The 69148-nt window shown below is 54.9% G+C and overlaps 2 protein-coding genes and 1 long non-coding RNA gene across 8 annotated transcripts in view; 2 read left to right on the top strand and 1 right to left on the bottom strand.

The window, feature by feature from the left end:
- Positions 1-9035: 9035 nt before the first annotated feature.
- Positions 9036-24885, top strand: MDFI (MyoD family inhibitor). 3 transcript variants are annotated; one of them, XM_040473459.1, is made up of 5 exons: positions 9036-9300; positions 10910-10996; positions 18343-18525; positions 21463-21687; positions 24081-24885. In XM_040473459.1, the coding sequence occupies exons 2-5, from the start codon at positions 10921-10923 to the stop codon at positions 24335-24337; spliced, it is 741 nt and encodes a 246-aa protein (XP_040329393.1). In that variant the 5' UTR covers positions 9036-9300; positions 10910-10920; the 3' UTR covers positions 24338-24885. The 3 variants fall into 3 exon arrangements, with proteins under 3 accessions (XP_040329393.1, XP_040329394.1, XP_040329392.1); XM_040473460.1 differs by lacking the exon at positions 9036-9300 and adding an exon at positions 9939-10024; XM_040473458.1 differs by lacking the exon at positions 9036-9300 and adding an exon at positions 10592-10769.
- A 29564-nt stretch (positions 24886-54449) lies between these two features.
- LOC121029438 (uncharacterized) lies at positions 54450-55171 on the top strand. Its single transcript, XR_005789731.1, has 2 exons — positions 54450-54598; positions 55006-55171. It is a non-coding gene; the product is annotated as an uncharacterized LOC121029438 (long non-coding RNA).
- A 1886-nt stretch (positions 55172-57057) lies between these two features.
- The window catches only part of TFEB (transcription factor EB), a 55764-nt gene continuing 43673 nt past the window's right edge, over positions 57058-69148 (bottom strand). For 2 of the 4 annotated variants that reach the window (XM_040473462.1, XM_040473461.1), the window contains exons 2-9: positions 64024-64261; positions 63684-63938; positions 62943-63020; positions 60951-61071; positions 60800-60856; positions 60105-60180; positions 59371-59518; positions 57058-58208 (exon numbers count right to left, since the gene is read on the bottom strand). In XM_040473462.1, the coding sequence (XP_040329396.1) occupies positions 57720-58208; positions 59371-59518; positions 60105-60180; positions 60800-60856; positions 60951-61071; positions 62943-63020; positions 63684-63938; positions 64024-64239 (1440 nt within the window). In that variant the 5' untranslated portion in view covers positions 64240-64261 and the 3' untranslated portion in view covers positions 57058-57719. Of the gene's footprint in view, positions 58209-59370; positions 59519-60104; positions 60181-60799; positions 60857-60950; positions 61072-62942; positions 63021-63683; positions 63939-64023; positions 64262-69148 lie in introns of those variants that run through there. The other 2 variants (XM_040473465.1, XM_040473463.1) reach the window with 2 other exon arrangements.

Below are 69148 nucleotides of genomic sequence, written 5' to 3' on the forward strand. Positions count from 1 at the left end.
AGATATTTTGGGGTTGTCACACCCCGGGGGAGTGCTACTTGGCTTTTAGTGGGTAGAGACCAGGGCCGCTGCTAAGAATCGCGCAATGCCCAGGACAGCCTCCCGAAACATTGTCTGGCCCCACAATGTCAAGTGCCAAGTTTGAGAAACCCTGCGATAGACCCCACTTCTAATACTCACGTCCATTGCCCTCAGCCAGTCATATGTGTCTCCCCACATGTGCCGATTTCTGATTTGCGAAATCCCGCCCACCATGAACTTACCGGTGACTCTGGTGGAGAGCTCCACTCTGGGGAAAGAGGAGGGAGGGCCCAGCGCAGGGCCACCTGCTCCTCTCCTCCAGCCGCTGCCTAGATGACCTACCCTCCATCATGGCCCTTTGGGCAGAGCCGCCAGGATGCCCCTATTTCCTGGGGCAGAAGTAACCGGCCAAGGTCATGCTGAGTCAGCCCTTCTCGGCCTCCGCTCCAGGAACACATGGGGACTGGAAGGAGGCATCCACACGGTGGCTCAGAGCTTGCTTGGGGCAGCCGCACCGGGAGGCGTGGCGGCTGCCGAGTCAGCCCGGTCTTCACCCCACAGCCTTCCAGAGGTTTGCCAGACGGGCATGTCATGGCAGCCGGGGCCCTTTGGGCAAGTTACGACTTTCTGGACCTTGGTTTCTTTGTACGTTAAGAGCGGAGAACATTCACGCTATTTGCGAGAGGACGCAGTAGTCAGGGAGGACATTTGTACTGAGCGCTGACACCGGTTCTGGTTCCAGGCGCAGCAGCAAGTGTGGGGAACAAACAGCACCCTGTCCTCATAGAGGTCAGACTGTGGCAAGGGGAGACAGAAAATACGCAGGGAAACAGGGCATCTATTCCTGGTGGGGACCCGCAGGGGCTACATGGCACGCCAGTTCTCTTCTTGTTGGCCCTCAGCCTCCTCTCCCCTTCCCCCTGCCCCCTCTACCCCCCTCCCCCCCCCTTCTGTGCTCAGCAAGTACTGGTGGCCTGAAAACGTTTCCCAAACTCCAGTTAGGTTCTGCCAGTGGGAAGAGCTGGTGAGAGAGGGGAAGGGAGAAGCGGCTTTATCTGCTTCTTCAGGGGACTCCCGCACTGGCAATAGCGGTGGCCACAATGGGAGTCGCTGCCTCAGCGTGGCGGTGGGCGGGGGGGGGGGGGGGCTGCCGCTCCTTGGATGCTGTTCAGGGGCGGTGGTAGCACTTCGAGCTGCTCAACATGAAATGCAGGCTGTGGGCTCCAGCCCAGGGACGTTAGCAGCTTCCTCGCCTCTGAGCACCGCCTCCTCCTTTCCAAGACGTCTGTGACCCGTTCCCTGTACTCAGCCCCCTTCTGCTTGCAGCCCCTAGAATGGTTTCTGCTTTCCTGACTGGACGCCAATTGCTACCGAGGGCAATAAGTGAGATGATACGGTGAAAATGTTTTTGTTTTTTTTTTTTTTAATTTTTGAGTTTGTTTATTTAGAGAGAGAGACAGAGGCAGGGAGGAGCAGAAAGAGAGAATCCCAAGCAGGGGCTCGAACCCATGAGCTGTGAGATCACGACCTGAGCTGAAACCAAGAGCCAGGCGCTCAACCGACGGAGCCACCCAGGCGCCGCGCGCGGGGGGGGGGGGGGGGGGGGGGAAATGCTTTGTTTCTTATTACTGCAAGGCCCAGAGCAGAAGGGAAACCCCAAACCCAAACCAAAACTCTCAGTGACTTACTTGCCCCTTAGAGGGACTCTGACATGTTCCCACCCATCAGCTAGACTGCTTTAGGCCAGACCACCTGCCACCCCAGTGGTAGGCCATGGGCATCTTCAGGGACCAGGATACACAAATACCCCCTCTAAACTCTACACCCCCTTCACTCCTACTACCTCCTTCACCCCCCACAGTCCCGTTATATTCTCATGGCTATGTAGAAGTTCGCTCTTTCTTTCTTCTCTTTCTTTCAAACATATATGTGTTTAATTATGAATAATTAATATATTAATATAAACATATTAATATACTATTTTAGAGACAGAGAGAGAGCACGAGCATGAGCAGGGGAGGGGCAGAGGGAGAGAGAGAGAATCCCAAGCAGACTCCCTGCTCAGCGCCGAGCCCAACACGGGGCTCGATCTCACAAATCGTGAAATCATGACCTGAGCCAAAATCAAGAGTCTGACAACCGACTGAGCCACCCAGGCACCCCTAGAAGTGCTTTCTGATTACCTGCCTCAATCCCACTCTCTATGCCTTCCTTCTATTTTGCTTTCTCTGTTCTCTTCAATAATATCAAGATTGCCCTCAAAGGCCTACAGACGCGGAACACGGCCACACAGGTGGATACGATCTTTGCTCCCTTACCTCCAAATACCACTGCCTGCAGGTGCCTGAACCACCACCCCAGAGTCGTCCTTCCGATTAAGTCAGATAATCTTTTAATGAGGTTCTCTGGGAGTCCATGAATCTCCCAAACAAGGCTGTCTGTCAATCACATATATTCCTTCAGGAAGAGGAGTACATCATTGCCTCCAAAGTGGGATTCGGGAAGGAACGCCTAATTATATTTACTTCTATTTGTCTCAGATTCATTCATATTTACTTTTTGTCTCACATTTTTTACTTTTGTTTTTTTAATTTTTATCTATGTATTTATTTATTAATTTATTTAAAGAGAGAGAGAGAAAGAGAGAGAACAAGCATGAGCGTTAGAGGGGGAGAGTGAGAGAGAGAGAGAGAGAGAGAGAGAGAGAGAATCTTAAACAGACTCTACACCCAGCAAGGAGCCCAATGTGGGGCTCGACCTCATGACCCTGCCATCATGACCTGAATGGCACGAAACCAAGAGTCGGATGCTTAACCGACTGAGTTACCCAGGTGTCCCTATTTATTTTTTTAAGACTTTATTTTTAAGGAATCTCTATACCCAACATGGAGCTTGAACTTACAGCCCTGAGATCAAGAGTCACGTGTTCTACTGACTGAGCCAGCCACGCAGCCCCCTTTCTACTTTTCTACTTGGATGATGATTCTTACATACATGTTATATTAAGTCTGTAGCACAGGCATATAATTTGTAAGTAAAGAGACACACATCGGGATTGATGCTCAAGTTTTTAGGGGCACCTGGGTGGCTCAGTCGGTTAAGCGGCCGACTTGGGCTCAGGTCATGATCTCGCGGTCCGTGGGTTCGAGCCCCGCGTCGGGCTCTGTGCTGACAGCTCAGAGCCTGGAGCCTGTTTCAGATTCTGTGTCTCCCTCTCTCTGACCCTCCCCCGTTCATGCTCTGTCTCTCTCTGTCTCAAAAATAAATAAACATTAAAAAAAATTTTTTTTTAATTTGCCCTGTCAAAACAGTTTGGAAGAAGAAGGGCTGAGACAGACGCTTGTACACCAATGTTCACCGCAGCGTTGTTTAAAGCAGCCACAAGACAGAAACAACCTGAATGTCCCTCAGTACATGAATGGGTAACCAAAATGTGGTCTATCCATACGGTGGAATATTATTCAGCCATTAAAGGGAGTGAGGTTCTGATATATGCTACAATATGAATGAACCTTGATGGGGCGCCCAGGTGGCTCAGTCAGTTAGGCGTCTGACTTTGTCTCAGGTCATGATCTCACGGTTCGTGAGTTCGACCCCGCGTCGGGCTCTGTGCTGACAGCTCAGAGCCTGGAGCCTGCTTCCCATTCTGTGTCTCCTTCTCTTTCTGTCCCTCCCCCACTCACACTCTGTCTCTCTCTCAAAAATACAGATTAAAAAAAAAAAGTTATGCTAAGTAACATAAGCCAGACTCAAAAAGACAAATCTTGTATTCATTTCACTTACATGAAATATCTAGAATAAGCCAATTCATAGAGACAGAAAGTATATCAGAGGTTATCAGGGGTAGGGGGGAAGAAAGAACAGGGAATATTATGGGTTAAATTGCATCTCCCCAACCCAAAATGATGTGCTGAAGTCCTAATCCCTGATACCTGAGAATGTGACATTATTTATTTGGAAATAGGGTCCGTGCAGATTGAACGAGGTGGAGGTCATGGGGGGGCCCTAACCCAATATGACTGGTGTTCTTATAAAGGGGGGCAATTGGACTCAGAGACACACATACACAGAGGGGAGACGATGTGAATTCAGGAAGAAGAAGGCCATGTGACCGGATCCATGTGTGTCCAAGCCAAGGAATGCCAAAGACCACAAGTAAACACCAGAGGCTAGAAGACGCAAGGAAGGAGCCTTGCCCAGAGCTGTCAGAGAGAGCGTGGCTTTGTGGACACCTTGATTTCAGACTCCTAGCCTCCAGAACTGTGGGGACGATAAACCGCTATTGTGTTAAGCCGCCTAGTTTTTGGTACTTTGTCATGACCACCCTAGGAAGCGAACCCAGGGAGTTATAGCTTAGGAGTTACAGAATTTCTGTTCAGAGTGATGAAAAAGCTCTGGAAATAGATAGTGGTGATGCTGGCACAACATTTCGAATGTAATGAATGCCAGCGAATTGCACGATTAAAAATAATGTGGCAATTTTTTTGTGTTATATATATTTTACCACAACTTAAAGCAACTAATAACGTAATATACACCAAATCATTGAATTGTACGTTTTTTCAAATGTTTATATATTTTTGAGAGACAGAGCATGAGCGGGGGAGGGGCAGAGAGAGAAACACACACAGAATCCGAAGCAGGCTCCAGGCTCTGGGCTGTCAACACAGAGCCCGACGCGGGGCTCGAACCCACGACTGCGAGATCACGACCTGAGCCGAAGTCGGCCGCTTAACCAACTGAGCCACCCAGGCACCCCAATCAATACAGCCACTTTGGAAGAAGTTTGGCAGTTTCTTACAGAACTAAAATACTCTTACCATACAATGTAGCAATCACAGTCCTTGGTATTTACCCAAATGAGTTGAAAATTTATGTCCACACAAAAACCTGTACATGAACATTCATGACATTCTTGAAGAGGCAAAACTTGAAGAGGATAGTGGTGCTCAGGGTTTTAGGGCAGTGAAACAACTCTGTCTGATGCCACAGTGGTGGATATATGCTCATTATACATCTGTCCAAACCCATGGAACATGCACCACCAAGAGTGAACCCCGATGTGAACTCTGGACTTGGGGTGATATACGGGTGTATGGTAGATGGGGCCTCCCTGCACTTTGTGCTCAGTTTCGCTGTGAATTTGAAACTGCTCTAAAAAATCCTGGGGCGCCTGGGTGGCTCAGTCGGTTGAGCCTCCGACTTCAGCTCAGGTCGTGATCTCGCAGTTTGTGGGTTCAAGCCCCGCGTCGGGTCCTGGGCTGACAGCTCAGAGCCTGGAGCCTGCTTCGGATTCTGTGTGTGTGTCTTTCTCTCTCTGCCCTTCCCCCACTCACGCTCTGTCTTCCTCTCTCTCTCAAAAATAAGTAAACATTAAAAAAAAATTTTTTTAATCCAAAACCTGGCACTGTCCAGAAAAATTTTAACAGGTCAATTTATCATTGTTATAAAGTTAAATTACTAAAAAAAAAGTTTGGAGGTCACGGCAAGAGGACATTTATATGTGGATAATAGCTCAGAGTTAACTCACCATAGGGATGACGGAGAAGGGATGGAGGGGAAGAAGTTCTATGTGAGAGTGAAGCAGTGGTGATGACCCAAGCCACCTCCTTTCTCCCGGGGAAGATGGCACCTGCGGAGGGCCGCGGGGCTAGGGCAAGTTGCGTAACCTCTCTGTGCTTTGGTTTCCCCATGTGTGAAATGGGGGCAATACTGGTATTAGCATTAATCGATATTTACTATTTGGAACATTAAACCGGGGAACTAACGCACAGTGCTGTTCATTGTGCCTGTCGCACGGGAAGCACTTGTGTATCACCCGGAACAGCAACCCCGGGGCCCTCTGAAGCGCCCCCCCCCCCCCCCCCCCGCCCCACACCTGCTGCAGAGTGAGCGTTGGGGAGGGAAGTGTCGGCAAGAGAGTTAACTTTTACTGAGAGACACCCACGTTGTGCTGGGCGATAACTCCACCCCCCCCCGCCCCCCCCCCCCGATTGTGAGGTGGGAACTCTCCTCCCAGAACTGGACACTCAGAAAGTTGCAGAAGCAACTTAGAAGCTCAGTAGAAGCGACCGAACCAAGATGCACATCGGGTCTCCATGACACCCAACCAACTCATTTCCACTCTGCCAAGTGCCCGGGTACCCCGATTACCAATGAGACAGAGGAGAGGTGCAGAGGGTCGTGTCTCCCTATTCGGCAAGCCGCTTGGAGGTGACAGACACATCATGAAGAATATCACAGTTCCCTCCACGTGCTAAAGGCCGTGCCTGGAATGGAATGAGCACTGCATGTGGCCTCAGAAAATGTGGCACAAGTCCCAGCTACATCCACTACTAGTTGTGTGGCCATGAGCAGGTCACTTTACCTGGGCCTCAGTTTCCTCGTCCGTAAAATGGGCATAATAACTAGGCAGACGGCGCGGATTTTGAAGGAAGCAACAAACCTAGAAATGTCTAGCAAGGGGATGGCATACAGGACATACCCAGTGCGCGTTTACTGAATGTGACCTACCACCAAGAACAGAAGAGAGGCCTGGGGGACAGAATCAGGCCTGGGGTCCAAGCTCACATGGCATCTCTTTCAGGAAGGCGTGGATCAGAGCTCCATTCCCCACACGGTGCCCATCAGGGAGGGAGCCAGGGAGGGGAGCTGGAGGTTCTCAGTTCCAATCCGGCAGCCCCCACTGCACACAAACACACCCTCTTCTACACAGCCCTCTGCCGGGAGGTTGCGCCACAGTGTCCCGTCCCCCATTCCCCCGGGCACAGCAGAGACCACAGCTGCGATCCAGCTGCGGAACCGGGCCCAGCCGCTCCCGACTGGCCTTGAGCCAGAGACAGGAAGCCGGGAAGAATTGTGCATGCCTGCCGGACACTGGAAAAGGGTGGACACCAGGGGCTGAGCCCGGGCCAGACTTGTGAGCGCATTGTGTAGAAAGGACTAGATGGGAGAGCTCCATGGGGTCACGGTCACCCTTCATTGCCCGGAGGGCTCTGGGTGGGGGGAGGGGATTTGATAAGCCCCAGGAGGCTGGAAGGAGCACTGGTTTGGGAGTCTAGACACCCGGGATTTAGTAAGATTTTTCAACCCATTCACTGTGTGACATGCAATCAACCCCTTCCCCCTCCGGCCTCTTGGGAAACTGATCTATTGAGCTCTCTGTGGCAGACGCCCTCCAGGGAATACACTGGCAGATGAGACAGAGTCCCCTCTCTCTCGGAGCTTTCCTCCTGCCGATAAACAAACACGTGGAAGAGAAAACATGGCGAAAAGGTCGTGAAGAAAAAGAAAGTGGTGTGAGGGGACACGGCCTCTGAGAAGGTGACACAAGCAGAGGAGACGTGGAAGTGAGGAAGGGGGCCGTGTGGAGATCTAGGGGAAGCACATTCTGAGCAGAGAGTAGAGTAAGAGCAGAAGCCCTGAGGCCAGCACGGGAGGCAAGGAGAAAACACGAACTCAGGAAGCAGCCAGGCTGGAAGAGAATGAGCTAGGGAGACGAGGGTGGTGGTAGGAAGAACCCGTCTCACGGAGCCCGGAGGCCGCTGTTTTAAGCACTCGGCATTTTACTCAGAACCGATCAGTGGGCCCCAGGAGAGCCAGGCCCGGACAAGGGGAGCAGAGCCCGCCTGGTGTGTGTGAGTGGGTGGGAGTGGCATCTTAAACCTCCACTCATTTGCCCCGGGGTCCTACCCAGGTCCTTCGGGGAGAGTGGTGTGTAAGGCCTAGAGTGATCAGGGCACTTGGCTCAGATGAAAAACGTCAAGGGGCATCAGAAAAAACTCCATAATGAAGGGGGGCCTGGGTGGCTCAGTCTGTCGGGCGTCTGACTCTCAATATTGGCTCAGGTTGTGATCTCACACGGTTGTGGGATGGAGCCCCGCGTTGTCAGGGCGGAGCCTGCTTAGGATTCTCTTTCTCTGCCTCTCCCCTACTTGTTCTTGGTCTCAAAATAAAAGAACTTAAAAAAAAGAAGAAGAAAACACCGTAATGACAATAAACAGTATCTTCCTGCAATATATCTAAAAATCAAAATTAATGCAAAAAATCCACGGTGCACAAAATGCCAACATTTTGTAAATCAATGCAGGGTCTAACCCTGAACTTGCACGATCCTGTCTCCCTGGCTTCACTCTAACCCCAGCCCTGGTTCCAATAAAACTTTATTTATGGAAACAGGCAGCTAGCTGGCAGGGCTGGAATTTGCTGATTTGGGTGTTTTAAATACTAAAATAATTGGATTAAAACGTTATGTATCTTGGCATCCTTCTAAATTTTGCACCCCAGCCAAGTGCCCCGTATACCTTACCCTAGTCCTGCTCCTGGACAACGGTGAAAGGATTGAGTTCGACACCGAGGGCCCCAATATTCATCCCTCTTGAAGCTCAGACAGATGCAAAGATTTCACCAGGGAAACGTATGGATGGTGGGGCTGGGATGTGAACTATAGTCCCATGACAAGGCCCACCACCTGGCCATCACATCCTACTGTGCTCTGTCCTGGAATGTTGATTTCGATGAGTGTTGATTTTTTTAAACCTTTATTCATGTATAATAAACACACAACGAAGCACATGTACCTGAAACGCTCACCTTGCTGAATCTTCACAAACTGAGCACACCTGTAAAACCAGCATGTGGGGATTCGATTCAAAGCCTATTTTACATTTCCAACAAAACAAACATACTAGTCCTGGGCCAGATTCCTAGGACTTGGGCGCAAGCAGGCGACTTGGGACCCTAAGGTCGGGGGACTGGACTGATCCAGAGTTTAGGGGCCCTGGATAGAGACTGAGAAGGGAGAAACGGTGCCCATCTAGGGGGTGTGGTTGAAGAGGGGGTCCTGTGGTGCAGGAGAGGGCAGACAGAGACGGTCCCTGGAGACAACGTCCCCCCACCCCCTTGGAGGAGGGCGAGGCCCACGCCGCTGGCCCAGGTAAGCCGGTAAGAATGCAGCAGTCGCCGAGCCGGGCGCGGGTGCGTCCCGGTGACTCAGCCCTTGCCAGGAAGGGGGAGTTCACCCTGCTCTCCAGAGCTCCCAGACCGCAGCCTGGTCCGGGCTGGCTCCCGGGGCGCCAGGCCAGGGCCCCGCAGCAGGCAGCCCGGCCCCGGGAGCGGGACCTTTCCTCCAGGCCCTCCCCCTCCCCCCTTTCCGGTCGCAGCCACCTGGGGTCATCACAGGGACGCGGCCGCGGGTGGCGAGAGCGTGGCGAGCGAGCGCCGTGGGGCCACGGCAGTCCTGCCCCTGCCGCGACGGCGCCGCAGGGGCCTTCGAGCGGCGTAAGTAGCGACTGCGGGGGCTGGAGGAGGCCGAGGAGAGGCCCCGAGTCACTCACTCGGCTCCCGGTGTCCCAGCCCCCTGCTTCAAGCCCGGGCTGGAAGGCGGGATTAGGCGAACTGGCCTGGCGCCGCCGCCTCCCTAATTGCTCACTGGCCGGCGTGGTGGGGCGCCCAGACTCGGCTCCGAGGCGGCCCGGGTCAAGTGTGGCCCAGACGCTGTCACCCCAGCGGCGGCCCCACCTGAGGATCACCCCACGGGCACGCCCAGCGGGCCGCAGGCTCCAAGCCCTCCCCCATTCTCAGGGACCTGGTCCCGGGGTCACGCTGAAGGTCCTCGCCCCCCACCCCCCACCTCGGGCTGTCTGATGGCGGGTCCTTCCTGTCCCCACGGCCCCGAGGAGGGACTCAGCTCGCGATTCCAGATATGCTGTAGGGCTGTCCCTGCCTGGAGGGGCCCCTTCTCTCTTTCCCGAACACCCGCAGTTTGGAAGGCCTCAGACTCCGGTCTGGAGCCAAAAGAAGGGCTCAACTCGGAGAACCTCTCTTTGCCTCCAAAGTTGGTTTTCTGACACAAATTCCCACGCACAGCTGGCAGGGCCGGGGCAGGGGGCGGGGGTGGGGGGGTGCGGATTAGGGATGCTCGGGGCTGCTACCGGACGCGGGAGGCTAGATGGTCACTAACCGGATTTCCCGGAGGGACAGCTTCTGGCGGAGTGGGCACGAGGTCTGTGAGCCCCAGGCCCCAGGCGGAGGGGGTGGGCGAAGGGTGCCCGAGGGCCTTGATCACTCCCATCTTTGGGACAACGAGATTTGGGGCCACAATTATTCAGACCATTGGCTCGAGGTGGTTGTGGTCACAGCGGTTTCTCTCTCTCTCTCTGTCTCTCTCTCTGTCTCTCTCTCTGTCTCTCGTTCTCCTGATTTCCCGAAAACTTTTGCAGAGTTTAGGGCAGGAGAAGGCGAGGGCGCGGCCCCTGGTGCGGCCCCTCGGGGCGCTGGGCCTGGGGGCGGGCGGAGATTTGGGGAGACTGGGGCCCAGCCCCGAAGTCGCGGAGGAAACGCGCGGAATCGGCTTCCTGTGGGGGCTCCGGCCGCGGCGCCCCGCGGACAGACGTGTCCGGCCCTGGCAGCTCCCGGCCCGGCGCGGGGAAGGGACGTGGGGGTGGGGGGGAAGGGGCGACGGGGAAGCCGGGGAGGGGGCGGGGAGAGGGTGGGCCTGGGAAGAAGGGAGGGGAGAGGCGAGCGGGGGAGGAGCGAGGGGGCTGGAGAGGGAGAAGGAAGAAGGAAGGGGGCGAGCTGCGCGAGCTGGCGCCGAAATGGGAGAAAGGAGCGAGTGAGAGGGGAGGGGGCGCGGGGCGAGCGGCGGGGAGCCGAGCGGCCCCTCGGCTGGGGCGCCCTCCGCAGGCGCGCATGGCAGCCTCCGCGCCGTGATCCCCGCCGGCTGAACGAGTAGCGCGCAGCTTGCACGAGTAAGTTGGTCGGGGGGCCGCGATGGAAAGGGGGGAGGCGCGCGTCTGCGGCCGATCACCCCCCCCCCCTGCGCGTTCCCCCCTCCCCTGCTGGCGCTAGGGGAAGGTCGGCCTCGCCCGCTGAGCCCTGTTTTCTGCAGGTCCCGGGCCGATGTCCCAGGTGAGTGGCCAGCGCCCCCCTCACTGCGACGCGCCCCATGGAGCCCCCAGCGCAGCCCCGGGCCCAGGTAGGACCGCGGCTGAAGAGCGAGACTGGAAGGGAGCGGGGTGGGCGGCCAAGCCGGGGGAAGGAGGGGTGGGGGGGGGTGGGGGAGTTGGTTGGGGGGATTTGTTAATTCTCATTCCTCCTCCGGGAGACGCTGGGAGACGGTTCCGGGGAGCTTGGGTGGAGGTGGGGGTGAGGAGACTGGGTATGGGGACTGGGTCCAAGGAGAGTAGAGGGCTGGGGTGATGGGGGCAGGGCCGAATAGAGACCGCGGCTGCGCCAAACTGGCTCCAATTACCCCCACTCCCAACACCAGGCGCGCGCGCGCGCGCGCGCGCGCGCACACACACACACACACACACACACACACACCCCGCGGTGTCTGTCCGTCTGGGACTTGTGTCCCAACCGTTTCTGCCCAGTGTGTAAATATTTATGGGGGCCTCAGGCTGGGGTTGGGGTGTCTGAGTCTCTCTCTCCTTCCCTTCCCCCAATCGAACGAGAGCCTAGCGCTTCCAGAAAACTTTTGTCCGCCGAAAGCTGCTGCAGGACCCGGCCCCTCCCCTCCTTGCCATCTTGTCTCCCTCGTCTTCCTCCCCACCCGGGCCTCGCCGCTCCCACCCTGCAGGCGCGCGCGTACACACACACACACACACACACACACACACACACACACTCCAACCAAGTGCCCATAGCTGGAGTGAAATGCCCCTTCCCCCACCTCGCAGGGTCTGTAACCTCTCTGGGATTCTTGTGGGAGCCTCCCACCCCAGGAAGGCTTTGCGACTCCCAGAGAGATACGGGGTGGGAGCCCTGAGGCTGTGGCTCTCAGTCCATTCTCCTCATTGTGCGGATGTAAACTGAGGCTCACAGTGGCACGCGGGGCCCGGGAGAAGTGGGGATTTGTTGGGGGGCAGTGTGGCGGAGAACAAGAATCTAGGCCCAGATTTCAGGACTTCAGCTCTAGGTTAGTCTCATAGTCTCTTTTGCCTTCCTCTCACCCACCCCCACTCTCCCTTTCTCCCCTCTTTGAGACTCTGAATAAAGAAGGTCTGGTCCTGGGTCTCTGACACCAACTCCCTGCATAGCCTTGGACAATTTCCTTCCCTTCTCTGGCCTCAGTCTCCACCTCTGCCCATAGGGGCCTGTGTGCCTGTTGGAGAGGCTGTCACCTCCCCAGGTCTATCTGGTGCACACCCAGGGCCACTTCAGTGGGGCAAGGGCAAGTGGGAGATGTCTGGCCAAGGGCCAGCGCGAAGATGGGACTTAGGTGCCTGCTGAGTATCCCCACTAGACCTCAGATTCGCTCTCCTCTTTGTGGGGCCCTTGGAGCAGAGACTTCTGGAGAATAAGCTCCTCCAAGAAGTGGACTCCTTCTTCAGCCTGGAGAGAGAGGTTGGGGCGAGGGCCAGGAAGGATCTTTCTCTGTGTCTGGGAACCTCTCTCCCTCTCGGCTTCTCTCACCCCTCCTCACTTTCTGGGCCTCTCCTCTTTCTCTCGCACCCTCTCTCTCCCGCCCTGCCTTCTTTCTCTGCTCATCTGTTTTCTCCGCTCTCTCTCCCCCACTACCTCCTTGCAAGCTCGACTCTCCTGTGTGACCCATTCCGAGTGCTAGCAGGGAGCCGAGGGGGGTGGATGTGCTCAGGGAGGGTGGGCCACCTGGAGGGGTAAACTCCAGGCTGTAACTTAAGGCTCCCCCGACCCAGAGCCCCAGCGAGCCCCCTCCCCAGCCTGAGCTGGGCCAGACAATGTGGCTTTCATAACTCGAGGAGGCCTGGCTCTGCCGCCTTGGGAGAAAGAACCCTGCTGCCCAGGAAGCCCAAACCGCAGGAGACCCAGCCAAAACCCCACAGACGCCGAGACCAGAATCCCCCCCACTCCCTGCTGAGGGCTGACAGAACAGCAAGGCCAGAGCGCTGCCTCTGGGGGGCCTGCTGGCAGGACAGCCTCGGAGCAAGTTCCCCCCCCTCCCTCAGCCACCCAAGATGCAGACGGGGTGCAAGGGGACTCAGGGTAGCTCTGGCTGGGGCAAGTGGCCAAGCCCCCACACCCTTGGCTCCCCCAGTACCTCCTCCCCACCCACCCCTGTGAGCCCCGGAGAGCCTGGCTCCCTTACCCACGGCAGATTTCTGTCCAGCACTGGGGCGTCACATTCCTGCTTTTGGTTCTAAATTGAATTTCCTGGGGAATTGGAGCCTTCAGACCTAAAATAAAACCAACCCGACCCAGCCTAACTGGCCAGCTCAGGCTGTCTTCAGTCCTCAGCCTGGTGGCTGGGATTGGGACTGATGTGTCACAAGTGTGCATCCAGTGAGCTCACATTCTCACCTTCTTGGAGTCTGGAGCCAAGTGCTACCCCTGATCCTCACCCCCTCATTCTCCCTCCTGCCCCTGACCTGGGGCATTCCAAATTCCAGGACTCAGTCCTCACCAATGGAATATTTGTCGAGTGCCCACTGGGGGTGCAGAGATGAACCGTGACACCACGGGAGCAAGCTGGGGAGGGCTGCGGTCTGTCTGGTCAAGGAGCTGTGACCTCACTGTGAGATATAAGTACCAACAGGTGTTAAATGGGTCCTAAGTTCTCAGGAGAGGGGCCACTCCAAGGAGGGACTATTGGCTTGAAGATCAAGGGAAGGCTTTCTAGAGAAAAGGGTGAAGCTGGAGCTGGGCCATGAAGGATAGGTTGGATTGGAGGAGTGGGAGAAGGGAGGGGTAGGGCCTTCCGGTCAAGAGGAGTGCGTAAGCAAGGGTGGATTGGTCAGAAGGCTTGGTGGTGACCTGAGACCATGGAGAGGTCCGGCTGCCTGGAAACAGAATCCCTGTCCATTCATCAGGCTGAAGATGTAGACTGAGGGGCCTTGAATGCCAGGCCAAGTAGAGACTGGGGTCCGAGGTTCCAGTCCCTACCCTCTGAGCAGAGAGATCCTGTCCCTCTCCAGAGACGGGCAGAAGTCCAAGGGGGAGCAGCCTGAATCCACTGCTCACAAGATAATGGAGAGGGCTGGGTTTGAGAGACCAGGCATTGGAGCTCCGGAACAAGGGCCCCAGAGTGAACCCATCCCTCCGAAAGAAATTCCCCGTACTCTGCGGTCCAGGAGCACCCCTCACCTTGGAGGACAGCAGGAGAAAGGAGCCCCCAGGGCTCCTGCTGAAGTTGTGGGTCTCCCTACCTTCCCTCTTGGGCTTGCAGATTTAAAGGGGACTTTTCCGCTCCCTTCTGGGAGGCCTTTCCAGAACTCAGGGCATTGGCTTGAACCCTATCCTGTGTCAGGGAAGAAAGTGTGTCAAGGCAGAGGGACTGCTGCCTTCCTATAGTTCCCTCTTGTGGATGGAGACCCTAGAGAGAGATGCAGGGCTGGGGCTTGGTCTCTTGGTTGAGCACTTGAGCTCCACCTCTCCTCTGACTTTTCTGCTCCATGGGCTTCTAGGGAAAGCTGTTTCCTGGTCCAGCACCTGGGCACTGGGCCATCTGGGTAGTATCTCGGTCATAGCTCAGGTCTCCCCGCCACTTCTTAATGCCTCCTCATTTTGCTTCCGTGTCTCTGGGCACTCAGCACGAGTTCCTTGTGCCCTCGGGGTCGCGTCTGTTGGGTCCCCTCCTCACTCCAGGAGGCCTGTCCTCTATGTTTCCAGGTCATGATGACTGGAGTGGATGGTCTTTCCTCCCTAATAACCTTCCAAGTCTGAGCCTTGCCCCAGAATGGCCCGTTTCCTCCAGGAGGGCCTCCTCGGAACTTGGGCTGGGCTGTCTAACTTCCTGTCTGCACTGGCCTCGAGGTCACCAGCCCCATAGGTGACCTACAAGGAGAGACCGCCAGAGAGTGGCGACACTAGGGGTGGAGGGCAGAAATGGGGACCAGTCTCCCTAACCCCGCTTTCTCACCTTTATCCCTTTCCAACCCTGGAGGGGGGCCAAGGGAGCTGTAGTCCTGGCTTCCTCTGTGGCAGAACGGATGGTGTCATCCCGGTGCACCCCAGTGACCTCAGGAGAAAGCCTGGGAAGCGACCACAAGGCCCCAGTTCTCTAGGCTCACCAGCCTCAACGCCACCCAATGACTGTGGCTTCCCTTGTTCACGATGTAACCGTTCACCCTGGGATGTTGGCTTCCCGCTGCTATTCTTGAAATGTCTTTTTCCCCTTCTTTGCTGATTATCCAAGACCCAGTGTGGTCGTTGTCTTCTCCGGGAAATGTCCTAGAGACACAGCAAGCACACTCACCCCTGGATGAGTGCCCATCTTCTGTGCTTCCACAGCCTAGCGTACCTCCTGCCCCTCAGTGTGTGTGACCGCCCCCCACCCCCCACCCCCCACAGAGAACTCCTGGGCAGTGACCTGGTCTGTCTCATTTTGGTCTACCCAGCACTTGACGTATTGTAAGTTGCATTATAGCTGCTTAATAAATGTTAAACCAATGGCGGATGGAGGGAGGGCAGAAGGAAGGAAGGAAGGAAAGGGAGGGAGAAAAGAAGGAAGGAAGGAAAGGGACAGAGGGAGGGAGGGAAGAAGGAAGGAAGGAAGGAAGGGAGGAAAGGAAAGGAAGGGAGAGGAGAGGTTCATGAATGGCCCCCTACATGCCAGGGCACTGCTGAACATTTCATCTACTCTTTGAAACCCTGAGGGATAAGCACTAGGACCTGTCTTTACACACAAGGGAACACAAGTTCTGGTCACTTGCCCAAGCTGGTTACTGATAAAAGCCAGGGCGTGGGTCTTCCAGCTCCATGCTCAGGCCTTTTTCATGACACCACATGGGAGGGACAGTGCTGGCTGTCAGGGCCATGGCACGGTGTCTCTAGGGCCAAAGGCTGGAACGGGTCCGGCTCCTCCCTTCCTGGGAGTTAAGACTCAAACCCTGAACCTCCATGTTCATGCCAGCTTGGTCTTAGCCCCCAGGAGCCGTGTCTGAGCTGTTGTCTAGACCAGGCTCAGGGCTAGGAGAGGTGCCATCTGGTAGGCATTGCTCCTCCCCGGGTGTCTCTGTGCTCACCTGCTCCTCTTGTCCCACCCGTATGATCTTCCAGAAGGTGTTTGACTCTGCTCTCGCTACCCCAGGTAGTGAGGGGGCTTTCACCGGGCCCAAAGAGTGGGTGGGGCTGGAGGGAACCCTCCCCCTGCCTCCCTGGAGCAGCCATGGTCACCGTGAGGGGCGCCCAACACATAACTCTGCTGCCCTCCAAAGATTCGGGAGCCCTGCGCCCCCCTCCTGCCCCGGCTCCTGTCTCTTCGAAGGGCCTGTGGTTTTCCCAGGCAGGTGTGAGCACGTCCCTCGGTCTAGTGCTGTCTGTCCCGTTTACTTGGGTTCCCGGGGCCTCGTCCCCTTGGCCATGGGGACCAGGATCTTTGGAACAAGGATTGCTCGGGGCGCAGGGAGGCAGCGGAGCCCCTGGATGGATCCCTCCCCTCCGGCTGCTCCCACCCCCCCAGACCTGCATGCCCAGCCCTCATCGACTCCTCTAATGATCACCCTCCTCTCCCTACCCCCTTCTTTTGGAGAAGGACAGAGAAGGACAGCGTATGCATGCCCCTGTGTTCTCTGTGACTGAGTCTGTCTCTGTTTCCAAGACTAGTCTTTGTCTATCTCTCGGTCGCTCTGGGCGTGTCTCTCTCGGTCACTTTGTGTGGTGGGCACAGGCGGGTGTTGATCATTTACTCTCTGGGTTTCTGCCCGTTCTTTTCCTTCTCTGACTGTGGCTCTCCTCTCCCTGTGCCCTTGTGGTCTCTGTGTCTCTCGGTGTCTCTTGTTTCTACGTCTCCCCTGCTTCCAACATGGCATGCAGTGGCGGGGGGGGGGGGGGGCGGGGAACACCCTCTCTGAGCCCCTGTTACCCTGAATACACAACCGGTGGTCTGATGACAGGATCAGGCTGCACCCTGTACCCTGTAATTGCCCGCCTGGCTCCGGGGCCCCATGACCCCCAACTTCACCCTCCCGGCTCCCAGCGTACCCTCAGTCAGGCCTTCCTGCACCCCAGGGGTGGCACCTGGATTGGGAGTCCAGGCCCCTTTCTGCCGCCCTCCCCTACCTCCCATCCCCCTAACCCTCTTGCCCTGGGCCCAGGGGGCCCTAGTCTTGCCACCTCAGGAGCTGTGGGTTTGAAGGTTGCTCCATTTCTGCCTTCCGCCCACCCTGCACTGAGGGGCTGAGCTCCTCACTGTAATTACATGTGGCTGCGGTCCGCCTCTTCCCAGCCTCCTGGGCCGGCTCCCTGCCTCTCTTCCTGCCCGGCCCCTCCGCCTCAGGCCCGTCCTTCTCCTCACCCCCAGGTCTCTGATTCCTTCTCCTGCTCTCATCCTCTCTATTTGACCCGGCTTCGCCCGATCTGTCACTCTCGCCCTTCCGGTAACCATGTTCCCTTCTCTGTCGCCTCTGCCTCTGTCCCCATCCTTACCTGCCTCCCCCTCACTTGCTCTCTACTGAACCTCCCTCCTGTCCCAGGCTGTCTGTCATGGGGCTTCTGGGGGCTCCCTCTTTCGGTGCCCAAACCTGCCTTCTGATGCTGTCTCTCTCTCTCTCTACCTTTCATTGTCCCTTTGGTTCTTCCCCTGTCACTCTTTTTTTTTTTTTTTTTTTTTAATTTATTTTGAGAAAGAGAGAGAGAGTGAGTGTGGGGGAGGGGCAGAGAGACTCCCAAGCAGGCTCTGAACTGATGCAGGGCTCGAACCCCCAAACCACGAGATCATGACCTGAGCTGAAGTCATGAGCCCCCCCACCCCCATCACTCTCGATGCCTGTCCCTACTCTCCATCACTGACCATCTGTCTGTTCTCTCCTGCTCCGCGGTTCTGCCTCCTCTCCCCACTTCCCTTCATACTGCACATCGCTGGGGCGCCTGGGTGGCTCAGTCAGCTGAGCGTCCGCCTCCTGATTTCGGCTCAGGTCATGATCTTGCAGTCTGTGGGACTGAGCCCCGCACCGGGCTCCGCACTGACAGAAAGGAGCCTGCTTGGGATTCGGGCTCCCTCTCTCTCTGCCCCTCCCCCACTCGTGCTCTCTGTCTCTCTCTCTCTGTCTCTCTCTCTCTCAAAATAAACAAATACACATTAAGAAAAAAAACCACTGCACATCTCTGGCCCCTTTCCCTGACAACCACACGGACACATGTAAACACATGCACTCACGTGCATGCATACACACACACACACACACACACACACACACACCCTTGATCACTCGTGGGTTTTGTTTTGGGAACTTTCTATTTTGGAGCCTGGCACTGTTGCCAGATAGGGTAAGGGCTGGGTAGCTGGTACAAAGAGACAGAGAATGAGGGCTCATGGCATTCTGGGCTGTGGGAAGGGGACCAGGGCTGGGCAGACAGGAGGGCACCAGGAAAATATACCTTCGTCGTCTGATCTTTCTCTAGCCCAGACCCAACCCCTCCTGCCTGAGCTGGAGGTAGTAACAGGATCCACGCACCCTGTGGAGGCAGCGCTGGAGGAGGACTCCCTGGAAGAGGCGGCACCCCCCATGCCCCAAGGCGATGGCCCTGGGGCCCCTCAGGCCCTGGACAGCACTGACCTCGACGGCCCCACAGAAGCTGTGACACGTGAGTCCTAGGGAGCCAGGGGATGCGGGTGGCAACATGGAGGGCTCGCGCCAGGGAATCCGATTCATACGGGCTGGCGGAAACGCAGCCGTCGCCCGCGGGAGCCTAGCACAGGGCCAGGACCTTGAGGGGTGGGCGACGGAAAGGCCTGTGACGTGGTCACTGTCCTTTCTGTCTAGGAAAGAGACCGCCACAGACAAAATGACTGGTATAAGATCAGTTCACAAGGAGTGTGGACAGGCTCCAGGCGATATGGTTCAGGACAAGAGGGCGTGTGGCCGTATGAAAGGAAGAAGGGGGCTGGGGGTGCTGGGGGCAGGGAGCCAGAGCAGAGCCCCGCTGGATCCCACCCTTCCGGGCGCCAAGGGCGAAGAGGCAGGAGAGGAGCCCCCAGCTGCCCTGGGCAGAAGGGAGCCCACCCCCAGGCTTGGCCCGAGGAGGCCTCCGAGGAGGTCCTGGAGGGAGGGAATTCTTCCCCTTCGCTCTCGAGAGAGGCGGAGGGGCAGCCAGAGCCATTTGTAGTTAATAATAAGATCCACAAAATCTGTAGACACATTTGTACTTTCCAGCCTTCTCTCGCTAAAGGATCTCACGAGCTCTTCCAAACAGCCTGTAGCGAGGCAGCAGGATAGCTCTTGCCAAGTCCATTTTACAGATGAGGAGACTGAGGCACACAGAACCACTCAGCCTGGACACAGCTGGGGAACTCAGGTCTCCCGGCCCAGTGCTCTCCCTGTGCCTTCCTGCCCAGCTGGCAGGGCTCAGCAGGGAGCTGCCTTCAGCCAGGGCATCTGGGGCTAAGTTGGACTCCCTGGAAGTCGGGGTTACTAAATCCTGCTAGCGAACTGCCCTCAGCCTCCTCTAGACACACCCACCCGCAGAATCGAGAGAAAGAGGTCAGCGCCGTGGCCACAGAGGAGGGGGCCTGGATGGGAGTCGGACAGACACCTCTGTGTCTATGGGCCCGAGTGTTTGCTCTGTGACTCAGTCCCCACGGCCACCCCCATGGCTATGGCCACAGGCAAGCTCTGTGTCTGCCCGAACCTCCCAGGGCCCTCAGCTCACCACACACTCCCGCCCTCTGGTCACTGTGCCCATGTTTAGGCATCAGGGCAGGGGGCACGGAAGCTGGCCAAGGACTCGGGCCGGTCTCCCGCCACCACGGGGCCAAGAGGTGGGAGCAGGATGATTCAGGCCTGGCTGCTTCCCATGGCCTTACCCCTGTTTACCCAGATGCAGGCACCAGCCACACCTCAGGGCCAAAGGCTCCCAGCGTGGAGCTGCCCCAGAGCCCTGCTCCCATCCTCTCCTGACTCCCCACCTGGTCCTCGGCTCCTTTCTCACAGCCTCCATCCCCTCCCCACTCCACTTCCTCGCTGTGGAATCTTGGGTAGGTTTTACCCTCTCCACACCTCAGTTTTTTCATCTGTGAAATGGGGCCGGTAATAGTCGATCTGTCACAACTACGACACAGAAAGCTCTCGGCACGGTGCTGGTACCTCATCACAGCTCCACGCGTAAGCTACTAGTTCCGAGACTAGTGATGGTTGTGATGTAGCAGCCTATTCCCCAGTCCTCCGTCTCCCAGCCTCTGCTCCCTTCCTGCCTCTGCGTCCCAAGCCCCAGCTCTTAGCCTCCAGGCCGGGCCCACCTCCGACATTTACTAGTTGTGGGACCTTGGACAAGTTACTGTACTCCTCTAGGACTCCGTTTCCTCCTCTGTGAAAGGTGGGTCCTGCCCTATGGAGATACTCAGAGGCTTTGGTGAGAGAATCAGCATGACAAGTGCTTAGAAGGGTGGAGGCCAGCAGTCAGTGCTCCCTGACTGGATGTGACCGCCACCATTTCTTAGAAGGCCCAACCAGGGGACGCTTCCCCAGTCAGGGGACGCTCTGAGGCCACCTTCCCCTCTCCTCAGCCTGCCGGGACTCGGGGACCCAGACCCCAGTGCGTAGAGATGGAAGTGTCCCACACTTACACATTTACAGAGTCCTGCCCAGGGATCAGCAGCCCTGAGTGGCTGAGGGGTCCCAGAGCTCTGCTTCTCCCTCCCCTCCCCCAAACACACACACACCCACACCCACACACCCACACACACATACACACCTCCCCTCATCTCTTGTGAACAGAACCATGCCATCCAGGTGAGCAAACCTGAGGTGAGGAAAGGGACTGGATGCTTTGGGGGGGGATCCCCAGACCCAGCTTCCCTGTACCCCACTGATGAAGCTGAAGTTTGGTCCCTCAGCCTGAGATGGGGACTCAGAGAATTCCTGGCCTCGGGGACCCCCCCTCCCCCACCGCTGGCCTCTCTTCCCTTGTCACCCTTCTCAACCAGACCCCCAGGGCCCCACAGCAGACTGCCAGCCACCCCACAGAGGCGGACAGGGCAGGGGAGCCGAGGGGAAGAGAGGGGCTGTGAGGGCCCCTGGAGTCCAGGGCCAGGGCGTTCATCTCCAAACAGATGTTTCCAATAAATCACCCAGCACACGAAGGGCAAAAACAGCTGGGGGCTTGGCAGGGGCCGAGGGGAAGGTTAACTGCTTCGCTGCTGTCCTTCCTCACCCCAGCCAAACAGTCCTTACCCCTGGCCACCGTCCCTCTTGCCAAAACCCCAGGACTCCAAGGGCAGGAGAATGGATTTCATATGGGGTAAGAAGATGGGGTCCAGGGCTCTGAGTCCCTCCTCTTGCCTTGCACCTCTGTCTTTTCTGGAGGGAGCACTGGCCTGGGAGTCATGGGCCAGGCTCAACTCTGCTATTTCCTGGTGTGCCTCCGGGCACGTCACTTCTGCTCTCTGGGCCTCAGTTTCCCCATCTGCAGAATACAAGGCCAGCTAGTTGGCCTGTGGTGTATCTAAGGACCGGGCCAGAGCTCTGGGAGGTTGTGGCCCCCCACCCCGGGGTCCCCCATTAACCTTTCTCATTATCTCTCTAGGCCAGCCTCAGGGGAACCCCTTGGGCTGCACCCCTCTGGTGGCGAATGGCTCAGGCCACCCCTCGGAGCTGGGCAGCACCAGGCGGGCGGGGAATGGTGCCCTGGGTGGCCCCAAGGCCCACCGGAAGTTGCAGACGCACCCGTCTCTCGCCAGCCAGGGCAGCAAGAAAGGCAAGAGCAGCACCAAATCTGCTGCCTCCCAGATCCCCCTCCAGGCGCAGGAAGGTAAGCACCCCATCCCACCTCTCCCTGGGAGAGGCCTCCGAAGGCATGATGCAGCAGCATCTTCACCAGGTTGCGCGTTAGAAGTTCAGTCTCAGCCCCACGCCAGGCCTACCGGCTCTGAACTTCAGGGTAGGGCCCAGGAGACTGGCCTGGGAATCTGGCCAACTACACCTGGTGGGTAAATCGAGGCACAGCTGCGTTCTCCAGACCGGCCCCTCCCCACCTCTGCTCACGGAGAGTTGCCGTAACAAGGAAGAAAACCACAATGTGGCCTGAGCCTGTGTAAGCCACCCCGTTTCTGGAAGCACAGCTTCCCTCAAGGAATGGACCCTCTGTTTAGTGAGAGCAGGACACCCAGCAGAATAAAATGAGGCACCATCATCAGATACCCGCATGGGGGTGCAGCGAGGACTGTGCTCCGGCGGGGGTGAGGGGGGTGCCGTGGTGCGGCGGGAAGTCAGAGAACCCAGATGCGCCAGCCATCGTTCCTGCCATGCAGAGGGGCCTCTGCAGGGCCGCCCTGGGCAGCCAGCTTTCCCGCCTCATGAGGCATCAGTTCAGCATGGGTGATGGCCCCCTGTAGCTCAGTGGTACTTGACCTTCACCCCAGAATTTTTAAGTGAGCCCTGCCCACTCTGGGGGACTCCGTCCGGCCTGGTCTTCTGCAAACAGGATTCAATGTGCACATTTGCACGTAATGTGTTCACCAGCTTTCCCACAGAACAGATTCTGCCCAACAGTCTTAATTATGAAGGGAGTGTTCATTCATTTAAAATGTACTGCGCATCTGCTATGAGCCAGGCCCTGTGCTGGGTAACCAGTCCGTGGCCTCTAAAGCTCTCATGAGAAAGACAAACAGGTAATCACCATATGGGGTGATAAATACACTGACAGAGCCACACACTGGAGATTATGCAAACAACCCCAGGGGACCCCACACCAGCCCAGAAAGCTGGGGAGGACCAGTCTGGGCAGGCTCCCGAGGTGTCTGAGCAAGCTTTAAAGGGTGAGTAGGAGTATCTAGCCAGGAGGGGCATTAACACAGAAGTGAGAAATGGCTAGTTTGGCTAGATCATGGAAATTATGTAAGGAATGGGGAAAGGTGAGACTCCAAAAAGGCAGGGGCTCTGGGGGTGGAAGGCACCTGGTTAACTCTACCCTGGACCTAGACTTTATCTGGAAGGCAATAGGGAGCCATTGAAGGGTTTTAAACAAGGTAGTGACTTCCATCGGATCTGCATTTGAAGAGAACGCCCTCGCCCTCGTTCAGTATGTAGGTAGGTTGCAGGGGCTCCGAGCTGTCCCTCCACACAGTCCCTCCACACAGAAATGAGGCGGGAGAGTCAGATCCCCCGTGGTGTGAGACTCTCTGGAGGGAAGGCCAGGAGCCCACCTGCCGCGTGCCCAGCCCCTGGGAGGGATGCCAGCTCAGCATCCTGGCAGCACACTGAGTGGAACCAGCTTGCCTGGTTTGGGTTCCTAGCTCCACCGTTTCCCCGCTGGCTGCCCAAGGGTAGGCTCACGCATTAATTCAGCTACCATTTACTCACCTCGATGTCAGGCACCTTCTAGGGACTAGTAACATGCCAGTGACTACAGCGGACAAAGACGCCTGCCTTACATGTTAGTAGGAGGAGAAAGCTGTGCAGAGCCATGGAAGGTGATAAAGTCCTGGGGGTAGGGAGGAGGCGAAGCAGGCCAGGGGCGGGGCTGAAGGAGCTGGGGTGTGGCCAGCAGGTCACCGAGATGGTGGTTGTGGAAAGCCACAGCAGAGTGACCCAGGGGGACAGAGTGTGGGAGGAGATCAGGTCACGTGGGACCGTGGGGGCCACTGTGAGAGCTCTCTGAGCACAGGAGGGATGGGCTCCACTGAGGTTTTGCAAGGGTCCCTCTGGGCTACTGTGTGGGGAGTGGGTGCAGGGAGGGGTAGTCAAAGGCGGGGAGTGGGGCGACCAGTGAGAGAGCAGCAGAATGGCAGGATTCTGCTGGGTCTAGTTTGAAGTGACTTCTCTGTGCCTCAGTTTTTTCATCTGTAGAGTGGGGCTAAGAGTGGCCCCATCTCCTGGAATCCTTGCAAGTTTAAATGAGTTTCATCCATGCCCAACACTTAGAACAGTGCCTGGGACGGGCTACCACTCGGTGCGTGTGTTAAATAAATGACTCAGGGTGTCGAAGAGCGGGGCCTCGGGATCCAGACCGCCTGGGCTCAGACCCTGGCTCTGAAGCCAACGGGGCAGGTGCATGTAACTCTCTGTGCCTTGGGGTCATGCCCTGGAAAGAATCCCCATTTCTCCGAGCTGTGGGAGGGTAGGGGAGCGCTCGTGAGCCCCCTGTGGCTGGGTCCCTGGCCCCTTGGCTGTCTCACGGCCCTGTCCCCCCACCCGTGCCCGCAGACTGCTGCGTCCACTGCATCCTGTCCTGCCTGTTCTGCGAGTTCCTGACGCTGTGCAACATCGTCCTGGACTGCGCCACGTGCGGCTCCTGCAGCTCCGAGGACTCGTGCCTCTGCTGCTGCTGCTGTGGCTCCGGCGAGTGCGCCGACTGCGACCTGCCCTGCGACCTGGACTGCGGCATCGTGGACGCCTGCTGCGAGTCCGCCGACTGCCTGGAGATCTGCATGGAGTGCTGCGGCCTCTGCTTCTCCTCCTGACCGCCGCCGCCCCCGCAGGGTCCCTCGCGACCGCAGCCCGGGGGCGGGGACGCGCGAGGCCACCTCCGCGGAGGCGGGGGGGGCGGGGCCGCTGCAGCGCCGCCTCCTCGCGGTTCCCGGGACCGACGGTGGCCCCGGACACCCGGCGGGCGGGCTGGGGTGGGAGCCGCGCCTGGCCCCGCGGTCTGGGCTGCGGAACACTGTGAACGTGGGGCGCAGGGACGCGGGGGAGGCGGGGTCGGCGGGCGGTGCGCTCCTCTACCTCTCACCGCCCCTGGCGCCCGCCTCCCGCCGCCCAGGCTCCGAGGACAGCAAAATGTGAAGTGAGACACCCCAGCCCGCCCTGGGCCAAGCCCCTCCCCAGTCTCCTTCCTGGGACCCGTGGGGGGCCTGACCCCTGCGGTGACCCCCGAAGTCCCCCAGAGGGCAGGGCTGGGCCAGAAGGGACGGGAACGGTATAGAGACGACTGGAAGGGGGGAGAGGGAGGGAATGGAGGGAGGGTCTGTTCTATTTGTTGCTGTAAATAAAGTTATTTGTCCAGCTCAGATTTCCTCGGCTCTCGTGACTACTCACGAGTCCACGGACCCCGAGACTCCGAAGCAAACACCCACCTCCCCCCTCACACACACACACACACACACACACACACAAAGCACCCAAATGGATGAGCCTTCCTTCTGGGGTCCCTTCTCTTCATGTTCCCCTCCCTCCTTCACGGTCCCCCGAAAGGCAGCAAGGGTACAGACTCCCCACCATTATTTCCCTCTTCCCATCAAAGGGAAGGGGGGAAGTCCGGGGAGGGAAGAGTTAACCCTTGGCATAGAATTAATTAACAACAGATGTGTTCGGGTTTTGATTAATTAATCTCCTGCTGACTCCTGCTTCTCGAAGCCCTTTCCGTGATGGCTCTGAGGCTTGGGTGCCGCCTGTGTCGGTGGCAGAGCAGTGTCCGGGGAGGGGTCGACTCAGGACGGCGCAGCCTGGGCTTGCCCCCCCGGCTGGCCCCGGAAAGCAAGCATGGCTTGCATGGGGGTCACTCAGCCCAGTCTCCAGTCCCCTGATTGTCAGGGGGCCTGAGGAAGAAGAAAACTGGCAGGACTAGCAGAAGCCTGGGAGGCCCCGTGGCCAGAGCCCTCCGTGTCTGCAAGGCAGGACAGCACTGAGCACTGCAGGAGGGGGTTCCAACACTGGGGAGGCCTGGCTGGGCTGAGCCTTCCCTACCCCATTCCCGACCAGGAGAGAGTCAGGAGGGGCCCAGGGTGAGTGAGAGAGAGAACATCCCGTGGTTGGACTTGTACCGTCTTGAGGAGAAGACAGGGCTGCAGAAGGCCTTGTAAACTTGAGAAATGGGTGGGCACCGCTTCCAGGAACAAAGGCTGGAATGGCCCAGAGGAATTCTGGAAGGAAGGAGCTCAGAAAAGGGGCCAGATGAAATCTCAACTCTCTTAAGGAGTGTCCTACGAAGGAGCAGCCCATGACTTTGGGAGGGGGTACAGTTGTAGCAGGAGGAGGTAATAAGAGGTGGTGAGAAAGATTTCCCCGCCGGCCTCCCCTACACCAGCTCCCGCCACCCCCCCACCCCTGCCTCCCATGCACAGGTACACAGCCCTCACTCTCCCAATATCAAGGTTTCCCCGACCTCTAGGCATTGTCCTACACTGTTTTTATCCCTTGACCATTTGTCCCGGGCACCTTCCTAGCACACTGAAAAGCGGCCTGAAATTCCACTGAAGGACAAGCCTCCGTCCAGCTCCCCGGCTCCTGCTTACTCCCTTCCAGTTATTTCTCTGCCACAAACAAGGACATGCGCTAACATGCCCTTTTCCGTGAACAAGCCGTGGCTGTAGAATATTTGAAAGGTGGGATTGCTGTGACTTTGACACGGCCGCGCCGTCGCCCTCCATGGCCACAGAAGCGCCATTTTTCTCACTGCTGTGGCTCTTTGTCCTGAGGAGGGCGGACAATGATGGGGGGCTCCCATTCAGTCCCTGCTCAACCTCAGGTCTTCCCGAAGGCTGGGGTCTGAGGGATGTGAGGGAGGCCGGGAGGAGGGGTGGGGTGCTCCCGACCAACTTGAGGTCTGGTCCAGGTGGGCAGGAAGGCCCCCTCCCTGGCCCTGGCCCCTCATGGGGACCGTGGCAGGAAGAGGTGCCTCTGCTATCCAAATATCGATTTCCTGCTGCAGACTCTGGGCTGTTTTCTTTAGGACAGTGGCTGAAACCTGAGAGGCTGAGCTGGATGGGGGCGGGACAGGGGCAGGATTCAGCCAGCCTCCCCCCAGCACACACACACACACACACACACACACACTCACTCACTCATTCACTCACACTCACAGACTCTCCTTACAGTCACGTACCCACATACGTTCTGCAAAGCCACAGCACTCACATGCACACCACACCCACATGTATATGCACTCAGGCTCTTCACATTTTCAGAGCCCACAGCCACAACCAGCCCTGGTCAGCCTGGGGCTGTGCTGCAGAGCCCAATGTCCACTCCCGCGGGTGCGGGTTCCAGCACTACCTCTGCTGCGGGCCCCAGGGAAGAGGCTCTTTCGCTTGGCCTCACTTTCTTTATGTAGACAATAGGGCATCAGTGAGACTCTGGAAATCTAATGGTCACCACAGGGTTGGAACAGGAGACCAGCCCCCTGTGGCCCAGGAGACTTCTTGACTGGGCACGCATCATGTCCTGAGCCGTCTAACCCAAGACAGGCATTACCACACTGACGGGCAGAGAAGCTGGTGAGGCCAAGTTCAATTGTCTCTGGCCAGGATTGCCCGAGACCACCAGGTGATCTTGTGTGCCAGACTCAAAAGATTTTGCCCCATGACGGAGCAAGTAGCATAACGAGGGGCTGGCTAATGAGGGGAGGGGTGGGCAGCCGCCCCTCTGCCTGCATAGCGGCTATCAGCTTCTCCCCATTCTTTAGCACATTTCATTAGCAACCCAATTAAATCGGCTGGTACCCATGGCTGGGCGGACGCAGCCACACGCCCTGCCATTCCATGGCTCTGGGGCTGCCAGGATGGGACACCTGTAAGCAGCCTGGATGCTGGATTGCCTGCGGCCACTCGTGCCCTGGGACATGTGCCAACACCCCCCTCCCCAACCAGGGAGACTAAGGGACTGAGGGCTGGCCCCTCAGCCTCTCGAGTAGCTCCAGACACTCCCCATTGCTGAGCAGTGGGAAGGCGGTGTGGTGGCTCTGAGGACTGGGCCTGTGTGAGGAGGGGTGGAGAAGAAGCAGGACAGGAGCCTCAGGCTACACGTGGGGGCAGCAGAGGGGACAGAGATCACGGACCGGGCCCCTTGTCACCTCCATGTGTTGCTTCTCTCCATATTCTGACCCTTCGGGAATGATGTGGAGACGCGGCATGGGGTGGTCCCATGGGCACAGCCCTCTTGTTGACCCAGCCATCCCTTCCCCCTTCACCTCCTGCAGAGGAAAGCCCCCTCCCGGCCTTCTCCCTGCCCCTCTTCTGGTTTTATTACCTTTCCCCAGCCCTGTAGCAGCCTCTACAGTCCGCAAGGCCTCCCATCTCTGGCTGTGCCTCTCTCCAGGTTACGAGCTCATTCCCTCCTACTGCACACGGGGAGGGTGACAGTCAGGGGTGGGGGGGAGGGGTGGGAAAAGGAGGTGTGTTCATGCACCGTGTCTACCTGACATTTCTCATTTTGCCACCTCGGGCCCCGGGGTCCTCCTCATCCCTGGGCCAGTCACCGCGTCAGGGGATGGAGGGCTATGATGGGCCAGGGCTCTGTGGCCAGGGACAGTGGGTTAATTGGCTGCCCCTCCAGAACCATGTGGAATCCAGGAGCAGAAGATTCTCGAAGAAGTAGGGGTGCCGTAACAAAAAGGGGGGGGATGGTCTGGCAGATGAAAACAACAGAAGTCACGATGGGCCCAGACTACTGCGTGCGGGTCCAGAAGGGGAGGCCTGGCCAGAAAATATGAATGGTCAAGTGCAGCTCAGGGCATCTGGACAGAGAAGAGAAGTCAAAGACAGTGACCTTCAAATCCCTGAAGCCTGAGAGGAGAGTGAGGCTTATTCTCAGGCTCCAACAGGCAGAGGAAGACCGAGGGGTGGACATACGGAGAGAGAGCTCCCGGCTCCAGGCAAGAGGGCCAGCTGGAGAGCCAGCAGTGAGAACTGCCCTCAGGACAGCGGCCAGCGACGGCGGTGGGTGGGGCCTCCCTGTTCCAAGGACTGTTCTGGGGGAAGAGGGGTGTGGATGGGGTCCCTGCCTTGGGGTGGACTGGCGGCAGCGGAGCAGATGGTGGGGTTGTGTCAGGTGGCCCCCTCAATTCCCGCTAACTCAGACCTTCCACGGCTCAACAATGCAGACAGCGGCCAGCTGATGAGAGAGAAGCAGAGGTGGAAGGTGGAGGGGAGATAGCGGACAGTGCAGGCAAAGTGTCCGCAAGGTCCTGGAGACAGAAAAGCCACGCAGGCAGGCTGCAGGCCCCGTCCCTCAGCTCCTCCCAAGGTCACCGGCCGTGGGCTGTGGGGGCAGTGGTGACCCTCATTCTGGGTCCCTCCGGTGCCTGGAGCCTCCACAGCTCTGGGCAGCTTGGCATTCATTAGGGGCTGGCTAATGGCTCGGAAGATTGGCCAGGGGCGCTGCTGAATAGAGACCTCGGTGAGATTTATTCCTAATTATCTCATTTGTCTCCCCCCATTACTCTTTATGGCTGGGATTTATAGGGCCATTAGTGGGGCCCCGGCCAGGCCAGGACGAGCGTGAGCCTTGAGATGCTCCATAATAATAACAATAACAATGCTCACCCTGGCCAGATTAATGGGGGTGCCTTCTTGTCCTCCCCACCCCCTGTCCTTGCCGCCCACATGTCCCTCTCCCTTCTGGGACCCCCTGGTCTTCAGCACCAGGTCCTCAGCCACCTGTGGAGTTCAAGCCTGTGGCCTCCCCGTTCCCCCACCCCAAGCTTGTCTCTTGGCCCTTCTCACGTGCTACCTTTGGGAACTTCATGGTGATAGTTGGGGGGATGTGGATTCCAACGGTAACGCCTCTGAGACAAGCCTGTATCAGTAATGGATGTATCAGTAATGGATGCGTTTGGCTATAAACAGCTTAATCTGAAAGGACATGCGTTGTCTCCTTAACTAGAAGTACAGAGGTAGGTGATCCTGAGCTAGTCAAGAGGCTCAAAGATGCCACCGAGGAGCCTGGCTTCCCTCCTTCTTCTCCGTCATCCTCAGCATACGGTCCCTGTCTCCCCTCCCGCTCACAAAGTGGCTACCATAGCCCCAAGCATCAAGCCCACGCACAGCGTCCACGCCAAACAAAAAAAGGCAGGTGGGAAAAGGAGGCCTTCTCCTCTCACACCTTTTATCAGGAGAAGGAGATCATTTCCAGATGCTCCTCACAGGTCGACTTAACTCTGCCCAGACTGGGTCCCATAGGGTCCTAGGTGGGGTTCCCCCAGAAGCAGGCCCCAGACAAGGCTTCGAGTGCCAGTAAGTTTGTTCGGAAGCAGATTTCAGGAAACATCAGTCGGGGAGCAGGGAGTGAGGCCAGGAGGGAAGGCAGCCGGCAAAGGGTGTGTTAATTGGTTACCACTGCAGGCGACTGGCACCCAATCTTGGAGGACACGTGCCTTCAAGGGAGCTGAGGTGTTTATACACCAAACCCACAGTCACTGGTTGAGGGCTGTTCCCAGAGGAACGGCAGTTTTCTGGCAGTCTCTGCCCAGTCGCGCTGCTGGAGGAACCTTCCCGGCAAAGGGGTAGAGTTGCAAGCGGGCAGAGTTGGCCAAGGAACTCTTTCTCTCACTGGTAAGGCCCGAGCGGATGGGTGGGCCCCATCACCGGCGCTGGGCTTGACGTGACAAGCGGACAGACCAATCTGGATTCACTGTTTGGCTGGGAGAAAGGGGGCCGGCCGGTGGGGGGGGGGGGGCTGCCATAGGGTCGCCCCAGCCTTTCCCCACAGCCTTCCTCACCGGGCAGGAGAGGGTAGTGCAGAAGAGAGGGTCTTCCCAGAAAGAAGAGGGAACTAGGGGCACCTGGGTGGCTCAGTCGGTTACGGGTCATGGTCTCGCGGTTGGTGAGTTCGAGCCCCGCGTCGGGCTCTGTGCTGACAGCCCAGAGCCTAGAGCCTGCTTTGGATTCTGTGTCTCCTTCTCTCTCTGGCCTTCTCCTGCTCATGCTCTCTCTCTCTCTCTCTCTCTCTCTCTCTCTCTCTCTCTCTCTCAAAAATAAATAAACATTAACAATTTTTAATAAAAAAAAGAAGAGGGGGGCGCCTGGGTGGCTCAGTCGGTTGAGCGTCCGACTTCGGCTCAGGTCACGATCTCACGGTTTGTGAGTTCGAGCCCCGCATCGGGCTCTGTGCTGACAGCTCAGAGCCTGGAGCCTGCTTCTGCTTCTGTGTCTCCCTCTCTCTCTGCCCCTAACCCACTCGCATTCTGTCTCTGTCTCTGTCAAAAATAAATAAACATTAAAAAAATTTTTTTAAAAATAAGAGGGAATATTTAGTAAATGAGTACTGCATTTATCATCTATTGTTATGTGACAAATAAACCCAAACCTAACAGCTTGAAACAATAATGAAGACTTTATTCTTCCCCACTGTTTCCGTGGGTCAGGAATTTGGACACAGCCTGAGCTAGGCGGGGTCTGCATCAGGGCCTCTCTTGAGGTCGCAGTAAAATGTTGACCAGAGGGGCGCCTGGGTGGCTCGGTCGGTTAAGCGTCCGACTTCGGCTCGGGTCATGATCTCACGGCCCGTGAGTTCGAGCCCCGTGTGGGGCTCTGTGCTGACCGCTCAGAGCCTGGAGCCTGTTTCAGATTCTGTGTCTCCCTCTCTCTCTGCCCCTCCCCTGTTCATGCTCTGTCTCTCTCTGTCTCAAAAATAAATAAACGTTAAAAAAAAAATTTTTTTTTTAAATGTTGACCAGAGCTCTGGTCATCTGCGAGCTTGACGGGATGGTGGCTCCCTTACATGGCCAGCAAGTCTGTGCTAGCCATTGGCAGGGGCCCTTGCGTGCGTATTCCCCAGAGGGCTGTCTGAGTGTCCTCACACCATGGGCAGCTGACTCCCCCCACGAGTAGGGGGCAAGAGCCACAATGTCCGTTATGACCTGGCCTCGGAGTCCCCCACATCTTGGAAGCTGGCTACCATATTTACTATGAACCAGGATCCACAGCCCATTTAATCTTCATTCAGTTGTTGTTAAAAATGCACCTCTAGTTTCTATATAGCATGCCAGGCTCACTCCAGTGCTCAGTGCTCATGATCCCTCTTTTACAGATGAGAAACAGGAGGTGGAGACGTTACCTAATGTTTTCAGGCTGATTCCCCAGTGAGGCACGGCACTTCTGGCGTCAACACCTGTATTTGTCCCATCTCACCACGCTGCTTTCTGGAAAGCAGAATGTGCCCTGTGCGGGGAGTCAGGGGTCCTGGGTTACGGTATAGGCTCTCCGTTAACATGCTATGACACCTGGGCCACCATTTCCCATAGCAGATGCCTCTATTCATTAGGACTGTGTCTGCTGTAAGCTCATTTCTCCCTCCTGCAGATAAGTCTGGAGATGGTAGTAGGGAACTGCCTGTGCGCTCTGTAGGGAAGAGCGCTCTGTGCCTGGAGGTTCCCAGAGCCTCAGGCTCCTTGCAGGTCATTGCTCGGCTATGGCCCTTGTTCTCAGGGTCCACTATGGTGGCGTCCACATTCCTGGCAGCAAGGGGAGAGAAGAAGAGAGCAAAGGGCACATGCCACAGATGCCTCTTAAAGAAGATTCCTGGAGGCTGCTGTGTGCGACTTCTGCTAATTTCCCATTGTCTAGAACTTAGTCACATGGTCATGCTCCACCGCAAAGGAGGCTGGGAAGTGTAGTCTTTATTCTAGCGTACTCGTTATGCCCAGGTGAAATTTCTACTATTTAGAAAAAAATGGAGAATGGATATTGGGGGATGGCTAGCTGTTTCTACCCTAGCCAACAGCCATTAGCTTCTTCCCTTTTTTTTTTTTTTTTAACAGATCCCTAATTTAGTTCACTCTTCTCCAAGCAGCGATGAGCTTCTATGAAAGCAGCCCTCACCTCCAGGGAGTGAATTATGATTGATCAAAGCCAATCATGTGGTCTCACTCCCTTGCTAATGATTTACTTTAAAAAGGGCATATGATGTATGGAAACCAATTTGACAATAAACTTCACATATTGGGGGAAAAAAGGGGGGGCATATGATACCATCTCTGCCAATGAGAACTGAAGGCAAGTCTCTAAAGGCTCTTGGACACAAGACAAGAATATTCCCATTTCTGCCTTAGTGATTGTTGCCTGCATGTAACCTAGGCAGAAAGAGTCACCTTAGGAGTGTGAAGGGAGCCAGTCTAAGGGTCAAGACAACCCTCCCAAAAATTCTAGAGTGGAAAGAAGAAAAATATCTGCTCCTTAAGACAATTTTGAGGCACTTGATTAACCAACCCTGCCACCACACTACCTGTAAATACTACCTGTTCAGAGAATTGTCCTATGGTAATTCTTATTTAAGCCACTTTAATCGGGCTTCCTAATACTTGTAGCTAAAAACATACTGACTTATGAACACCTATATACCAACAAAATGGAAAACTCTTAGAAATATATAACATACCAAGACTGAATCAGAAAGAAACAGAAAATCTGTGTAGACCAATTACTAGTAAAGAGATTGAATCAGTAATCAAAATCTCCTGATACAGAAAAGTCCAGGACCAGATGGTTTTACTGGTGAATTTTGCCAAACATTTAAAGAAGAATTAACACCAATCCTTCCCAAACTCTTCCCCCAAAAATGAGGAGGAGGGAACACTCATTCCCAAATTCATTTTATGAGGCTAGAATCATCCTAATACCAAAACCCAGAAAAGGACACTAGTAGAAAAGGAAACTGCAGGCTAATAACCCTGATGAAAAGTTCTCAATAAAATACTAGCAAACAGGATTCAACAGAACATTAAAAGGATCATTCATGATGATCAAAAGAAGTTTATCCTTTGCATGAGAGAATGGTTCAACACACACAAATCAATCAATGTGATACACTATGTTAATAGAATCAAAGAAAAGAATCATATGATCATGTCAGTAGACACAGAAAAAGCATTTAACAAAATTCAGCATTCACACATTCACTCATGATAAAAACTTTTTTCCTTTCTTTATTTTTATTATTTTATTTTTTCAATAATATTTATTTTTAAATTTACATCTAAGTTAGTTAGCATATAGTGCAACAATGATTTTAGGAGTAGATTCCTTAATGCCCCTTACCCATTTAGCCCATCCCCCCTCCCACAACCCCTCCCGTAACCCTGTTTGTTCTCCATATTTATGAGTCTCTTCTGTTTCATTCCCCTCCCTGTTTTTATGTTCTTTTTGCTTTCCTTCCCTTACATTCATCTGTTTTGTATCTTAAAATCCTCATATAAGTAAAGTCATATGATATTTATCTTTCTCGGACTAATTTTGCTTAGCATAATACCCTCTAGTTCTATCCACATAGTTGCAAATGGCAAGATTTCATTCTTTTTGACTGCTGAGTAATACTCCATGGTGTGTGTGTGTGTGTGTGTGTGTGTGTGTGTATCACATCTTCTTTATCCATTCATCGTGATAAAAGCTCTTAATAAATTGGGCATAGAAAGAACATATCTCAACACTATAAAGGCCATATATGACCAGCCACAGCTAACATCATACTCAGTGGTGAAAGGTTGGAAGCTTTTCATTTAAAATCAGAAACAAGACAAAGGTTTCTACTCTTACCACTCCTATTCAACATATTACTGGAAGTCCTAGCTAAAACAATCAGGTAAGAAAAAGAATAAAAGGCATCAGAATTAGAAAGGAAGAGGTGAAATTGTCTCTGTTTGCAGATGATTTGGTTTTATATATAGAAAATCCTAAAGACTCAACAGAAAACTGTTAGATCTAACCAATGAATTCAGTAAAGGTGCAGTATACAAAATTAATATACAGAAAAAGTGGCATTTCTATACACTAACAGGACATTTTCTGAAAAAGAAATAAAGAAATCAATCTCATTTACAGTAGTATTGAAAACAGTAAAATACTTAGGAATAAATTTAACCAAAGAGGTGAAAGATCTCTACTCTGAAAACTATAAGACATTGATGAAAGAAACCAAAGAAGACACAAATAAATGAAAGATATCCCATGTTCATGGATTGGAAGAATTAATACTATTAAAATGTCAATACTACCAAAAGTCATCTATAGATTCAATGAAATCCCTATGAAGATTCCAATGGCATTTTTTTACAGAAGTAGGAAAAGACATTCCTACGAAAGACCCCAAATAGCCAAAGAAATCCTGAGAAAGAACACTCATTTATTTCAAGCGATACTATAAAGCTATAGTCATCAAAATGTAATGATACTGGCATGAAAACAGACAAATAAACAAACAAACAAAATGGAACAGAATTGAGAGCCCAGAAATAAACCCAAGCATGTATGGTCAACTAAAGTTTGACAAGGGAGCCAAGAATACTCAATGGAGAAAATAGAGTCTCTTCAATAAACGGTGCTGGGATAACTGGATATTTACATGGAAAAGAATGAAACTAGACCCCTATCTTACACCACTCAGAATGGACTAAACTCTTACATGTAAGACCTGAAATCATGAAACTTCAAGAAGAAAACATAGGAATAAATCTCCTTGACATGGGTCTCGATAATGGCTTTTTGAGTATGACATCTAAAGCACAAGCAACAAAATAAAAAAGAAATAAGCAGGTCTACCTCAAACTAAAAAGCTGCTGCACAGCGAGAGAAAACATCAACAAAGTGAAAAGACCACCTACGGAATGAGAAAAAATATTTGTAAACCATATATCTGATAAGGGGTTAATATCCAGAACATATAAAGAACTCATACAGCGGCACCTGGCTGGCTCACTCAAGCGAGCTTGTGATTTCTTGGTCTCGGGGTTGTGGGTTCCATGTTGGGTGTGGAGATTACTTAAATAAATAAAACTTTAAAAACACACACACACACAAGGGGCGCCTGGGTGGCTCAGTCGGTTGAGCACCTGACTTCGGCTCGGGTCATGATCTCACAGCTTATGAGTTCGAGCCCCGCATTGGGCTCTGTGCTGACAGCTCAGAGCCTGGAGCCTGCTTCGGATTCTGTGTCTCCCTCTCTCTCTGCCCCTAACCCACTCGCATTCTGTCTCTGTCTCTCTCAAAAATAAATAAACATTAAAAAATGTTTTTTAAAACACACACAAGAACTTAGGGATGTCTGGCTGGCTCGGTCAGGGGAGCATGTAATTTCTTGGTCTTGGGGTTGTGAGTTCAAGCCCCATGTTGGGTGTAGAGATTACTTAAATAAAACGAAACACACACGCACACACACACACACACACACAAACTCAGGGACTCAGGGATGCCTGGATGGCTCAGTTGGCTGGGCGTCCAGCTCTTGATTTCAGCTCAGGTCATGATCTCAAGGTTTGAGGGATTGAGCCCTGGGTCAGGCTCCACACTGTCAGCAAGGAGCCTGTTTGGGATTCTCTCTCTCCCACTCTCTCTGCCTCTCTCTCTCTCTCTCTCCCTCTCAAAATAAATAAATGAACCTTAAAAAAAATAAAGATTCTCTTTATCTCTTAAAAAAAAAAAAAGAACTCACACAACTCAATAGTAAGGAAAAACATAACCCAATTTAAAAGTGGGCTAAGGACCTGAATAGATGTTTTCACAAAGAAGATATACAAAAGGCTAACAGGTATATTAACAGGCTCAACACCACTAGTCATTAGGGAAATGCAAATTAAAACCACAATGAGGTGCACCTGGTGGCTCAGTTGGTTGAGCATCCTACTCTTGATTTCAGCTCAGGTCATGATCCCAGGGTCATGAGATCCAGCCCCTCATCAGGCTCCACCCTGAGTGTGGAGCCTGTTTAAGATTCTCTCTCTCTCTCTCTCTCTCTCTCTCTCTCTCTCTCTCTCTCTTTCTCTCCCCCTCTGCCCCTCTCCCTTGCTCTAAAATTTAAAAAAATAATAATTAATTTTTAATGTTTATTTTTGAGAGAGAGACAGACAGACAGACCACAAGCAGGGGAGGGGTAGAGAGAGAGGGAGACACAGAATCTGAAGCAGGTTCCAGACTCAGAGCTGTCAGCACAGAGCCTGACGCGGGACTCGAACTCACCAACCATGAGATCATGACCTGAACCAGAGTTGGACGCTTAACTGACTGAGCCACCCAAGCACCCCTAAATTAATTTTTAAAAAACACGATGAGATATCACCTCATGCCTATTAGAATAGCCATCATCAAAAAGACAAGAGATACCAAATGCTGGGGTCACTGTGGAGAAAAGGGAACCCTTGTGAGCTCCTGATGGGACTATAAATTGGTGCAGCCACTATGGAAATCTGTATGAAGGATCCTCAAAAAATTAACTCCCTATGACCTAGCAATTCCACTTCTGGGAATATATACAAAGGAAACAAACACTAACTCAAAAAGATATCTGCATCCCCATGTTCATTGCAGCCTTATGTCCAATAACCAAAACATGGAGACATCCTAACTATCCATCGATGGATGAATGGATACAGAAGCAGCATTACATATGAACAATGGAATATTACTCGGCCATAAAAAATGAGGAAATCCTACCATTTGCAAGAACATGGATGGACCTTAAAGGCATTACACTAAGTGAAATAAGTCAGACAGAGAAAGACAAATACCTTATGATCGCTTCTATGTGGAATCTAAAAAAAAAAAAAGTCATAAAAAAAGAGATCAGACTTGTGGTTACCAGAAGCAGTGGGTGGGGGAGGGGGAATTGGAGGAAGGTGGTCAAAAGATAGAAACTTCCAGTTATAAATAAGTGCTAGGGATGTAAGCTACAACATGAGGACTGTAGCGAACACTGCTGTGTGATATATAGGACACACAGTAAATCCTAAGAGTTTTCATCACAAGAAGAAAGGTTTTTTTTCCTTCTTTTTATTGTGTCTATACGAGATCATGGGTGTTGGCTAAACCTATTGCAGTAATCATTTCACAATATATATAAATCAAACTATCACACTGAATGTCATACAGTGATGTGTGTCAATTATTTCTCAATAAAACTGGGGGGGGAAACCCATAGTGTCTAATCTACTTCCCTTCTCTTGACATTCGTTGTTCTGTGAGGAGAATGGAGAGGTTACCCCCAAATCTCACTTGCCTGGTGAGGAAGAAGCTCTATGTCTACCATGCTAGTGACAGAAATCCTATGCAAACCAGCTTAAGCCACAAAGGAATTTATTGGCTCTCATAGCTGTTAAGGAACACTCTGGTATTTGTAAAATTCAGGAAAGATTTTCAGCAGTTAGTGGAAGCAGCAGACGCAATGCCATCAGGATTCACTCTCTCTCCTTCCTTCTGTTTCATCTCCGTGACTCCTTGTATAAGGATTCCTGGGGCTCCTCAGTGTCTCCTATTGCAGACGATTCTTCTCCACATCGGTGAATGGAGGAAAGAGGAGGGCAGGTAGGAATCAGAGGTACCAGCACATCCCCAGCAGGAAAAGGGCTCTTTGTATAGTTTTTCAATCCTAGGGGAGGACTCTGATGGCTCTCCTGGATCATATGTCCATTCTCTAGATGAATCGCTGTTTGCAGGAGCATTGGACACACTGATTGATCAGGTGGGGGTCGTCTGTTTGCTTCTGTTGGGGAGGGCCCGTAGTAACTGAGAGTCTCATCAGAACCACACACAGGGAAGGAGGAACAGTTTCCCAAAGCGGGGGTATTGTTTCCGAAGAAGCAAGGAAAGGCTGCTGGGAAGCCATAACAAGACAGGTGTGTGAGACATAACCTATGCCCTCAAGAAGAGAGTCTCCAAGTGGTTCTTTTCTACTAAAACTTGCTGTGCACCTTACTGTACATTGAGTGAAACCAACGTCACGGCCCAGAAAGGGGCTTCCTACTGAAAACCTCCAGGGGCCATGATTCACTCTGATTCTGGGTGAATGGTGCCCCTTGAAGCTGGACACTCTATGGCAGCCCTGAACTTAATAATGCCTGGTTGGACTAGGATGGGTGGCTGAGCCATGAAGGAAGACAGCCATCTCTTGGGGTCTTGTCCTAAAACTCTAGCCAAAGCGGCCACTCCATTTTGGATGACGGCTCTGTGAGTCAGGACCAATAGGACAATTCAGAGTATTGCAAATTGTGAGTGCGTTTGGAGAGTTAGAGGGAAGATTTAATACAGGGAATGGGTGAGAGGCACGTGGGTGGCTCAGTCGATTGAGCGTCTGACTCTTGATTTCGGTTGAGGTCATGATCCCAGGGTTGTGGGATTGAGCCCTGTGTTGCTCAGCATGGAGCCTGCTCAAGATTCTCTCTCTCTCTCTCTCTCTCTTCCTCTGCCCCTCCCCCACTTGTGTGCGTTCATGCACATGAGGGTCCATGCTCTCTCTCTAAAAAATAATATAGGGAATGGGTTTGGTGGGAGGTGGGAGAACTGAGAAGCCAATGCAGTGGGAATGCACCCAGAGATTAGTAACACTAGGAAGAGATGGAGAGAAAAGAGGAGGAGGTGGTGTTACCAGAGCCCAGAAGCCAGGGCCATGTGGAAGGAGATAAACCACTGCAGGGGCTGCCTGGCAGAAGCTGAGCCCATGGAGGAGGGCTGCCCGGGTGAGCTGGAGGCACAGAGAAGACACACTGCCTTTGGAGAGGCCACCCCAGGCAAACAGAGAGGGAGACAAATACCCTAACCTCTCCCTTTCTTCTGCCACACAATGTCCTTCCAGTGGTCCCCACTGGCTGAACTCAGCAGGGAAGATGAAGCCCAAGAAACACAAGCACCAAAGGCCATCATCCCTGTGAGGCAGAGCAGAACAGAGTAAGGACAAGGAATGGATCTGAGGACAAACAGGCAAATGATAGACACAATGGCCAACTGGCCCCATCAGATCCTCTCTCCTGGGAAGAATGCAGGCCCCCAGAGATCATTTTCATGCCACCTGCTGACATCGTGGTGCCAGGAGCTCAGAGTCCCTGAAGGACTACCCATCTGTATCTGCACATTCCTGAGCTTCCCACAATGATCCTCTGAAAGTTCCTCACTGTACAGCCTTTCAGCCTGGCACCCCGCACTTCTGGGAATCTGAGCTGCTGCTCCTTCCAGACCTGGCCTGAGCTGACAGGATTGAAGCCCACGGCGGAGCGTCCAGCTGTGCGGCCCAGAAGGCAGAAAGCATAGTGCAGAGGAGGCCAAGCCCATGAAACCAGCCTGGGGCCAGGAGGGAGGGAGGCCCTCTCACGGCTTCCTAACCTCACCACCACCACCACCACCACCACCACCACCACCACACTTCAGGAAATACTCTGAACTGAATGCAAATGAAAACACGTGTCAACATTTGTAGGATGCAGCTAAAACAGTTCTTACAGGACAATTTATGCCACTACCTATCTTTAGTAGAAAAGAAAGATTTCAAATCAGTGATCAGAACTCCTACCCAAGGGAACTAGAAAAAAGCAAAGGAAACCTGAAATAAGCAGAAGAAAGGAAAGAATAAAGAACAGAGAATTGGGGCATCTGGCTGGCTCAGTCAGCGGAGCACGCAACTCTCAATGTCAGGGTCATGAGTTCAAGCTCCACATTGGTCCTACGAGCTTACTTTGAAAAATAAATAAATAAATAAATAAATAAATAAATAAATAAAGTTGCAGAGGCATCCTGTTTAAAAAAAAAAAAAAAGAACAGAGCAGAAATCAATGGAATAAAAAATAGAAAACAATAAAGAAAATGAATAAAGCCAAAAGCTAATTTCTTAAGAAAAATCCAATAAAACTGATAAACCTCTAGTCAATCCAAAATCACCAAAAACACATTTATAATAGCATTGAAAACTATGAAATGCTTAGTGATAAATCTAACAAAAGATTCACAAGGCTAGTACACTGCAAAATTAAAATACATTGTGAGAGAAATCAAAGAAGAAATGGAAGGTTATACTGTGTCCATGGATCAGAAAACTCAATATTGTGAGACTGTCAATTCTCCTCCAAAATTGATCTATAGATTCAGTGTAATCCCAGTCAAAGCCTAGTCTAGCAGGCTTTTATGTGGAAATTGACAAGCTGATACTAAAATTCATATATGGTGGGGCGCCTGGATGGCTCAGTCGGTTAAGTGTCAGCTCAGGTCATGATCTCACGGGTTGTGGGTTCGAGACCCGAGTCGGGCTCTGTGCTGACAGCTCAGAGCCTGGAGGTGCTTCAGATTCTGTGTCTCCTTCTCTCTGCCCCTCCCCCACTCACACTCTGTATCTCTCTCTCTCTCTCTCTCTCTCTCTCAAAAATAAATAAACGTTAAAAAAATTTAAATTCATATGAGAGCGGGGGCACCTGGGTGGCTCAGTTGGTTGAGACTCCCAACTCTTGATTTCAGCCCAAGTCATGATCCTAGGGTCATGGCATTGAGCCCCTCATCAGGCTCTGTGCTGACGGTGCAGAGCCTGCTTGGGATTCCCAGTCTCTCTCTCCCTCTGTCTCCTCCCCTGCTTATGCTCTTGCTCTCTCTCTCTCTCTCTCTGTAAAATAAAAAATAAACATAAAATTCGTATAGAGAAAAAAAATGGCTTAGAATAGCCAAAACGACTTTGCAAAAGAAGGACAGTTTGGAGACTTACACTATCTGATATAAATCTACAGTGACCAAGGCAAACAAATAGATTGATGGAACTGACAGCCAAACAGGTCAGTGGAACAGACTAGAAAGTCCAGAAATTGACACGTATGGCCAATTCATTTTCAACAAAGTGCCAAAGCAGTTCAGACTTTAAAGGTGCCAAGACACGGATCATCTTTTCAACAAGGGATGCTGGAACAAAACAATTTTTTGACAATTTTTTCCATAAAAAAATAAATGTCGACCCATATCTTGCACTATATTTAAAAATTAACTCAAGGGGCGCCTGGGTGGCTTAGTCTGTTAAACGTCCGACTTCGGCTCAAGTTGTGAGCTCGAGCCCCACATCAGACTACGTGCTGACAGCTCAGAGCCTGGAGCCTACTTCAGATTCTGTGTCTCCCTCTCTCTCTGCCCCTCTCCTGCCTACTCTCTCTCTCTCTCAAAAATAAACATTTAAACATTTTTTAAAAATTGACTCAATTTAATTGAGTTAATTAGGATCATTGGCCTAAATATACAAAACCTAAAGCTATAAAAATTTCAAGAGAGAACATAAGATAAAAATCTTCACGACTATGGGTCTGGTAAATACTTCTCAGGACAAACAAAAAAGCATGAACCATAAAAGAAAAAATTGATAAATTCAGCCTCATCAGAATTAAGAACTCTGGCTATTCAAAAGACACACAAAGAGAATGAAAAGTTAAGCCACAGACTGGTACAAAATATTAGCAATTCACATCTGGTAAAGGACTTGTATGTAGAATAAATAAGGAACTCTTAAAACTCAATAAAAAGAAAAGAAACCCAATAAAAACGGGCAAAAGATTTGAACAGACATTTTACCAAAGAAAAAAGGTAGATGGCAAATACACACATCAAAAAATGTGCCTGGGGCACCCGGGTGGCTCAACCCATTAAGTGTCTGACTTTTGATTTGGGCTGAGGTCATGGTCTCACGGTCCACGTGTTCAAGCTCCGCATCAGGCTCTGCACTGACAGTGAGGATCCTGCTTGGGATTCTGTCTCTCTACTTCTCTCTCTGTTCTTCACCTGCTCGTGCTCGCTCTCTCTCAAAATAAGTAAAGTTAAAAAAATGTTCAACATCATTAGTCATTAGGGAAATTAAAATTAAAATCACAACAAGATACCACTATATACTGATTAAAAAATGGCCAAAATGGGGGCCCCTGGGTGGCTCAGTAGGTTGAGTGTCCGACTCTTGATCTTAAGTTTTGTGAGTTTGAGCCCTGCATCGGGCTCCATGCTGACAGCTCAGAGCCCGCTTGGGATTCTCTGTCTCCCTCTCTCTCTGCCCCTCCCCAACTTGTGCTGTCGCTGTCTCTCTCAAAATAAATAAATAAACTTAAAAAAAAATAAAGGGGCTCCTGGGTGGCTCAGTCGGTTGAACGTCCGACTTCGGCTCAGGTCACGATCTCACAGTCTGTGAGTTCGAGCCCCGCGTCAGGCTCTGTGCTGATGGCTCAGAGCCTGAACCCTCCTTCAGATTCTGTGTCTTCCTCTCTCTCTGCCCCTCCCCCGCTCGTGCTTGCTCTGCCTCTGTCAAAAATAAATATAAACATTAAAAAATTTTTTTTTTAAATAAATAAGCATAAAATAAGATAAAAATGGCCAAAATGAAAGACGGGCCATACCAAAGACTCCGAAGGCAGTGGAACAACGGGAACTCACATAGGTTGCTGGTGGGAATGTCAAATGATACAACTCCTCTGGAAAACAGTTTGGCGATGTCTTTAATTTTTTTTTTTAATGTTTATTTATTTTTGAGAGAGAGAGAGAGAGACAGAGGGCGAGGAGGGGAAGGGCAGAGAGAGAGAGGAAGACACAGAATCCGAAGCAGGCTCCAGGCTCCGAGCTGTCAGCGCAGAGCCCTTCGCGGAGCTCAAACTCACAAACTGCTGAGATCATGACCTGAGCCGAAAACAAGAGCAGGCCGCTTAACCGACTGAACCACCCAGGTGCCCCGACCCTTATAGCCTTGCAGTGTTGGCCAGTGGTTTCCAAGGAGCTCCTGGAGCTCAGGAACCACGAGGGGGACACCCAGCCGGTAGAAGGCATGAGGGATGGGAGGCAGAAGAGAGAGAGCTCAGATCACCTAACTTGTTTTCTGGGCAAAGCCCCCAGGACACAGAAAACCAAAATGTTGTGATAATGTATTTCTTCCCCAAATTTCATCCTGGCAGAATTACTGGCCAGCAATTACCTAGCAAATTGGAGAATCTACCAGGACCCCATTTAGATACCTGAGGACATAACTGGCCCCTAATTAGAAAAAGTTGTCAAACGGGAACAATTATCTCTTCTCTGTTCCATTTCCTCCCTCTCCCAGCCTAATCGTTCCATTTCCCCTCCCCGCCATCGGGCCTCCCTGCTACTCCAGCTGCTGGCAGTGTGGTAGGAAGACAGAAAGGTGAAAGGTGGCAGGCTCCTCTGGGCCCTCCCCTAGCGCCAGCCCCCGGGGGGGGGGTAGCACTAGGGGCCTCCGCTGTGTTCCCAGGGTTCTCCCCACCTTGTTTTCCAAGGGCCTGTTTACTTGTCTCCTCTCCCACTAAACTGTAGGGTCTCTGCAGGCAAAGTTTTGTCCTTTTGTCCTTCATCTCCCTGTCTCCAGACCTAGCCCAGGGCCTGGCTTCCAGAAAATGCTGACAAAGGACTGTTGAAATGCAATGATGACTGAGAGTGATGGGGTGGAGTGTCTCCATCCAAGCACAGCTGGAGGCCTACGGCCTGACTCTCTCTCGCTTACCCTGTCCTAGCCCAGAAAACCACCATCCTGCCCGCATCCGGCAGAGGAAGTCCGGCAGGAGGTATGATCCTAGCCAGCATCCTACATTCTGCATCGCTCCGAAGTTGGAGACAGTCCTTCTGGGTGGAGGAGTCAGGGAAAGCTGCATGGAGCAGCTGGCATTTGGTTTGGGAATTTGGAGTTCCGGGGCAAAGCCAACAGGAGCCATCCAGACAGTCGGAGGCGGGCAGCTCAGGCAGGTGAGGGGGCCAGGCTGGCTGAATTATTGAGGTGCTCCAGGAAGGAAGGAAGGAAGGAAGGAAGGAAGGAAGGAAGGAAGGGGGCCCCTCGGTGGTTCAGTCGGTTGAGCTTCCGACTTCAGCTCAGGTCATGATCTCGCAGTCGTGGGTTCGAGCCCCAAGTCAGGCACTGTGCTGACAGAGCTTAGAACCTGCTTCGGATTCTGTGTGTGTGTCTGTCTCTCACTGCCCCTCCCCCATTCACATTCTCTCTCTTCCTCTCTCTCTCAAAAATAAACATTTAAAAAGTTTTTTTAAAAAAGGAACGAACAAACGAGGGCGGGGAGCTGCAATAAAGCTTGAAAGGCCGCCAAGGAACCCAGGCTCCCCACAAGCATCGGGGAACAAGCCAGCAAAGGCATTCCTGGAAGTTGAAGCCGGAGTTGGCACTCATGACAAAATCAGGAGGAGGAGATCAAGTAGATCAAGCGACAAGTGACAAGTAGATCACGCCAAATGCCTCCTCATTTGTCTGAGCGATTTCACACCTAGAAATTTACCCTCAAACTTTTCAAGATTGAGGTCTTATGTTCAAAGTCTGACGGTCTCGAAGGTCTGATGTCCATCACGGTATTATTTATAAAAGTAAAAAGAGGGGCGCCTGGGTGGCGCAGTCGGTTAAGCGTCCGACTTCAGCCAGGTCACGATCTCGCGGTCCGTGAGTTCGAGCCCCGCGTCAGGCTCTGGGCTGATGGCTCAGAGCCTGGAGCCTGTTTCCGATTCTGTGTCTCCCTCTCTCTCTGCCCCTCCCCCGTTCATGCTCTGTTTCTCTCTGTCCCAAAAATAAATAAAAAAAAACCGTGAAAAAAAAAATTCAACAAAAACAAACAAGTGAAGAGCGGGGCCGCCCCCCACATTATGCTAATGAAAGAAGACCACCTAATGAGCAATCCCATTTCTATGAAATGGCCAGATTACCTATAGCGACACAAAGCAGATGGGTGGCTGTCAGGGAGTGATTGCTAACAGATCCAGGTTGAGATGAAAATGTTCTAAAATTAGACCACGATGATGGTCACACAACCCCTTCTATATACTAAAAACCATGGCGTTGTACATTTAAAATGAGTGAATTTGGGGCGTCTGGGTGGCTCAGTCAGTTAAGCGTTCGACTCTCGGTTTTGGCTCAGGTCATGGTCTCACGGTTTGTGGGATCGAGCCCCTCATCAGGCTCTGCACTGACAGTGCTTGGGATTCTCCCTCTATCTCCTTCTCTCCCTGCCCCTCCCCTGCTTGTGCTCGCACACGCTCATGTTCACTTTCTCTCAAAATAAATAAACATTTTAAATATATATATAAAACGAGTGACCTTTAGGATTTGTAAATTATATCCCAGTAAAGCTGTTAAAGGTTTTGAACAGGGCAGGAGGAAAAGGTTCAAGGCAGGGGGATTCTGCACACTGTGAGGAAAGGCCATGGACAGCTCCGGACCCCAGCACAAAACGATGCTGTCCTGCAGAAGGGACCCCTCTGTAAAGGGTGTGAAACAAGGAGTGTGGGGGGAGGGCCTGGAGAGCCTGGGAAACAACTGGCTGGAAGCCGAAGGGTGACAGGAAAACCTGCTGAGCACGACACTCCAAACACGACCATTGTCCAAGTGTCCTCCTTATGGACACACAGGCAGGGCCCCACTGTCCAGTATGGCACAGAGGCAGCTCTACCCACAGCCTCCTGTCCGCAGGAGGGTAACCAGCCTTGCTATGTATCCAGCCGTCGGGCCAGGTCATGGTTGAGTGACAGAGGAAAATGGGGTGCCCAGGTGGGTGTGTTGAGGGGGGTGGTCAGAGGAGAGAGAAATAAGGAAGCGGCAATGGAAGTCTCTGGAAAGGGGGCGGGTGGGAGCCCCGCCCAACCCTCTCCAGCCTTCACTCCTTCCATCTCCAGGGCTGAAAGCCAGGGCGTCCCAAAGGAAGCCCGGCGTGGGTGGGTAGCAAAGGAGGAAGGGGAAGGAAGTGCTTATCCATCACCTTCTTTATGGCGAGCATGCTTAGGGTCACTGTACGTACGCATGACGATGGGGCTGTTCATTCGTTCGGTCAACAGATACCTAGCGAGCACCTACTCAGTGCCAGGCACTGGGGAGAGAGCAGCAAAGTTTCTACTGCGCAGAATTTTCATTCCAAGGATGGGAGAGGGGCCACAAGCAAAAGAGTAAATGTATTGTATGTCAGGTGGTGATGATTGCCACGAAAGAACAAGTGACGGGGGTGTGGGGTGACATCTCATACAGGGCGATCACAGAAGCCTCTCTGATATTTGAGCAGAGACCTGAATGAAGGAGGGCATGAGCCTCACAGATATTGGGGGAATGGGCAGCATGGGCAAAGACAAGGGCTCCGAGGATCACGCTTGGTTCTTTGTGCGCTGTGGCTTTTGCTTTCCCTGGCTTAGACTTTCAGCGCACGTCGTGGAGTCTGAAGTCCTGGGGTTTAATCCCAGATCTGCCACTGAACTGGCTGTGTGACCGTGAATGAGTTACTTAGCCTCTCTGGGTCCCAGTTTCCTCCTTTTCCTCAAGGGGAAGCAGCTGAAGTTATAGGTGTGGAGAATGGGGTGCCTTAAGGGCCCTCTTCCAGAGGATCTGTGCAGGGGAGAGGTGACTCCTGGGTGACCAAACCCTGGTAGTGAGGGAGAGCCTCACAGGACCCCAAAACCTCCGTGCCCAGAGCCAGTGGGGGTAGGGCCAGGCGGCAATGTCACTGACCCCAAAACTGGAGGACGTACAAGAGGAAGTGGGGCTCCCTTCTGCACCCTTCGTCCCTCTTTGCTTCCACCTTCCCACTCCCCCCCACCTTCCATTCCAGAAGCTTCCAGCATGAGGGTCTTTCAGGCTTCTCCAAAGAGGAGACTAATTAAGGCTTAATTGACATAGCACTAATTAGCTTCTTAATTACACGGAACCACATGATTAGCCATACAGCAGACATTAATTGTTCATTAGGAAGCAACCTCCCCCTCCCCCTCCCCTTTTCTAGGACCTACCAGTTAAGGCACCCTAGGGGCCTATGGTAGGCAACAGCCCCCACCCCCAGCTTAGCCCCTGAATGCCTTCTGGTGCTGGGGGGGGGGGGCAGCTGGAATAGATCGCACTGGCCTGGCCTGGCCTGAAGTCAGGTGTCCCCTTTGATAATAGTATAGACAACACCAACTGCTACCATTTTGAGCCCCTTAGGTTCAGGACCCTGCAGCCTTTCTTCTTTAAAACCCCCTGGCCCAAATCAGGGTGGAAGTGTTTTCTGGAGCCGTCTCGGGGTGAGGGGACCCCAGGGCAGGCCCAGCTTGGGCAGTGAGGGAAGATGGAACCAGCATTCGTGCAGTGCCCACCTTGTGCTCATCACCTCCCACAGCTGAGTATCTAGAACGTCCGACACCCAACAGAGCAGGTGCTCTCCAGATGAGGGGACGGGCTCCCTGGGGTGCGAATGTACCCAGGAGGTTCACCGCTGCTGAGTGCCGGGGCCAGCTTCAAACCTGGGTCTGGCTCCGAAGCCAGGCCACTTCCCCCTGGTCCTGTGGCCCTCCTGCAGAATTTTCCAGTTCCCACAATGTTCCAAATCGGGACCTCGAGCGGAAAGGTGCCGCTCCTGGATCCATTTGCCCCCAGGAACACAGCTTAACTTGTCTGTAGAGCCAGGAGCAGGGCCCTTGAGGAGTAGGGACAGGCTGCCTGGGTTCTAATCCCAACTCTGCCCTTCCCAGCTGCGTGACATTGGGCACCTTACTCTCAACCTCTCGGTGCCTCGGCTTCCCTGTCTGTAAAATGGGGATAAGGATAGCGCCACCCTGCCCCACCCCTGCAGGCTGGTTGTGAGTTCTGGAGCTAATGCATGGAAAGCCCTTGGGGGAGGGCCTGCCTCACTACCAGGGTTTGGTCACCCAGGAGTCACCTCTCCCCTGCACAGATCCTCTGGAAGAGGGCCCTTACGGCCCTGCACCCCATTCTCCACACCTGTAACTTCAGCTGCTCTCCCTTGAGGAAAAGGAGGAAACTGGGGCCCAGAGAGGTTAAGTAACTCATTCACCGTCACACAGCCAGTTCAGTGGCAGACCTGGGATTAAACCCCAGGAATTCCAGACTCCAAGACCTGCTCTAAAAATCTAAGCCAGGGAAAGCAAAACCCACAGCACACAAGGACCCCAAAATTTCCTTGTGAGCCAGCACTCACAAGGGCAGCCGTTGCTATTTTCTGTGATGGAGGTTGCTGGTACCTCCAGGAGAGCATCCTGGGATTTGAGGTCCCCCACCCCTCAGATTTCCTGGCCACTGTCTGGCCATTCCTAAGACCTCCAGCTTCCCCGTCTCCAAGCTGTCACCTCCCTCTTCCAAAATTCTGCCCCCAGATGTGACCCTTTCTATACACTTCCCCTGCCCCAGTCTGTTCTGGATCCTAAGCAGGCCCTCTCGGTGCCCAAGCCTATCAGGCCCCAGCTCATCCACATCTGGAGGTGTGGACAGGAAGGGGAGTGACACTGTGTGTGGATATAGCAACCACACATCTTGCTTCTTCTCGAACAGTCCATTTTCACCTGTTGTCCTCATGTCATTAACAGTGACTTCTTCCATTCTTAGAGTGCCCTGGTTGGACTCTAGATGATATGACCCCACAGTGGACCCTCCCTGCCCTGCCTGCCATGGGCCAGATGCAGCACACGCCAATCTTGGGGGTGCTCAGCTGGGAGGGGGCGGGGGCGGGTTGTCCCAACAGGAAGAGGGAAAAACAAAGGCGTGGAGATGTGAGGGAGGACTTCCCCAAGCCTCCACCACTAGAAAAGGGAGGCGCTGGGAGGCGCCTGGGTGGCTCAACCAGTTAAGAGTCTGACTTCGGCTCAGGTCATGATCTCACGGTTTGTGAGTTCAAGCCCCGTGCCAGGCTCTGCACTGACAGTGTGGAGCCTGCTTGGGATTCTCTCTTCCTCTCTCTCTGCCCCTTCACTCTCTCTCTCTCTCTCTCAAAATAAATAAACTTCAAAAAAAAAGTGTCTCAAACAAAGAAAGAAAGGGAGAGAGGAAGGAAGGAAGGGGAGGCGTTGGGACGCTAACCCACGTGGCGGTGGGGGTTGGTGCTCAGTAGCCCACACTTCTCCTGCCCCACCAGGCTTCTCCCATGCTCCTCGGGGTTGGAGGAGGGTGCTGTGATAGGAGGGCCTCACGGGGTGAGGAGGGGCAGGCATTACTTGTGCGGGAGTGTGGCCTCCAAGTTGGGTCTCAGCTGGGCGGGGTTGGGACCCACTGGGATACAAGCAGAGTATGAGCAAAGGCATGGCCAAGGGACCCGTGTTGCAGGAACAGCACCTCGGTGTCTGCGGTAAAGGCCGCCTGTTGGGGCGGAGGTTGTACAGGTGACGAGTAGATTGGGAGCAGGTGAGAGAGAGGAAACTATAGACGGGCAGGGAACAGGGGCAGAGGCCAACTCTCCAAAGAACTACCCAACCAGAGGCGGTGTATTCCATTCTCTGTTTTCTGCCACTGGCCTAAAGACTCAAGTCTCAAGGTCTCAAGACTCCCAGGATGACAGGGTCCCCCGATGCTGGAGCCGAGAGCTTCGCAGAGGCTGGGACAGTCACATTGGCTGGGCATTGAAAAACACACCAGAAGCGGGAAGAGCTCGTGCAAACACTGAGGGAGAGAAACATCCGTGATCTTGTCAAGGATGGTGAGTAGACAGCTTGTCAGGCCCTGGGGCAGTTTGATGGACATGAGGCCAAGAGGAATATGGCGGCCTGTCTGAGGAGAGCCTTGGACACCCTGACGAGAAGCTTATTCCTCGTTGAGGAGTCCTGGGGAGCCAGCGCCTGGGGCACGCTGGCTTCGGGATGGGATGGGCAGAGATTTGCTCACTGCCCCTTGTCGCCTCGTCCCACAGCTTCTGGCCCTCCCCGAGTCCTCATCAGGTCCCCTTCCAGGCAGCCAGGCCTGGTCTCCAGGGCCGAGATGCTCAGATGCCATACCCCTTCCCTAACCGGGTCCTTGGAGGGCGAGAGCGTGACGATGCCCAGCACTGCCCCTGTCCTGGCATGCTGTGGGCAGTGCCAGCCACCCACACCGCCACACCCCCCCCCCCCAGGCCCCTGGTGTGGCTGCAAGAGACACAGCAAGTAGGTCAGGACGTTCCTCCAGATGCTCACCGGCTTCTCATTATCTGGAAACTGTTACAGTGTGTCAAGGAAGGCCCTCTGGGGTGTTTTACCATCTGTTTCTCTATTTCTGTCACATGCCGCTCTCCCACCTGGAATCCCCCAGCCCTGCGTCCCTCTTCCCTAAGCCTTCCTGTCCCTGCGCAAGTTGTCAAGGCTCTCTGTGCCTTTTTCTCCCTAGGCATAAGGTGGACACGGCAGTACCGGCCTCTTGGGGGTCGCGGAGGACTCACGGGGTTCATTCATACAAAGCACATAGCACCGGGCCCAGCACAGAGTAGGTGCTCCATAAACAGTGGCTACGGTTCTTCTTCAAGGCCCAGCCCAAATCTCTCTTCCTCCAAGAAGCCTTCCCTGACTACCCCAGCCTGAGGTGGGCACAGCTCTTCTGCCTTCGCCGCCCGCTCCTCGGCGCTCGTCCTATCCTGACATGCACCCTTTGTCATAACCAGACACATCGCCTCCACATTTACTGGGGCGCTAAGTGCTTTACAATCTGTTAACTCTTTTGACCCTCACAACGTCCCTATGCTAGCAGGCTCACTATCACTACCCCCATTTTACAGAGGAGGAAAGTGAGACACAGACAAGTTAAGTAACTTGCTGGAGGTCACACAGCAAGGAAAATGATGGGCCCAGGCCAAAGACCTAAGCAGTCAAACTCCAAAGCCCATGCTTTTACCCCGTACTGTAATTATAAGTTGATAAATGTTTGGCAGGGGGGCGGCGGGCAGGATATATATGTGACAAGTACCCATGGGCTCCAGCTTCACCGGTAGGTACATTTGGGGCTCTACACCAGGGCTGAGCATGTGTTCCTTGCACACGTATAGTGTGTGTGCGGAGATGTGTCTAAAGGCTGCACGTTGCGCGTATGCAGAGCTTAGACACCACGTGTTCGGTGTGTGTGCACACGTGTAGGATGTGTGTGTGTGTTTCCGCAGGGGGGTTGTGGGAGGGGACATCTCACTCCTTTGTGTGGCTGTTGGTCTGTCTTAACAACAAATACTGCAGAGGACATGGAAGAGGACTTATTTCCTCTTCTTAGCGATTGAGGTGCTGCTGGGGCCACCGGGTAGCTCAGTCCGTTAAGCGTCTAACTCTTGTTTTCAGCTCAGGTCATGATCCCAGGGTCGTGGGATCGAGCCCGAGTCAGGCTGTGCGCTGACAGCCCGCCTGGGATTCCCTCTCTCTCCGCTCGCGTACACTCTCTCTCTCTTTCTCTCTCTCTCAAAATAAATAAACATTTAAGAAATCGAGACGCTGGAGCCTGGAGTGGTTTTATGGCTAGTGCACTGCGTGTGCGTGTGCGTGTGTGTGTGTGTGTGTGTGTGAACATCATGTGATCCACGCCGGCACACTCGTGCGTGTATCTGCCTTTGCGAAGCACCCCCGTGCGTACGTGTGTGCCCACAGTGCTCTGGTGAATACCTGCACACGCACTGAGACGTGCGTGTGCGTGCCCAGAGGAACTCTGGGATCTGTGTGCGGTAGATACGTGTACGCGTGCAGGCACGCGCGTGCGTGCACACTGAGAGGCACATGTGCGGGTGTACATAACAGGAAGTGTGGTGGCCAAGATGCCACGTGCAGGAGGCCCAGCCCCTGCGGCTGCGCGATCTGGCACAAAGGCTCCGTCTCCCAAAGCTGTTCCTGAACCGCAAGGAGCGGGTAAGGATGCCTGCCTGGAAGGAGGGCCAGGAGGAGTCGAGATAACAGACGGGCGCGCAGCGGGCGCGCGATGCGAGCACGCTGCCTAAGGACGTGTTTGTGCGCACTTGTACGTGTGCGTGTCCTGAGCGTGTGTCCGTGTGTGGCCAGAGTGTGGAGTGGGGACCGGGGGGAGGGGGGGGAGCAGGACGGGTGCGCATGGGTGTGAGTGTTGAGTCCACACCCGGGACGGGGGTGGGGGGGTGCCCAAGCTGTGGGGGTGAGCCGGTGGGGGTGCACAGTGGTGTGATGGTAGCGTGTGTGACCGCGTGTGCCGTGTCCCACGCTGTATGTGCGCGCAGGGGCTGTGCCCCAGGCCCCTGGTTCTGGGTGGGGTTGAGGGGGGTATCTCTGGCTGTCAGGCCCGCGGAGGGTGGGGGGTGGCCCCGCCGGCGGTGATTGAGCCCCCGCTCTCCCACCAGGCCTGCCAAAATACAGCGAGACAGGGTGTAATTACCGGCACTTACCTCGGCCATTACCCCCCTCGCCGCTGCGCGTGACACACGACCCGTCAGCTCCGCGTTGGCACCATTAAGGGGCCTCATTAGCATCCCGGCTCAGAAGCAAAATTACCCTCACTGCTCATTTCAAGATGTCATCAATTTTAATTTAGGGCCCAAAGATAGTACAATGGGAAGGCCCTCCCCAGCCCGCTGCACACGGAAAGGGAGGAGAGGCTGGGGGAGGGGCTGGAGGGGCAGCCGGGGCTGAGGGGGGGGGGGCGGAGAGGGAAGGGACGGAGAAGGGAGGGGAACAAGGGGGCTGAGCGAGGAGGGCAGGCAAATGCTGGTCTCCTCCTGGCCGGGAAAGGTCTCCAGGCCAGGACCTCTGCTGGTCCACCCCCGACCCCAGGGAAAAGGAATCGAAGGCACAACCAGGGCAGGGCCCTGACCCACCCACCCCTTCAAGGGCCGTCTGAGGCTGTGCTGCCGGAAGACACATCGTGGGCAAGATGCTAGGCCCAGCGCTTCCTTTCAGTTATTCCTGTATCCTCCCGGGAGGTATATCCCCCCCTCCTTACAAGAGAGGAAACCAAGGCATAGAGACGCGTCGCCTGCATGACATACAGAGCCCACAACCAGGTCTGTTTGGCTTTGCTACCCACCCCTCCCTTCCTGGACCCAGAACCTGCGGCCCTTGGGAATGAATGAATGATCGAACACCTGAGTGAATGACCAAGCGGGTGGAAAGTGCCTGTCTCTGGTCCCTCCAGGGACAGAAATGTAGCTATTCCTTCACCAAAGCCTGGAGGCTACTTGACCTATCAGCCCTCGCGGGCCATCTTCATTGTAGGAGCTGAGCCTGGGCACAGGCCACGCACTTGAAGATCCTCTTTCTGACCAGGAATCCACAGGCGGCCCCACAGGCCGCTGGCCAGTGGAACAGATTTTCCAGAAGGCCTGGTTTGGGAGGTGGGGATGGGGCGGGGGGGGGGGGGGGCCGGGTGGGGGAGGGAGTCTTCTCGTTCTTTCCAGCCAGCTGTGCCACCTCAGTCTGCCTTAACTCATAGTAGGGCTCGGGGCAGGTCTCTGACTCCTGTGGGCCTCGGTTTCTCCAAATGGAAAGGAGGAGGCCATAGCTCATGCCTCAGCTCTCCTGTGATAAGACAGCAAGAGGAGGGCTGGGCCTGTGGACACAGGCTGAGGGGAAAGGGCACTGTGTCTCTGTGCCTGCCCTCATCCGGACCGGGGCCGGCGTGCCTCCCCTGCTGCCCACCAGCCCCTCCAGCTCCCTGGCCGCTGCAGGGGTGAGAGGAGAAGGAAGGGCCCCATCCTGAGCCCCGAGACAGGGTCCTCGCTGGCGGCGGGCGCCGTTCCCCGGCCTCACAGAAGACGGATCGCTCCCTTAATCACTCTGGAAAAGAACCCCAAGCCGATATAATATTATAATTAATTAATTCACTAAAAAGGTATTAAATTTCTCTCCCCCCTGTGGATATTATCTGAATTCATTGACCTTTAGAAAAATCACCCTCTAATTGTAACCAGGTCCAAAAGCATTTGCAGCCCGTCCCTTTTACATTAATAATATCTTCCCGGACTCGGCTCTGGCTGCTTAAATATTGTATAAATTCCACTGCCCCCCTCGGAAAAGAGAGAGCAAAGAAAAAAGATGAGGCTAAAGGAGCCTGAGAGGGGGGGTGGGGGCTGGACCCTGAGAAGTGCGGGTCCCAGCAGGTGAGGGACAGCTGACTCCAAAGGGGCTCTTTCTAGCTGTTCCAGCTGATATGCCAGGTGGCTGGGAGAGGCAGGGGAGGGGAATGGGCTCTGAGGTGGGGAAGGGGGTGTGGGTTGGGAGCAGGAATGTTAAACTTGGGGTTCCTTTCTAGGGGACTATGTGTTGCGGGGGGGAGGGGGAAGATCCAGAGTGTATATCAGATTCTCATCCAAGTCAGTGGCTCCAAACAATGAAGGAAGAATCTCGATTTAATGTTCTCTTTATTTTTGGGAGACAGAGAGTGAGCAGGGGTGGGGCAGAGAGAGAGGGAGACAGAGGATCTGAAGCAGGCTCCGCGCTGACAGCCGCAAGCCCGATGCGGGGCTCGAACTCACCAACTGAGAGATCATGACCTGAGCCGAAGTGGGACGCTCAACCGACTGAGCCACCCGGGCGCCCCAAGAATCTCGATTTAAAGGAGCAGTGGGTGACGGAAATCCCAAGGAGGACACTGAGGAGGTAGGCACTAAGGAACACAGAGCCGGTGCCGCCCCGGCCGGACTTCAGCGGTGCCCACATCCGCTCCCGGCCGTCTGTCCAAACGCCCAGGAGGGGAAATCTCCGTGGAAGGCAGGGGTGAAAGGCCACCATCCTGTGTATACACACCAGTGCAGGTGTCTGTCTTGGCCTGTGGGGCTCAGATCTCCACTCGTTCATGGTACAAGGAGGTGAGAATCTAGCGGCTGGCCGGGGGGAAAGAGACAGACACAAGAGGATGACGGGATCCTCACGTCCAGCGCCCTGCCTCCAGCTTTGGGGCCCCTCGTGCGACCTAAGGGTGCAACGGTTTCTTGTCCTCCCCCTACTTAGCTTGGACTCCTCTCCCAGACCCCAATCCCACTTCACACTTTTGCTTTGTTCTCAAGGCCTCGGGGGCTTCCTCAAGTGAAATGAGGGGGCCGGATGGATCCATCTGTGCTCTCACACCGGCCTGTTTACCCACTCCCCCTTGAAAAAACTAATTTCCCCCTCGTGAGGCCTTGAAGTCTGGAAGGGTGTTGTCTACAACAAAGAGCGCAAGTGAAGAAAGCATTCACGCCTCTTACTGTATTTAACCAGAGATGTCCATAACCACCAGTTGGCAGCTGCCGGCCTGACTCTACTGCAGCCACAAGCTAAGGGTCATGCAGACCAGTCTCAGATACACGAACACTTTCTGGTGGCTTGTTGAGATCCTGGAGGCAGCACCTGGGCCTGCCTTAACCAAACCCACTGGGCTGGCAGGGCCCCCAGGCAGACAGCTTGGAATGTACAATGAAGCTGAGATTCCACGATTTCCCACCAGTGGGCGCCCGCAGCGGCCAGGTCCTGGCTCTGCGGCGCCCTCTTGTGGCCAGGACTCCACTCACACCCTCAGTCCTGCCCAAAGGCCCTGCTTCCCAGCGGCAGGTGGGAAGGACCTAGGGGACCGGAAGCCAGCAGGCAGGTGGAGGGGGGAATACAGGCCGTCTTGAGGGGCCGCATGAGGAAGCAGGAGGGCAGCTACCCAGTTCACTGACTGAATCCCTAGGATGAAGGAAAACAGGGTAGGAGAGAGTTCTCAGTTTTGCCTTAAGGACTAGGCTTGGAAGTTCCCAGACCCCTACCCGCTCCAGTGTCAGCGTGACCCAAGCCTACGCCCATCAGCTATCCCCCAGAGTCCAGGGCTTGCCCCAGGAGGGCCTGGGCTCCCAAGGCTGCGGGGTGAGGCCTGGAACTGGAAGGAGATGCCAGCGCTCCAGGGCTGGTTCAACCTCTCCAAGGTCATCCACAGCTCCATCTGACCTTCAGATTAATCCTACAGCCTCCGCCAACCCCGCCACCCTCAGCACCCACACACCCGGCTCCCTTTCCTCCTCCCCCCTCACGCGTTAATTGCTCCAACGTTGATTTGATCTCCAGTTCTGCACAGAGGAAATTGCCCTCTTAGCCACTTTCATCCTGGGATTTAAATTTTTTTTTTTTTTTTTAATTAGGCCCCTTCGGCCTCCCAGGGCCCCGGGAGGAGAAAGCCATTTTGGTCTCTGCCTGAAGACTGTGGGAAGTCGAGAGAGAAGTAGGCAAAGCCCAAAAAGACCCTCTCCTCCCTCCCCGACACCTTGCCCCTCACTGCCCCAAGTCTGTCTTCCCATCCCACATGAGGTTGTAAAATCCCAGGATCTGAGAGCAGAGGTGCATGGGAACTATTCTGGGGCCGGGGAACAGAAGCCCAGGGACAGGAAAGGATTTGCCGAGGCCGCCCTGGCAGACAGACACTGCCAGAGTGGAGAATAGGGCCACTCCCCGTCCCTGACTCCACCCAGCGTCTGGTACCCAAATTAGTTCAGTTGGGTCCCTCTTTCCCCAAACCCAAGGACTCAGCCCCTCAGTGACTAGGGAGCCTCTCCTGCCAGAGACTCTGTCAAAGAGCAGAGGGGCTGGCCTTGCCTCCACGGAGCAGGCAGCTTGACCTTCTCAAGCAGGTGTCAGCCCACTCAGGGAGGGAGAAAAATCTGGAGAGGTCACCACTAGCACAGGCATTCAGGAACAAGAGAAACATGTCCCCCACCCCGGGCCAGGGGCAGCCTAAGCAGCAGCTAAGAAGAAAAGACTTGCTTTATAGCAACTGGCCCCCACATCATCTGGCTCAGCCGTGTCAGGCCACAGCTGGGGCGTGGAACCAGCGTGGCTGCAGTGCCATCTTGTGGCCACAAGGAGGGACACTGTGCCCCCTTCCGTCCCTAAGCTCCCTAAGTAAGGCTACATCTCCAGCTCCCCTGGAGGCAAGTCTGGGAAGCGGGGGGAACCAGGTGATGGGGCTTGTTCCCTCCTTTCTGTAACCCTTACCCCGATCCCCATAAAGGGCATTGGAATTCGAAATCCATAATGGTGTGCATTGGGTTGAATCCTCCCCGGTTGCGTCAGCCCCAGACACACGCTCCAAAGAGACAGAGGACAAGCAGGTACAAAGCACAGTGTTTACTAAAGGCACAAAGTGGGGAGCCTGGGGGGAGCTGCTCTTCCAGCAGTGACCCCACGCTCTAACTTGAACCCAGCGCCCCCTCTTCCAGCCACCCCCGCCCTCACACCACCCGGTAGAGAGCTGTTAGCACCAAAGGGGGGTGGGGGTGCCAGGCTGGAGGACAGACTTGTTGCCATCTGAGTCCCAGAAAGGCAGGCCTGGGCACCCCCTGGACCAGTCGCTGCCTCAGAAAAGGAACTTCCTGAGCCCCCTGCTCCAACATGTCCTCCTTCACCGGCAGGGGTGGGGATCAGACTCAGAAGATGAGACACCCCCCCACCCCACCCAGGACCTCCTCTTACCTCTAGCACACCCGTCCCCTCCCTTCCCCTCATGATTTCACCTCCAGGAGCCAGGCTGAAGGCCTGTTCCTGTCCAACCCCATCAAGAGGGCTGTCCCTGGGGAGTACTGAGCCAGGTGGGGGGAGGGGGGCTTCTCCTGACCCCACAGGCTGCCAAGCAGGCACTAAGTCCAAACAGGGGCCGACAGGAAGGAGTGAGGCAGGCCAGTTTGCTACCTCACACACAAGTGCAGCCCAAAGGGTGGGAGGGAGGCGGCCCCGGGCCTCCCCCCGTTCCCCAGCATGGCGGTAGCCAGGGTCACAGCACGTCGCCCTCCTCCATGCTGAAGCTGCTCCGGCGGCTACTGGCCTTGGAGGCCTCGGGGGACATGGTGGAGAAGAGAGGGTCGGAGGCCAGCGGTAGCAGTGAGTCGTCCAGGAGCATGAGGTCCAGATCCTTCTTGGACAGGTTGGGGAACGGGGAGCTGTGCTCTGGCCCCAAAGGTTCGGGGTAGCCTGGGGGCCCTTCGTCGCCCCCGCCCCCAAAGCTCAGGCCGTGGCTGAAGTCCAGGTGGTGGAATGGGGAGGGTGGCTGAGGTGGCTGGGCCGGCAGGGGCAGGGGGGCCTGGGGGGGCAGAGCCGGCAGTGGCTCAGGATCCGGGACCTCGGCCTCCAACAGCAGGGCCTCCCCCGGGCCCTCATCACTGGGCAGCTCCTGCTTCACCACCTGCTGGGCCAGCTCGGCCATATTCACGCCCGATGGGGAGGTGGTGGGGAGGCCGTGCACCCGAGCCTGCATCTCGAGCTCCTGCAAGGTGAGGCAGAGAGAGCGCTGAGGGCACACACTCATGGGCCCCAGCCGCCCTTCCCCGGGGCCCCCCCGCCACAGCCCCTTGCCCTTCCCCTGGCTGCACCCAAGACCACAAAATGTCTCCACTGGAAGCAAGTATAGGCTTCTAGAGTCTAGACCAGTGTTTTTTTCAAACTACAAGTCACAACTCATTAGCGGGTTGTGAAACCACTGTAGTGCCTCTTGACCAGCTCACCCTCTATTTTTTTTTTTAATTGAAATAGACTTGCCTAGACTAGACCAGAATAGAAATTACCAGAATGCACTGCATCTATTAAGAAGGAAGGTTCTTTCATGAAACTTTGATTTTTCACTTGGAGTGTGGCTCTGTGTGCTGGATTGTAATGTCAGTGCTATTACCTCCTATGAGAAATAGAAAAGTTTGAAAGCTGCCATGCAACCGCCCTTTGTGTAGATGAGCAGCCTCAGAGCCAAAGAGGACAGAGGCCCTGAGCACAGCCAAGACTAGAACCTTCCACTCCAGATGGTAGGAGTGACTCTCCCAAGCCTTCTGTAGTTTCTCTCCAGTGGTGAGACTTAGCATTCCAAATAATTCCAGCTCTCTGCCTTCCACACGAGGTAGGCTTGCACTTCCCTGCCCCCTTGAGGTTAAGTGTAGGCATGTACTTGCATTGATTAAGGAAATGTGAGCCGGGGCGACAAGTGTCACCATAAGAGCTACGTGGCTGGGCGCCTGGGTGGCCCAGTCCCTTAAGCATCCTGACTCTTGATTTGGGCTCAGGTCATGATCTCACGGTTGGTGGGATTCAGCCCCATGTTGGGCTCTGCGCTGACAGCGTGGAGCCTGCTTGGGATTCTCTCGCTCTCTGCCCCTCCCTCACGCGCATGCGCGCGCGCTTTCTCTCGCTCTCTCTCTCTCTCTCTCTCTCTCTCTCCCACTCAAAATAAATAAATTCTAAATGAGGGTCTCACAGAACAGAATCTCTAGCTGGTATTTGTTGCTTAAAGTTGCTGGGGATTGCTCGTTAGCCAGCGTTCCTTCCATTCTCATTCCTCCAACTCCGGAAGTATAAGCCCTGCCCCTCCCCCCCCCGGGGGCGGAGCCAGGTCCGCGGCAGGAGCCAGAACTCCTCCAGAAGTCCAAGGGCAGGGGCCGGACCTGGATGCGGAGCAAGAGCTGCTTGTTGGTCATTTCCAGGCGCCGAGAGTGGGTCTCCAGCTCCCGGGACTTCTGTAGGTCCTTCTGCATCCTCCGGATGTAATCGACTGAGGCCTTGAGGATGGTGCCCTTGTTCCAGCGCACGTCCCTGCGGGCCAGGCAGAATCACAGGTGCAGGCTCAGCGGGAGGAAGGAAAACCCCCGCTTTGGTTCCAGAAGCCGATGCCGCAGGTCTCCCAACTTTGCCCACGGAACCCCAGACGCGCCCCGCCCCCATCTGTGGAGAAGGCCGTGCTCCCATCTGAACAGGACAGACCCTCGCGGGTGACTCTTGCCAGCGCCCACCCCGGTAATCCCAGGGAAGCAAGCAATGCCAAGCGGCCTCCTTCCCCAGGCCTTCCATTCTGGGCCGCCCAAACCCATGTCAGTTCTCAACTCTCTGGACCCCTCCAAGCCAGTCCAAAAGCCCTCACCAAACGATCCCAGCATGACACCTCCTCCAGGAAGCCCCCACCCCTGCCTCACTTCTGGGATTTTGCTCCTCCGTCTGGAGCTGTCCTGAGAAGGGAGGGATCTTTTTTTCCCAAATAGATGATAAGCTCTCAGAAGGGAGCAACCAAGGGATTCTCTTCCCAGCCCTTGCCCTGGGCAACCAGGTCAGCCGCTGCTGCCCCGCCCCCAGCCCCTAGCGTCGCCCGCCCGCCGCCACCCCCTCTCCCTTAGAAACTGCTCACAGGTCGTTGGCCTTAGGGATCAGCATTCCCAGCTCCTTGATGCGGTCATTGATGTTGAACCTCCGCCTCCTTTCAACTAAAGGTAACAAATCCCGGAGGGAGCAATTAGAAGGATGGGACCCCATGGGAGGAGAAGGGTCCGCCCGGCCCAAGGAGGGGTGACTTGGCCCTTCTGGGAAGTAACGGGTGAGGAAGGGAATGGGATCACTATGGGAAGGAGGGGCCCCGGTGCAGATGGATACAACCCAGCGGCTCTGCGAGGCAGCAAAGCCGGCTGGGGGTAGGAGTCTCTGCCCACATGACCCAGAACACCTTCCCTGGCTTCCCAGGCTGCACACCCTAAAGACAACAATACGACATGATAAACCCATTCACTCTGAAGTGCTGGGGATTTCATGAATGTCTCTTCTCCGGAGCCCCTCTCCCACCCCCATCTCCCAAAGAGGGCCAGTGGGAGGAAGGCAGGGCTGAACCCAACAGTCATCCCAGCGCAGATTTAAGGTCTTGTGTAGAACCCAGGCAGGTCAGAGTGGCTTTTTTTTTTTAATTAATAAAACATTTTTAATTAAAAAATTTAAAGCCCCAATGAGGGCTCAGGTCCAGGTGGCTTTTTGGGTAGCTCAGGTGAGAGTGAGGAGGAGGGAGGCAGGGAGCAGGAACCCAGGGGGTGGGGGTGGGGGGTGTGGGGGGCTCACTTAAGTTGTGATTGTCTTTCTTCTGCCGCTCCTTGGCCAGGGCCCGGCTCTCAGCATCTGGAGGCCAGGGAAAGGAGAGAGGAGCTGAGAGGGAGGGAGAAGGACAGGGAGGAGTAGGGAGCCAGGGCACAGGCAGGCAGGGAGGTGGTACCTGTAAGCTCTCGCTTCTGGGTCAGGTCAGCGGGGCAGGAGCTGCTGGTGACGCCCACCAGGGAGGCTGTGACCTGGGGGTCACCACTGTACACGTTCAGGTGGCTGCTAGACAGGGGCAACTGTGGGGTGAGGTGGGGAGAGGGACCCGGTGAGCAGTCCCCTCTCCACAGGGGCCCCTGCCCAGGGCCCATCATCCCAGGAACAGCCTTTCTTTCCCAGGGACGCCCAGGGGAGGCTGTACTGATGTTCCCCGGCCACGCTTTCAGCTCACAGGGTCTGCAGCCAGCACCAGGATGTCAAAGCTCCACCCTGGGCCTCTTCACTGGGCAATTCTACTGGAAGTCTGTAGGCTTGGGAACTAAATAAGGTGTGGCCCCTGCCCTCCAGGAGCCACCAGCCTAGTGGCTAGAATCCTTGCAGAGTGATCAGACCAGGTAACAGCCCTAAGGGCCGACAGGGGAGGGGATGAAGTCGTCCCAGGCATTTGGAAGCCCAGGGGAGGAGCACCTAATCTGTTTTGGAGTTTCTGGAAAGTTTCTGGAGGGCATGGAACTTGAATTGAGTCCTGAGCAAAGAAGTGAGGAAGGGCTGGACTGGCAGGGGGACGGCTGAGCAAAGACATGGGGCTGGACAGACAGAGCTGGGGCGGCAGGGGTGGGGGGGTCACAAGTAGAAGCTTGAGCTGCAAGAGTAGACAGCGTGATGTGGGCAGGGCAGGAGATACACCCTGGAGTTCTAGATTCGACTTGCAAAGACCCTGGCATATTGCAATGGGCAGCCAGTAGGGGGATAAACAGAGGCCTGGCAGGGACAGACCTGAGTTCTGGAATGATCACCCCAGCTCCTGCCACAGGAACACACAGAGCAAATCACAGGTCCAGAACCCTAGGTGGGCACACAGGTGCCCTACCAGATACCCGGCCTAAAGGGACCGGACACTTGTGCAGTCTGGCTTTCTCTCTCTCCCCAGCCTTCCCTGCTCTGCTGGCAGTAGGTTTCAGACCCAACTGGCCCAGACCAGTTCCTGCTAAGCCACTGGGCAATGTCACCAGGGCAGTGGGGATTAAGGACTGACTCTGACTTCCCACTGAAAGATTTGGGGGCTTCCCCTCAGTGTCCTAAGCTGGGGCCAGGATCAGGGTCATAGGGTCAGGCCCAAGGAGCAGGAGCAAGCAGCTGAGGTTCAGGAGCTCCCAAAAAGGGGTGGGGACACCCACAATTCCACCTGTTCCATGTAAATGTGTCACCCTGTGTGGAGCTAGCCCCCGATTTCCTGCCTTCTCTCATTTTCCCACAATCCTGTGGGTAGACGGCATCACCCCCATTTTGCTGCTGAGAAAACTGGCCGTTCAGAACAGTTAAGGGACTTCCCAAGGTCACAGCCAAAGTCAGAAGGTAGGCCTCTTGATTCTAAGGCTGGCTCCTTCCCATCTGCTTCTTCACCCCTGTCCAGGAGGCCCAGAGAGCATTCACACTCCAGGAGGCTGCTGGAGGGAGGGGACAAAGCCAGCCCCCTATCACTTGTCCCGTGAAGTGAGGGACACAGGCCTGTGCCCGCTAGGCCCTAGGCTTTGCAAAAGAGGGATGTCCCAGATCCCAAAGGAACTCATCAGCTCAGGGCCACACTGCTCCCCTCCAGGAATGCTTTCCCTGCTCTGCTGAGGCCCGGCACCAGTCCCTCCTGCCCCCTCCCCTAACCCCACCCAGGAAGCCTTCCCAACTGCCCAGCCACCACTCCCCACTGAAGCCCGCCTCGTGCACACAGGCTAGACACGTCTCTCTGGATTCATAATTCTGCTCAGCCTTGGGCTCTGGTCACGTGATTTGATGGAGGCGACTGTCATCTGCAGCAAGATGGCTCTGCCTGGGGCCGGGGGTCGGGGGGGGGGGTGGTGGGGAGCCCTGTCTCTAGTTCTGTCCAGGCTCAGAGCCACTGTAGAACCTCTACCTTCTCCCTCTGACACACCCACCCCACCCTGGCCAGCAGTACCGTGTTGGGCATCTGAGTTTCAGGATTGATGAAGCCCAGGACGTCATCCAGACACATAATGTTGTCGATGACATCAAACTGAAAGAGAAAAGTCCATCTGGGGAGGGCCCACTGGGAGAAAGGCACAGGGAAGGGGCACCGGGACAGCCACTGATCTGAAGGGACCTTGGAGCCCACCTCACTCAACTGGCTCATCTTGGGTGGAGTGAAGGAAAAAGGTTCAGAGAGAGGATGAGTTGTCCAGGTCCCACAGGCCTCAAGGCCAAGGCCAGGGCTCTTCCCAAAGAGCCAAGTTGCCCCAGGGAGATTGCTTTATATACCCTCTGTCTGGACATGGCTTTGCAGGTGTGCTGGGCTTTCCAGTAGGAGGGTCCTGTTTCTCCCTAGTCGAGCTTTCAAAAGTAGGGGCGAGGCTTTTCCTATGAGACTAGGGCTCCCTGAGGTCAGGACTATGTCTCCCCCTCAGACTGAGGCTCCCTCAGGACAGGGCTGTGTCTCCCCCCTCAGATTGGGGCTCCCTGAGGGCAGAACCGTGTCTCCCCCGCTCACACTCGGGTCCCTGGGGCAGGGCTGTGTCTCCCCCGCTCAGACTGGGGTCCCTGAGAGAGCAGGACCTCCCCCTCGGACTGGGAGGGACCCTGACAGCAGCACCTTGCCCTTGCCATTAGACCAGGAGTCCCAGGAGCACAGCACCTGGCACCAGCTCTGCTCATGGCAGCCCCTGGCCAGCTTCTCACTCACCTCCCTCTCGGGGTTGGAGCCAATGTGCAACATGGCCATGGGGCTGTTGGGAGCACTGTTGCCAGCTGAGGAGGACATCACGTGTCCGGCCCGCACCCCCGGGGAGGCAGCCGGCAGGGGCTTCGGGGAGCCCTGGGCGGGGCTGATGTGGGCGGCGAACTTGTTCCCGTAGGTCTCGGACAGGTACTCCCGCACCTTCTGGTCCCGGGACTGCTGCAGGTGGTAGGAGGTAGGGTTCTCCAGGTAGGACTGCACCTGGGAGGGGGGGAGAAGGCAAGGGTTCTAGGGCTCCTAGAAGCAGGGTGGGAGGGGACAGGCCCCACCTCGGGACACGCCCTACCTTCAGGACCTCCCCAGGCACAGGTGGCGGAGACTGGAAGTGGACGGGGGTGTTGATGGCCGGGGTGGGCGGCCCACCCAGCTGCTGCTGCTGCTGCTGCTGCTGCTGCTGCTGCATGTAATGCATGACGGCCTGCTGCTGCATGCGCTCCCGCTGTTCCTCCTGCTGTACCTGCTCCCGCATGAGCTGCATCCGCAGCCCGATGCGCGACGCCATGGCGGCCACTGGCACTGGCTCCCTGTGGACAGGGGGAGGGGGGCAAGTCTGTGAGGCACGCGTCCTCTTCGGAGCCCCGGGTCTTGGGGAACTGGGGAGGCCAGGTGGAGGGGGTCGCACCCATTGTACAGGAGCAGACACTGAGGCCCAGAAAGGAGAAAGGATTTGCCGAAGGCCACCAAGCAGGAGAGTGACGGAGCCGAGACTTGAACCCAAGTGTCCTGGTTCCTGGGCCAGATATGGAGACCCTCTTTTCTTTGTTCATTGCAGCTGGTCGACCCCAAAAGGTTGGAGCCGGCCTTGACTCCTCTCTTTTCTATCACACTGCATCCTGGCAGATCTGACCTCCACCTGCCTGCCCCATGTGGGCCCAGCCTGGACCTTGCCTTATCTGGCTTCCTCAAAAGAGCCTCCCAATGTTCAGACACCCTCCTTTCTGGCCCCACAACATTCTACTTGCAACTCCGGAATCAGGGGGATCCTGTTCAACCTAAGTCAGATCTTGTCCCTCTGTCTGCTCAGAACTGTCCATGGCTCCCACTTCACTCGGAGTAAAACCTGAAGTTCCACCCTAAAAGGCTCTCTGTGATCTGTCTGCACATCATGGGCCCATCTTCCCCTACTTTCTCACTTGTTCGGCCTGATCCAGCCACACCCGCCAGCCTCAAACACCTCACGCTCCCACCCCTGGGCCTTTGCACTGGGATGCCCCTCAGTCTGGGATGCCCCTCCCCCAGACACCACTCATTCCTTCACCTCCTCCAAGGCTCGAATGTGACCTTACAGAGACCTTCCGTGACTAACCTGTTTGAAACTGCCAAATTCCTCCCTCCCTCCCCCCTCCATTCCCTATGCCCCTTCCTTATTTGTGTTACTCCATAACACTTATCATCATCTTAAATATTATGCATTTTTGCTTGGTTCTTTCATTCAATGTCTATCTCTCACTAGGAATGCAAACTCCCCTGAGGGCAGGCATTTTTTCTGTCTTGTTCACTGCTCTGCCTTCAGCCTTTAGCCCAGGGCCTGGAACACGTAGTTGTTCCACCAACGCGCACAGGGAATGATTACTGTTTATGAAGCAGGCACTGGCAGTGCGGCGACAAGCTAGCTGTAGTCCCTGAGCTCATGGAGTCTACGGTCCAGTGAATGTTATAACCCGGGGCCTGCAAGAGTCCAGGGAGGGCTTCCTCCACCTAGCATGTCGGCCCTGATCGTTGACGGGTCACGGTAGGATGGGGGGCTAAGGCCCCCAGGCCTGGTGAGGAAGCAGGGAGGAAAAGACAGAGTGAGTCCTGTAGCTGGGCCCATTCTGTCCCTAGCTCACCGAGGGACCCTGGCACCTCCCTTCTCCTCTCAGCCTCTGTCTCCCTGTGCACAAAATGAAAAGGTTGGACCAAATGATTTCTAAGCCCCACCGCCCCGCTAAAACACTCCCTGAAAGGTGCAAAGCCCCCAGGGATCCCCAACTCCATAAAGGTTCTGGTGGAGGGTCCCATCTCCGGGGTCTTTGCAAGAGGCAGTATGACGTCGTGGTTGAGCGAGCACGAGCAAACAGGGCAGACGCGAGCTTAAATCCCAGCTTTGCCGCTTCGCTGTGTGACCTTAGGCAAGTCACTTAACCTCTCTGAGCTTCCGCGTCCTCATCTGTAAACAGTTTCTACTTCAGAAGATTGAGGGGCATGTTAAATGAAGATAACGTGTCTTGCACAGTGCGTGGCACTTGGTAGGCGGAGTGGGTGAGTGAAGAATAATCACACGAGGCTAGCAGAGTCAGCTGTAGTGTAGACCAGAGGCCAGAGCGGCACCCCAGGATCCTGAGAATGAGACCCAGAGCTCTGAGAGGGGAGGGTAGCAAAAGAAAGCAGCATAGCCTAATGCCAGACATGAACTCAGTCGGCATTAGTGGAAGGTACTGGCAAATATTCAGCGAAAATCACTGGATCATGGACATAATAATAATTTGCATCTATTTGAGCATTTCCTGGGCGCTGGGCGCTGTTCCAAGCACTTTAACCTCAAACAGCCCCATGAGGCAGCCTTGGTTATTATTCTCCTTTTACGGATAAGGAGAAACTAGAGGCCCAGGGAAGTTACGTGTCTGACAGAGACAGAGATGGGACCCCAACCAGTTTGGCTCCCCAGCCCGTGTGGGCAGGGGTCGGGGATGGGCGGGGGCAGAGGGGACTGCTGTGTCTGTGCAGAGCTGGGCAGCAGCCTGGCCCCCGTTGCACGTCTGGTTGGCCCAGGGCCAGGAATGGAGCCCAAGCCACATGACCCCCAACTCAGGGCTCCCTCTACCACCATGGATGCTTCCTTGCAGAGTGGGTCCACGCCATCCGCCTCAGAGCTCTGCGTACTCAGGGACCCTTACTCACCTTCCTTCCTCCCTTCTCTGCCCCACCCCCGCCACCCGGCCAGGAATTAGCGAAGGGGCTGCCTTAGCCCCAAGCGTCTCTCCAGCTCCCAACAGGACCATCCCCAAGGAGAAAAGAGCGGTCACCACACCCCCCCCCCCGCCGCTCCCCCTCTTTCTCTGTCCTGCAGCGGGGATACAGCTGCTGCCTCCACCCCTTTCCCGCGCTCCTAAAGAGTGGTAGCCTGTCGTCCCCGTCACCAACTCCCCACCCCACCCCCCCCCCCCCCCCCCCCCCGGGGCCCCGCCGACCTCCCCCGCTCCAACCCCCCCCCGGCCCGCTGCCCACAGCTGCACGCCCTGCACCCCTGCATGCTCACCCACGCAGCACTGCCCCTCGGGAACAATCTGACTTCAGTTGGTCCCTGCTGGGGGGCGGGGGGAGCGGCACGGGGCCTGGCAGTGCCAGCCGGCACGGGGAGGACTGGGGGAGAACGAGCCCCTTGTTGCTCCGACAAAGGGCTGGGTGCCCATCCCAGGCTGAGCCAGAGCTGGCTCTGCCACAGGAGAACCTGGGCTAAGTCCCGCTCGGCCTCTCACTGGCTGTGCCAGCCTCAGTCTGCACATTTGTGAAATGGAGGCAGGAAGAGCCTCCTGGGAGGGAGATGTCGGAGAATGGTGACCCGCGAGGCGTCTGGGCGGTGAAAGGTGCTTGTAGCCTTAGCCTGTCCACTGTCCTCTGACAGAGGGTGGCTCGAACACTGGCAGAGTGAGCCTTCCCCTTCCCCCACCCCCGTTGTCAAAGCTGTCACCCCAGTCACAGGGCTGCTTCCTCCCTCCGTGTCCCAGCCTCCTCCCCTGACCCTGCCTGGGTCACTCTGACTCTGAGCCTGGCCTGGGTGGGACGGGTACAGGGCTAAGGGAGGGACTTGAGGGGATCTGAGGGCAGACGGGGTGGCCCATATAGCCCCTGGGCATGCTAACCACTCCCTGCCCAGCCCTCAAGCACACCTGCTCACTCTCAAAGCCATTCATAAGCAACCCCCACCCCGCGCCGCTGCCCGGTCTGGCCGGGAAGAACCGGGAGTAGGGACACAGGAGAACCAAAAATGACCCCCGAACCCTCCCCACCATTTGACCTCCAGATCCACCAGGCCTGGGAAGGGGTCCGCCATTCATGCATTCGGTAACACCAGGGGCCTGGAGTGCCAGCTGTCTGCAGACACCAGGGCTACGTGCTTCCCTGAAGAATCTTCTCCCCTGCCCCCACCCCCGAGTAACACCCTCCTCCTGAGGGGACCAGGGGGGTCTAATGCCCCAGAGAACTCCTGCCTCTCCCCAGTCCTATAGAAAATGTGGCAGGGACTGAAGTTTTAGCCAAGACAATGAGAGCCGCCCCTCTCTGTGCCCTCAGAACCCACGGGCTTTCCCCACCACCCCCCTCCCGCTGTTCACCCAGAACCTCCCACGTAACTACCCCTGCCCTAAGCTGAGTCTGGGTTCCAGCTTAGTGTGACCAAAATGAGCTTCCCCGTACAACAGATGCGGCTGAAGCAACCCCCATCCACCCGCTGTGCCCATACTGGCTGGGTGACTGGGAAAGCCACTTAACCTCTCTGTGCCTTGGTTTTCTCCTCAGCCAACTGAAGCCCATAAGGGCACCTGCCACTTGGGTTATTGTGAGGATTCAGGGAGACACCGTGGGTGCGTGGAACTCCCTAGCATGCCCTTAGGCATCTGATAACAGACAGGCGCTGGGCTCCCCCTCAAAGGCCGTGCACATCTCTGGTCAGGGCAGGGCTGATTTCATGTAAGCCTATGTGGGGGCCTCCCTCATCAGCCATTTACACCTTAGTATGAACAGGTTCAGAACCTTTCCTGAGGGAAAGGGGACAGGGGGAGGGCAGAGACAAGGAAAAATCATGAGGGATAGGCAAGGAGACAGAGGATCCCAGCACAGGAGAGCCTCAGAGAGAAAGAAGATCTCAGGGGCGCCTGGGTGGTTCAGTGGGTTGAGTGTCAGACTCTTGGTTTCAGCTCAGGTCATGAGACAGAGCCCCACATCAGGCTCTGTGCTGACAGTGTGGAGCCTGCTTGGGATTTTCTCTCTCCCTCTCTCTCTCTATCCCTCCCCAGCTCATGCTCTCTCTCTCACTCTCAATGAATAAATAAATAAACAAACTGAAAAAAAAAAAAGATCTCAAAGATAGAGCATTGAGTTGGAAAAGGAAACCTCAGAATTAAACGCCTGAGCCCGTTTAGACAGGACGTAGGTAAACATACAGAACAGATTAGAGAAGGATCAGAAGGTTTCTTGAATGCCTGCCCTGGGTCAGGGATGGTCTATGTGCTTTCGCGGGTCAACTCATCCATTCTTCACAACAACCCTATGAGGTAGCTACCATCATTGACCCCCAGCTTCCGGGAGGAAACCGAGGCACAGAGAGGTGAAATCACTTGCCCACGGTTACACAGCTGTTAAGCAGCACGATGGACATAACCCAGGCTGCCTGGTTCACAACCACTCTTGAACTTCTATTCTGGGCTCCCCCA

This window comes from Herpailurus yagouaroundi, unplaced genomic scaffold (assembly GCF_014898765.1).
Source record: "Herpailurus yagouaroundi ecotype Mexico unplaced genomic scaffold, PumYag 139, whole genome shotgun sequence".
Taxonomy (NCBI): domain Eukaryota; kingdom Metazoa; phylum Chordata; class Mammalia; order Carnivora; family Felidae; genus Herpailurus; species Herpailurus yagouaroundi.

What these genes read in the sequence shown, in the direction of transcription:
- MDFI (XM_040473459.1), top strand. Translation starts at nt 10,921, where the DNA reads ATGTCCCAGGTGAGTGGCCAGCGCCCCCCTCACTGCGACGCGCCCCAT. An exon ending in CAGCGCAGCCCCGGGCCCAG is followed by an intron (nt 10,997 to 18,342) that starts GTAGGACCGCGG and finishes ATCTTTCTCTAG; the next exon opens with CCCAGACCCAACCCCTCCTG. An exon ending in CCCCACAGAAGCTGTGACAC is followed by an intron (nt 18,526 to 21,462) that starts GTGAGTCCTAGG and finishes TTATCTCTCTAG; the next exon opens with GCCAGCCTCAGGGGAACCCC.